The sequence below is a fragment of the Phoca vitulina genome, unplaced genomic scaffold (genome assembly GCF_004348235.1).
Source record: "Phoca vitulina isolate PV1807 unplaced genomic scaffold, GSC_HSeal_1.0 scaffold14, whole genome shotgun sequence".
NCBI lineage: Eukaryota > Metazoa > Chordata > Mammalia > Carnivora > Phocidae > Phoca > Phoca vitulina.
Window position 1 is genome coordinate 2,310,602 of NW_022589717.1, and position 72,089 is coordinate 2,382,690.

At 37.7% G+C, this 72,089-nt stretch overlaps 2 protein-coding genes and 1 pseudogene across 6 annotated transcripts; 1 reads left to right on the plus strand and 2 right to left on the minus strand.

Moving 5' to 3' along the window:
• Nucleotides 1-2,811: 2,811 nt before the first annotated feature.
• Nucleotides 2,812-7,375, minus strand: LOC116637377 (centrin-4-like). The gene is made up of 5 exons (XM_032412729.1): nucleotides 7,287-7,375; nucleotides 5,473-5,619; nucleotides 4,951-5,079; nucleotides 3,761-3,898; nucleotides 2,812-3,606 (listed from the first exon to the last, which is right to left on the minus strand). Exons 1-5 carry the CDS (start codon nucleotides 7,287-7,289, stop codon nucleotides 3,517-3,519), a joined length of 507 nt encoding a protein of 168 aa, XP_032268620.1. The 5' UTR covers nucleotides 7,290-7,375; the 3' UTR covers nucleotides 2,812-3,516.
• Nucleotides 7,376-7,591: 216 nt separating this feature from the next.
• On the plus strand, nucleotides 7,592-24,124 carry BBS12 (Bardet-Biedl syndrome 12). 5 transcript variants are annotated; one of them, XM_032412779.1, is made up of 3 exons: nucleotides 7,592-7,740; nucleotides 16,792-16,852; nucleotides 18,604-24,124. In XM_032412779.1, exon 3 carries the CDS (start codon nucleotides 18,611-18,613, stop codon nucleotides 20,750-20,752), a length of 2,142 nt encoding a protein of 713 aa, XP_032268670.1. In that variant the 5' UTR covers nucleotides 7,592-7,740; nucleotides 16,792-16,852; nucleotides 18,604-18,610; the 3' UTR covers nucleotides 20,753-24,124. The 5 variants fall into 5 exon arrangements, with proteins under 5 accessions (XP_032268670.1, XP_032268674.1, XP_032268669.1 ...); XM_032412783.1 differs by having other exon boundaries at nucleotides 16,792-16,801; XM_032412780.1 differs by lacking the exon at nucleotides 7,592-7,740 and adding an exon at nucleotides 9,190-10,513.
• A 33,334-nt stretch (nucleotides 24,125-57,458) lies between these two features.
• LOC116637426 lies at nucleotides 57,459-58,032 on the minus strand (annotated as a pseudogene).
• Nucleotides 58,033-72,089: the final 14,057 nt, after the last annotated feature.

Below are 72,089 nucleotides of genomic sequence, written 5' to 3' on the forward strand. Positions count from 1 at the left end.
ACCTCAATATCATAAAAGCCATGTATGAAAAACCCACAGCGAATATCATTCTCAATGGGGAAAAACTGAGAGCTTTCCCCCTAAGGTCAGGAACGTGGCAGGGATGTCCACTATCACCACTGCTATTCAACATAGTACTAGAAGTCCTAGCCACAGCAATCAGACAACAAAAAGAAATAAAAGGCATCTGAATTGGCAAAGAAGAAGTCAAACTCTCACTCTTTGCAGATGATATGACACTTTATGTGGAAAACCCAAAAGACCACCCCAAAACTGCTAGAACTCATACAGGAATTCAGTAAAGTGGCAGGATATAAAATCAATTCTGCATCTCTTTTATAAAGATACTTGTGGTTGCATTTCGGGCCCACTAGATAAGCCAGGAAATCTAACTCATTGTCCTTAATTTGATCATAATGCAAAGTTGCTTTTTGTTTATGTGTGTGTGTGTGTATGTGGTTTGTTTTGTTTTTTTGTTTTTTTGTTTTTTGTCATATAACATTCATGGTTTCCAGGGATTAGAACATGAATCTTTTTGGAGGCCATTATTCAGCCTACTACTTTCCTTATTTTGATTTTTCACACCTTTTTGACCATTTCCATATCCTTTTCTATGAAGTGCCTACTCAAGTCTTCTGCTCACTTTTAAAAATTGGGCTTTTTCTTACAGATTTTTAAAAGTTATATGTTCTACATACAAGTATTTAGTCAGGTAGATTTATTAAAAGTATCTTTTTCCACTTAGTAGCTTATGTCTTCATTCTCTCCTTTCATGAAGAGAAGTTCTCATAGTACAATTTATCAGTGTTTTCCTTTAAAGTTAGTGGGTTTTGTTTCCTAATTAGGAATCTGATCTCAAGGTCATGATCATATATTGTTACCTTGCATGTCTTGATCAACAATAATTTAGACTTAGTTTTTATGTATAGTGTCAGGTTGGGGTCGTTTTCTTTTACTCTTTTTGGATATCCTATTGACTTGGAACAGTTTATTATAATGTTCCACTACTCTGCAGTTACCTGTATCCTAAATCAATGGCCATATACATATGAGTCTGTTTCAGGACTTTCTGTTCTATTCCATTGGTCCATTAGTCTATCCTAGTTAACACCACACTATTCTAATTACTATGACCCTATAATAAATCTTGATAGTCAGGCAAGCTAGCCTCTCACCTTGTTCTTTGAGTCTGTATTGGTCCCTTGGATTTCCATATAAATTTTAGGCTTGCCAAGTTTCACATAGGCTAGGATTTTGATTGCACTATAAGCTATAGATCAATAAAGGGAGAATTGACATCTGTATATATTGAGTTTTCCAATCCATGAACATAATAATATTGCTCCATTTATTTAGGTCTTCTTTAGTACTCTTCTATAGTTTTTGATGTTGAAGATCTGTGTATCTTCATTAGATTCAGTGGTAAGATTTTTATACTTTTAATACTATTAATAGTCTCTTAAATTTCATTTTCTAATTACTCATACCTGGTTTGTAAAAATAGAATTGTGCTTATATTTGTATTTGCATAACAACTTTGCATCCAGCAATCTCTAAATTCTTTGGGATATTCTATGTATATATATACTGTCATCTGCAAATAGAATTTTATTTCTTCCTTTCTGATCTCTTTTTTTCTGTTTCTTGCCTTAATGTACTGGCTAGCACGTCTGTACAATGTTGAATAGAGGTAGTGATAAAGGACATTCTGTCCTAGGGAGAACTGGGGATTGAATGAGAAGGAACTCTTTGAACTTGTTCATGTATATTTAGAACTCTTTGAACTTGTTCATGTGTATTTTTAAGTATACTACCCACTTAAAAATATAAATCATTTAACAACTTAAAGTCCATAATTTTCACATATGAAGCATGTTTAATAGTTATGTCTTAGCGTAGAAGGAAATGCTGCATAATTAGGAATTAAAGACACTGTGAAACACTTAATGAGCGTAAGCATATATACCATTGTAGTTTCAATTGGAAAAAACCTCTTGTGTTGACAAAACCTTGAGTCTTCATTTCAGTTGAGCTAAAAATGAACTAGGTGGGGCAATTAAAGTTACATTTTCTATAATCCTTTCTTGCTCCAAAGACAATTACTTAGATTTAGGAAGAGTTTGTATCCAGCAAGTGGCATCTGTTGCCTATTATCAGGAGCAGAAACCTGAGAGCTTCTGCCAGTGCATCTTGGTATCAGTTTAATTGCCAAGGAAAACACAATGCAGTCAACTACTGGGTGGAAAAATGCTTCATTCATATAGAGAAGAGACAGAGCAGTATCAGTTTCAGTAGCGAAAGTCGGTTTCCCATGGCCAGCTGGTCCCTCCCAGAAGCCAATACAGGGCAACTGGCCTGTAAACAGCCATCTTGTTGTGCTGCACAAGGACCCCACCCTCTCTGAAGGGGACATCCCCTTTCCAAAGTGGGGCTGGCCAGGTGCCATATTACACACACAGGCACCATATTATACACATGCTTAAGCAGAAAAAAGTACATATGGAGTCTGAAATGGAAAGATATTCACAGACAATTCCAGCATAAGCTATAGAGACTCTCTCTTGGTAAAGAAGTGTCCTAGGCCCAAGGCCCAGTCTTGTGTGACCCAGTGGGGGATCAAAAGACTGTATCTTGAGACTGCCTTTCCCAACAGTTTGGCTCTTTCATAAAACAAAACAAAACAAAACAAAACAAAAACAAAGTTAAATTACAAGAGTCATAATACTAAATGAGTTAGAAAATATACACTTAAATTATCCTGAGATTTTTTATCCATAGGGAAGCTGCATAGTGAAGCATAAGGATACAAGATTTAGAATCCATGTTTTATTTATTATCTATGAACAATTGAACAATTTTTAAGTCCTCTGAACTTTAGTTTTCTCATATGTAGTAAAATGGAGCTAATACTACCAGCTTCCCCAAATTGTAACATTGAGATAACATATGTAAAATCCCTAGCACCTCCCATGCAGAGGTATTAAAAGCTCACTTGCAGGGTCAAACTTACAGGAAAATCTAGGTAGTACAAGTACTGCTTTGAATTTCTTTATAAGAGGAAAACTAGCAAATAATGTAGTTGCTAGGCAATTTTATGTAATACTTTACATATCTGAATAACTGATTAAAAAGCAAATATTTATCAGTTTTAAAGAGTTGCACAAAAAGAAAATAATAGGGAAACTAATTGCTTGTTTGCCAAATTCATTTGGATGTGGGGTCAGTTTCATTAAACTTAAAAAAATTCTAAGTCTTCAGACCCTGGAGCTCTAAAAGTAGCAGTTGGAATTAATACTGGTTTGGGATCCATGGTTCACAGAAATCATTACATTTTCTTTGTTTCTTGATGCTGCAGATTTAACAACATATTGGTAGAAACATGTAACTTCTCACATGGATTAGACATCAAGAGACCAATTTGTGCATATAAACTAAAAATTGAAAATACATTCAGATATGATGGAACTGTATAGCAAATATAAAGTTGTTAACTTTCCAGAAGGAATAAGAAAAGTATTAATAAAGAGTGGTCTTTTTCATCATTCTCAAAAATTCTTCCTCATTTATTTCTCCATCCCTATCACGATCAGCTTCATCAAGCATTTCCTGTAGAACAAAATGTAAATATGATATGTGAAATCATTAAAAATGAATGATATAAATGAATATTCAAATACACAAATTTTATTTTGAATGTATTTGACCAACAAAATTAAGATTTATATACATGTAAATCATAATTATAAAAATAAAAAATTACCTGCAGTTCATCATCTGTTAAATTTTCCCCCAGTTCTTTAGCAACCCTCTTGATATTGTTTAGTGTTATGCTTCCAGTATCATCATCATCAAATAATTTGAAAGCCTTCAATATTTCTTCTTTTTCATCTTTTTCACTCTTTAAAAACAGAAGCAATTAAATGTCATTAATCTTTCATTTATTCTATCAAATTGGACTTATGCGGTGTTTGAGGTCTAGAGTAGCAATGTACCAGGTAGCTGAGTTCTGACTTTACTGCTATAACTTTTTTTTTATTATTATTTTATGTTAATCACCATATGTTACATCATTAGTTTTTAATGTAGTGTTCCATGATTCATTGTTTGCGTATAACACCCAGTGCTCCATGCAGAACGTGCCCTCTTTAATACCCATCACCAGGCTAACCCATCCCCCCACCTTCCTCCCCTCTAGAAACCTCACTGCTATAACTTTTAACAATTATTCCAAATGCACTCATATTTGCTCTCAAGGTATCTTAAATTCAGGATTTGTTAAAGTGGAAGAGGCAAGGGTGGTAAAGAGAATATATCTCTTATTAACACCAGCAACTGATATCCATTATCAAAAATGTAAGCTCTAAGTTCTGAGAACATCGGGAGGTTGTCTCATCCAATGCTCTCTAGAATAGTGCTTGGCAAAAATGGGCACTCAGGAGATGTTTGCTAAATTCAAGGCTTCAAAATTCTGACCCCATCCTCTCTATCTAGCCATATATCCTTATTATTTCCTAACAACCTTCTCCACACTGGACAGTCTTCATTACTATCCTGAAAACATCTTTAATCTTGCTATTCCTATCTACCTAAATCCTACCCATCTTTAAAGACCTAGTTCCGGGGCTCCTGGGTGGCTCAGTTGTTAAGCGTCTGCCTTCGGCTCAGGTCATGATCCCAGGGTCCTGGGATCAAGCCCAGCATCAGGCTCCCTGCTCTGCGGGAAGCCTGCTTCTCCCTCTCCCACTCCCCCTGCTTGTGTTCCCTCTCTGTGTCTCTCTCTGTCAAATAAATAAATAAAATCTTTAAAAAAATAAAAAATAAAAAAATAAAGACCTAGTTCCAATTCTTCCTCTATGAAACCCCTGATTTTTCCCACCCCCGAAAAAAAAAAAAAAAAAATGTAGAAGGCTATTGCTTGTATTTCTTTGAAAAACAAAATCACTACTATACCATTTTTACACTCATTATGGCAAAAAAATCTTCAAAAGTAATGGTGCCAATTCCTTCTTTGTCGATTTCAGCTATCATTTTTTTAATTTCTTCTTTCTTTGGTTCAAATCCTAAGGCTTGCATTGCAATCTGAAATAGGAAGCAAATAAATTATAATATGTCACATTCTCATTCCTAGGTTTTAAATGACCTATTAGTGACTAGATTTTCTCTTTTTCACTATGGACAAGGCATAAACCTAGAAAGTTAGGTCAGGAGGACTAGGTTCCAGTCCCACTATGCCACAGGATATGTCACTGTCACCTGCTGGGTTTTGTTGTACTCATTCATAAAATAAGAATAAAATGCCTAACAAGATACTATTTTGTTAGTACGAGGCAGGTATATATACTGAAGGTGTAGGTGTCCACACTGATGAGATTTTATATCAGGCTTTTAGACGGCTGCTGTTAAAGACTGAAAGATTGTCACAAATAAATGATGGCTTTTAAAATGTCTTAGAATCAGAAGTAATTTCAAAACCTTCAGTTCTTTCACATCTATGGTTCCAGACCCATCAACATCAAATAAATCAAAGGCGTCTTTAATTTCTTGCTTTTGGGTTTCATTCAGTTCAAGTTTTGCTGGTCTTTTCTTCCCTTGGTCTGAACCTGTGCAGTAGTTGGATGCCTGTAATAAATACACATGTGCATGAAAAACTATGTAACTGGAAAACTTACCAGAACCAGAATAATCGATGATAAATATAATAAATAAGCATATTTGAGAACCCTATTCCCTACTATATAATGACCATCAGCAATTTCCCTTTTCCCTTTGCTAACATTTATGCTTTTAGTTATTAATATCTTGGTGGAAAGCCTGGTTCTTTCTACCACTTAAGTTTTTCCTGCAAACTAGTGCTTTTTTTTCTTTTTTTTTTTTTTTAAAGATTTTTCATTTATTTATTTGAGAGAGACAGAATGAGAGAGAGCAAGCACATGAGGGGGGAGGGTCAGAGGGAGAAGCAGACTCCCTGCCGAGCAGGGAGCCCGATGCGGGACTCGATCCCGGGACTCCAGGATCATGACCTGAGCCGAAGGCAGTCGCTTAACCAACTGAGCCACCCAGGCGCCCTTTTTTTTTTTTTTTTTTAAAGATTTTTCATTACTAGTGCTTTTTTTTCTTAAGATTTTATTTATTTATTCGAGAGAAAGAGAGAGAGTGAGAGAGAGCACGAGAGGGGGTAGGGTCAGAGGGAGAAGCAGACTCCCCGCTGAGCTGGGAGCCTGATGTGGGACTCGATCCTGGGACTCCAGGATCATGACCTGAGCCGAAGGCAGACGCTTAACCCACTGAGCCACCCAGGCGCCCAAACTAGTGCTTTTTGAGAGAGAGAAGAGGCAAAGGCATGCATGCTCCAACAGTAGATGTTATGTCCGAGTACGAGTACGAGCCTTACTTGGGATATCTAAAAAGTAGTGTCTAAGGCACACCTTTCATCTAGGCCTATATGTCTCATAACAAAATTTGTTTATTTTGTGGGATATGCTTGCTTGAAACATAATACCCTTTCCCACCTATTTTAGCGTACTTTTCTATATTGCAGAAGCTGAGAGATGAAAACTGCATTTTCCAGGTGAAAAACTACTCCAGGGATCGGAGTAAGAGTAAAAGTTGGGCCAATTATCAGTATCCAGGTAAGGTGGAGGTCATCTTCCTGCTGTGTGCCATTTTCCCGCTGACAAGCAAGGTCACAGAGTTACTCCTGGGGTTTTTCTGCAGCCTCATTTCACTATCTTGTCTCCAGCTTCGGGTTAAGAAGCAGTGGCAGCAGAGATGGCAACTGGACATCACGGTCCTGTGCGCCTCGCCTCCGGTTTCACGTGGCGGCGGCGGCGGCTTCCTGGTCCCTGGACTGCAGATACACAGGTGTGCAGTTCCAGCCTTCAGAACCTTCACCTTCCCAACCGTGGCGGAGTGAGGAGCTACCCTGGCCACTTTTTCAGAGTTCAGGGCCTCTCTCCTAGAGGGCTGGACCCTCCAACAGTTTCTAAGCCTCTTATTCTGTATTCAATTCCTTTCTGGCTAACCAGTGGTTTGTTTGCATCACGGAACCTATCGCGGTTGGCGGGGACGACGAGGAACGAATGAACTGGAGGCCCGCTCTTGCGTGCCTAGAGCCACGGGCAACGTGCTTCTAGTTGGCCACGAGAGGAGGGGTTACTAAATGACACTCGAGGATCAGGGGGTATTGAATAATACATTTCATAAACCAAACAAAATTCCTTCGTTGCTCCGGGTTGAAACTTTACCCCTAGCCCCGGCCCAGCAAGGGGTTACGGCTTGGCACTCACCATGTCACCAATCGGTGCCCTCAGCCGGGACCTCCCGGTCTCAGCCGCCAGCCGCGCAGCCCAACTGCAGTCTACGCAGTTCGGGGACCGTTGCTAAGGCCGCTCTAGCCACCCTCTCAGGCAGCCCCGCCCACCCAGGCTTGCCTACTGATTGACAGTTATTCTACCCAATGGTCAGAAAAGAAGGCCCTTGAATCCCGCCCCCTCTCTCTGCTTTCTACCAATAGAATAACGCTCTGCCTTTCCTAGCCGACCGTTAAGCAGAACTTTCCCTCTGGTATCTTAGCGACCAGCCCCACCCGGCCTGCACGCTTGCTCCGCTTCGCACATGCGCAAATGCGGGCGGAGAAGGGGGCGTCTTCGTCCCGGGGCTTTGGTGTCCCAGTGCTAGCAAGAACGTCGTCTGAGGTGGGAAGCTGGGATCTGAAGCCTCGCGTGAAGAGAAAAGAATGAGGTTAGTAACGAGGTGCTTCCACCGACTGCTAAGTCTTTAGTGCAGACGCGGAGAGCCTTTATTTGCTTTTTTGACCTCTTCGTGCCCCGGGAAAGGATGAGAATCCAGGGCCTGGCGGGCCGGGTAATTTGGTCCAGTTTTGGTTTACCATCCGGCGGGGATTAACAGAGGTGGGAGGGAACTGACCTTTCCATGGCCGCTAGATATTTCTCAGCCTCCACAGTGCCTGGTGCTTGGCCTTTAGCTTTTCCCTCTTACCTGGTTCAGAGGGATTCTGGCGCGGTAGCCAAATGGCTGGAAGGAAGTGGGTATGGGGGCAGGATGGGTGTTGGGATGCACCAGGCCTCACTGCATAGATTTTACCAATGTTGTATGTATTTGCCGGGTAGGACTTTGGCTCCAACCGTAATCACGATCAGACACCTATCCCTCCTCCCCACCCCCCTCTCTCACCCTCAGCCATTCTTGTGGTTGAATCCCAAGATGTGGCCGGCTTTCCAGCCATATCCAGCATAGATCCACAGTCATGAGTCAGACATAGGTAGCCTGATAATCCAATTGACTCAGTAATTGCCGAGATTTAGAAGCCCGTAACTACTGTAAATCAAAGCAAATTCTTGTCCAGAGGGCCAGACTTGTTGGTTTGCCCAGTCGTGAATCTATCTGGTCAGGGACCAGCTAAAGGGTGGGAGAGAATGAGGTGGACCTCTGACTTCCTGGTAGAAATGAAGAGGTGATAGTCCTTTAAAACTTCTAACCCTAATTCCTCACTCATCAGGACTCTTTATGCCTCCTGCAGTACCTTCTGCAGAGTAAGTCCTTTATTTTCCAAAAATCATACTGGATTCTCCAGTAGGGGATTCATGAGGAACATTAACTTTTGCCTAGTGTTTTTCTTCCTCTTTATCCCACTTATCTCCTTGAAGGCAGGGCAAGAAAAATGTGCAAAGTACATTCTTGAAGCAGTCTCCCAAATCACTGTTCACACTGTAGTATGTAAAGCATGGCACATTTTCCAAAACCATCATCCTGTCTGGTTCACATTATATCCTAGTCAGACACTCAAGCTTTGTAATCATAGATAAACAACACATTAGGATTCTGGAAAATGGGTTAGGTTATTCTAATATTAGAAGTGATTTTTCCGTATAAAGTTGTCCCAGTGGAAATTAAAATTATGCAAGTTCAAGATATTTTGTGAATTAAGTAAAATGTTCATTCACTTAATTATAATACAGTAGACCCTTAAACAACAAGGATTTGAACTGTGTGGGCCTACTTATACATGGATTTTTTTTTTTTTTTTTTTGGAGATTTGCCACAATTTGAAAAAACTCCCTGTTGAACCCTGTAGCCTAGATACACTGAAAAAAATTTTTTATTAAAGGTATTATTGTAAGAATACAGCGTATAATACATGTAACATATAAAATATGTGTTAATTGACTGTTTTTGTTATCGGTAAGGCTTCCAAACAACAGTAGGCTATTAGTAGTTAAGTTTTGGGGGAGTCAAGAGTTATATTTGGATTTTCAGTTGTGCAGTGGTCCCCGTCCCTAGCCCCTGGTGTTTAAGGGTTAATTGTATTTTGATTTTTCAGGCCAATTAACCTCACCGGGAAAGTTGCTCTTGATGAGTTTCAAGGACATTTACTTCATCTTTACTACTAATGTTAAGGGGATTTCTGAGACCCAGAAATGAATAGTAACCAAATATATAGAACCGAATTCTAACCTAGATCAATTTTGATCTTATGACAATTAAAAGGCTGAGTAATATGTTAACCTGCTTTTACATCACTTTATGATTTAGGCTCTTATATTTGGGAAATTAACTTCCAGTAAAAATGATTTTTTTATTATAGGCTCAGATTGCAATTTCTAGGTCTTGGGTCTAGGAAGTACTTAGTCTTGAAAAATAGCTGTGACTAATCTGATTGTATTGTAAAACATTAGTAGTAGTAATAATAATTAGTCTAGGAAAATATTAAATCCATTGGCATTCTTAATTCTACTAAATTTACTTAACGCTTTCCACATGTCCTATACTGTGCCAACTATTGGGTGAGTTTGAAAGGAGCTGAGTGTAGAGTATAAAGATGAATAAAAGTAAGGAACCCACAGATTAGTGGGGGAGAAAGGACAGACATAAATACAGAGTTTTAAATTCAGGGTGCTAAGTGCTTTAGTAGATGTGTGTAGAAAGTGCTTGAGTACAGGAAGGAGGCACTACTTCTTCCTGGGGCATTGAAGAAGGTTGTATCAAAAATGTGGAGCCCTTCATCATTCCTGCTCAGCCAGAAGTCTGCTCCTCCTCTCCCTCTGCTCCTCCCCCCACTCATGCGTGCGTGCACTCTCTCTCTCAAATAAATAAATAAAATTTTAAAAAATGTGGTATTTGCCTTGGGTCATGAAAGATATATAGCATTTGCCAAGGTGAAGAAAGGGTAGGATATTCAAATCTGAATATAGCATGTGTAAAAATGAAAATAAATGTATGTTCTAGTGTGGCAAGATCATAGGGTTTATAAGGAAAGGTGGAAAATGAGTCATAAATTACATTGAGGTCCGATTATGGGACACCTTTGTCAAACTAAGGAGTAAAGATTTTATTTTCTAAGCTAGATAGATGTTTTTAGGCAATGGACTGCTTTGATTAGGTTTGTGCTTTGCAAAGATAATTCTGACAACCATGTGAAGGAGGAACCATCTTGGAAGCAATTAAAGGATCTCAACTAAGGCAGTGCCAAATAGGAAGCACGTCAACACTAAAGGTGATTGAAACTTAAATTTTGGTGGAGTAATACAGCAATCTGTTTAATCTTGTCAGTTTTGTACTTAAAGTTAAGATAGCAAATATGGTGAAAACCATTCATTCATTTGTTCATCAAATATTTATTGTCAGCAGCGTGTCAGACAATATTCTTGGTATGTGTGATACCTCAGTGACTAAAATTGTCCTCCTGGGAATTACATTCCAACAGAGGGAGATGGTCAATAAATAATAAATAGATATGTAAACTGTGTACTACTTTATAAGGTGGTAAGTTTTATGGAAAAAAGAACATAGAGCAGTTAAAGGGAATCCAAGTGTAGAGGAAAAAGAGGAGTTTGTGGTGTTATATAGGGTGCTCAAGGGAGGCCTCACTGAAAAGGGTAAATTTGAGTAAATATTTAGAGGTGGTAAGGCAATAGATTTCTCAGGGATGAACATCCCAGAGGGAATGACTAGAACAGAAACTCTAAGTTAGGGAGCATGACTTGGAGAGTGCTCGAGGGATAGCGTAGTAGAAAACAAAGGGGAGTAAGAGGGAGGAGTGCAGATTATTAGGGTTTTATTAAGACCTTGATTTTCATTCCTAGTGAAATGGGAAGGCATTGCAAGACTTTGAGCAGAGGAGTGAAAGGATCTGAGTTGATAATTTTTAAAGGGGCTCCTGTGTCAGACAAAGGAGTAAAGACCTTTACGTTCCAAGTTGAAGGTTTTTAAGTAATGGAATATGATTAGACTGCTATATTGGGAATAGACTGGAGATACACAAACTGTTGATTTTGATAATGAAAAAAGCTAATCATACCTGTCAGAAAATATTAATATATTTTTAATTAATTAATTAATTTTTGATGTAGTGTTCCATGATTCATTGTTTGCGTATAACACCCAGTGCTCCATTCAGTACATGCCCTCTTTAACACCCATCACCAGGCTAACCCATCCCCCCATCCCCCTCCCCTCTAGAACCCTCAGTTTGTTTCTCAGAGTCCACAGTCTCTCATGGTACGTCTCTCCCTCCAATTTCCCCCCCTTCATTTTTCCCTTCCTACTATCTTTTTTTTTTTTTTTTAACATATAATGTATTATTTGTTTCAGAGGTACAAGTCTGTGATTCATCAGTCTTACACAATTCACAGTGCTCACCATAGCACATACCCTCCCCAATGTCTATCACCCAGCTACCCCATCCCTCCCACCCCCCACCACTCCAGCAACCCTCAGTTTGTTTCCTGAGATTAAGAATTCCTCATATCAGTGAGATCATATGATACATGTCTTTCTCTGATTGACTTATTTCACTCAGCATAATACCCTCCAGTTCCATCCACATCGTTGCAAATGGCAAGATCTCATTCCTCTTGATGGCTGCATAATATTCCATTGTATATATGGAATGTATATGTATGTATATGTATATACCACATCTTCTTTATCCAGTCATCTGTCGATGGACATCTTGGCTCTTTCCACAGTTTGGCTATTGTGGACATTGCTGCTATAAACATCGGGGTGCATGTACCCCTTCGGATCCCTATATTTGTATCTTTGGGGTAAATACCCAGTAGTGCAGTTGCTGGGTTGTATGGTAGCTCTATTTTCAACTTTTTGAGGAACCTCCATACTGTTTTCCAGAGTGGCTGCACCAGCTTGCATTCGCACCAACAGTGTAGGAGGGTTCCCCTTTTTCCACATCCTCGCCAACATCTGTTGTTTCCTGACTTGTTAATTTTAGCCATTCTGACTGGTGTGAGGTGGTATCTCATTGAGGTTTTGATTTGGATTTCCCTGATGCCGAGCGATGTTGAGCACTTTTTCATGTGTCTGTTGGCCATTTGGATGACTTCTTTGCAGAAATGTCTGTTCGTGTCTTCTGCCCATTTCTTGATTGGGATATTTGTTCTTTGGGTGTTGAGGTTGATAAGTTCTTTATAGAACTTATAAAGAACTTTATAGTTCTTTATAGAACTTTGATAAGTTCTTTATAGCCAACATTCCTCTGACTATTCGGGCTCTTTTCTGGTTCCATACAAATTTTAGGATTATTTGTTCCATTTCTTTGAAAAAAGTTGATGGTATTTTGATAGGGATTGCATTAAATGTGTAGATTGCTCTAGGTAGCATTGACATCTTCACAATATTTGTTCTTCCAATCCATGAGCATGGAACATTTTTTCCATTTCTTTGTGTCTTCCTCAATTTCTTTCATGAGTATTTTATAGTTTTCTAAGTAAAAACTGAGAGCTTTCCCTCTAAGGTCAGGAACAGGGCAGGGATGTCCACTATCACCACTGCTATTCAACATAGTACTAGAAGTCCTAGCCACAGCAATCAGACAACAAAAAGAAATAAAAGGCATCCGAATCAGCAAAGAAGTCAAACTCTCACTCTTTGCAGATGATATGATACTTTATGTGGAAAACCCAAAAGACTCCACCCCAAAACTGCTAGAACTCATACAGGAATTCAGTAAAGTGGCAGGATATAAAATCAATGCATGGAAATCAGTTGCATTTATATACACCAACAACAAGACAGAAGAAAGAGAAATGAAGGAGTCGATCCCATTTACAATTGCACCCAAAACCATAAGATACCTAGGAATAAATCTAACCAAAGAGGCAAAGAATCTGTACTCAGAAAATATTAATATTTTTAAAAAATTCAACTCCTGAAAAGTATTGCATGTCTTGGTATTCTAAACCAAATGCCTTAAACAAGACTAGGCATATTAGGAAAAGAAGGATGCTTTTGATGTCAAAACCCAGTGAAGTAGTGTGACTGTGCTTCTATTACATGCTTAGAAAGTTAAAGAAACATTAAGCTGGCAAGTAAAGTTGTTAGGGAACCCGATAATAAAACAGCTGTTTGTGGAAAACATTGGTGCTGATGTATCGCAGAACAAAAATCAGAGTGTGTCAATTTAATGCCAAGAAAAGTTATCAGAGATGTTTTTTTGATCTTTGAAATTATTTATTTCACCATCCTCTTTACTGTCTTTGCCTTTTTATACTCAACTTTTTAGAAGATGGGGGATTTTTGTTTGAGTTTTTATTTTATGTTAATTAACTAATATCTCCAAAATAATTATTTAGGAGCTTTTCTGAACTTAGGAATGCTAAGACTTCTTTTTTTTTGAATTGCTGCTGAAACTTGGAATAGAGTCTTCAAATGCTGAAATAGCGTTTCTCTTGAGTATTTGTTTGTTTGTTCATATTTTATTGAATATAGTTGACAAAATATTATATTAGTTTCAGATGTACAACATAGTGATTCGACAACTCTATATGTTATGCTATGCTTATCACAAGTATAACTACCATCTATCACCATACAATGCTATTACAAAACCATTGACTATATTCTTTATGCTGTACCTTTCATCCCTGTGACTTATTCCTTCCATAATTGGAAGCCTGTACCTCCCACTCCCTTTTACCCCTTTTTGCCCATCCCATACACCCCTTCCCTCTGGCAACCACCAGTGTGTTCTGTGTATTTATGGGTCTGTTTCTGCCTTTTCTGTTTGTTTTGTTTTTTAGGTTCCACATATAAGTGAAATAATTGAATATTTTGAGATCAGTTTTATGTAACTTTTTGCTTGTAAATTTTGTTTTGTTTAAATAATTTCATGTCTTCTCTGGGAAAACTGTTTTCACATAAATTAAACACAGACTTTGAAAGTTTGAAATAGCCCATGACTTTTTCCTTTTGCTCTAAATTCTGTAGGACTTTTCCATTCATACAGTAATATGTTGTGATTTAAACATAGTATAAAGAGGAAACCATAAACAGAGACTCCGATGCTTGGGGAAAAAAGGGCATATCCATACCAAGGGTATGAACAGGCTTGGAAGAAGGCAAGAAGGTTTGGAAGTGGAAAATGCAGTGGAAGATTCTACAGGAGAAAGGGTGAATCACTATCATGTCGGGTAGAGGGGCAGCCAGAAGGCAGTATTGTATGGTAGTTAATAGCATGGGACTCTGGCATTAGACAAATCTGAATTTTAGTTCATAACCTATTAGTTACTAGCTGTGAGGTTTGGTATGTTACTTATCTATTTTTCATTTTAATAGGTTAAGTGTAGTACCTACCTCATAATATTATGAGAACTATATTACATAATGCATGTAAAGTGCCTCATACTTAATAAGCTGTCAGAACATGTTAGAAATGAAAAAACAAACAAAAAGCCAGTCCTTTCAAGCTTGTCTTTTCAACAAATTATTCTGGAGCAACTGGATATCCAGGAGGAAACAAAATGACCCCTTCCTCACACCATTTACAAAAATCAGTTTAAGATGAATTATAAATATAAATGTAAAAGCTAAAACAAAAAGAGCTAAATTGGAGGATTCACACTCCCTCACTTCAAAACCCATCACAAAGCTACAGTAATCAAAAAAGTGTGGTCCTTGGGCACCTGGATGGCTTAGTCGGTTAAGCATACGACTCTTCATTTCGGCTCAGGTCATGATGATCTCAGGGTCATGGGATCATGTGGTCCTGGCTTAAGGATGAACATATAGACCAATCAGATAGAATTGAGAGTCCAGAAATAAACCCAAAAATCTATTGCCAATTGATTTTTGACAAAGATGCCAAAACCAGTCAATTGGGAAAAGAATTGTCTTTCAACAAATGATGCTGGGACAATTTGACATCCAAATGCAAAAGAATGAAGTTGGACCCCTACTTCATCCCATATACAAAAATCAAATGTATCAATGAACTTAATATAAGATATAAAACTATAAAACTCTTTGAAGAAAACACTGGGTCAGATCTTTATGACTTTGGATTTGGCAATAGATTCTTAGATATGATACCAAGAGCATGAGCAACAAAAGAAAAAATAGACAAATTCAACTTCATTCAAATGGGAAACTTTTATGCATCAAAATGATTATCAAAAGAGTGGAAAATACAACCTACAGAAAGAGAAAATATTTGTAAATTGTATTTTGATAAGGTTCTTGTTTCCAGAATATGTAAAGAATTCATACAATTCAACAACAAAAAGACAACCCAATTTTAAAATGGGCAAAAGATTTGAATAGATATTTCTCCAAAAAAGATACACAGATAGCCAACCAGTACATGAAAAGATGCTTAGCATCACTAGTCATTAGAGAAAGACAAATCAAAACTGAAATGAAATATCACTTCACATCCACCAAGATGTTATTATTAAAAAAACAAAAAACATTAAAAACAGAAGATATGTATTGGTGTGCATACTGGGTTGAATAGTGTTCCCTCCAAAATTCATGTCCACCCAGAATCTCAGAATGTGATTTTATTTGGAAATAGGGTCTTTATAGAAGTAGCTAGTTAAGATAAGTTCATGCCAGATTAGGGTTGACCCTAAATACAATGAATGGTGTTCTTTTAAGAAAGCTATATGGAGGAAAAGCAGATACTGAGTTTTGTTACCAAAAGCCATGGACCTCCAGGAGCCAACTAGAAGCTGGAAGAGCCTTCCCTAGAGCCTTCAGAAGAATGGCCCTGCAGATACCTTGATTTCAGACTTCTGGACTCCAGAACCATGAGAGAATAAAAATGTATTGTTTTAAGCACCCAGTTTTTGGTAATTTGGTATAGCAGCCCTAGGAAATCAATACAACAAGGATGTAGAGAAATTGAAACCCTCATATATTGCCAGTGGGAAAGTAAAATGATATAGCTCTATGGAAGACAGTTTGGCAGTTCCTCAGAAAGTTAAACATAAAATGACCATGTGACCACTCCTAGGTGTATACCCAAAAGAATTGAAAACAGATACTCAGACACTTGTACACAAATGTTCATAGTAGCACAATTCACAATAGACAAAAGGTAGAAACAACTGAAGTGTCCCATCAACGGATAAACAAGGTGATACATACATACAATGGAATAGTACTCAGCCATAAAAAGGAATGAAGTACTGATACCTAATACTGTGTGGATGAACCTCAAAAACATTATGCTAAGTGAAAGAAGCCAGACACAAAAGGTCACATATTGTGTGATTCTGTTTATATGAAGTATCCAGAATAGGTAGATCCATAGCCATGAAAGACTAAAACCATAACGTTTTTAGAAGAAGAATATCTTTTGTACTCAGGGGTAGGCAAAACTTTAAAAAATAGAACCCAAAAAGCAATAGCCTTTTATAAAAAGGAAAAAAAAAAGATAAATGAACTAGGAAAGTAGATTGCCAAACAACAATAAGGGCCACTTGAGGTTTGAAATGCTACCAGCATGGTTGTGTTTGTCTTTCTTTTTATTTTCAGCTGCAGCAAGGTAAGCATGGAGTAGAGAGTTGGATTTCATCAAGATTAGTGTCTTTGCAAGGTGAGTAGGATGAACCTGAAGAGGGATAAGGATTTTGAGGATATATGTGCAAGGGAGTGAATATAATAATTGACAGATAGGAATTTAAACTGGGTAAGTAGAGAATTGATAATATGGGGTGGGGGGTGAAGGACAGCGAAAACGTGGTAGGATCAGATAATTGTAAGATATGATGGGTCTCAGGGTTAGAATATTGGAGTCCTAGAGTATATTTTGATGCAGTCTAGGGATATTCCTGGGTGTATCAAGAGTTTTATTTTTATTTTATAGAATTGAAATGTTCACAAAAGAGCATTTGAAACTGACTTCAAACAATTCATTATACCTTTTCCTAGGCTGTATTAGCTTTTCTACTTAGTCCTTGAAAACTTATAGGAAGCTACTCTTGAGGAATAGTTGTGTTATGGCTTCCTCCTGACTTAAGTATCTCAGATAGTGGTGCTCCTCAGCTTCAAGGATGAATCCAGGTATTATAGAAACAAATTTATCAGATGAAAAGCAAAACTCTAAATTGCTTTTTGATATTTTGAATTTAAAAGATTGTGATAAAAAATATCATTCAAAGAATTATAAAGTCTTCGAGTTGGAAGAGAAGTTTATATTATCTACAATTTTAGTTCTAGTCCTTTAACTGAGAGCTCATACCTCACAAGGTAGGTCATTTTATTATAGACAGCTTTTCAGTTAAGGGGTACTTTGTTAAAAAGTTCTTTCTATTGGACTAAAGTTTTTCTCTTTAAGTCTTATTAGTTTAGATGTGGATTTCAAAATACTACGTGGAAAAAGCCCATTGCTCTTGAACTTCGCTTTAAATAATGCGTTTTTCCCCTTTACATTCTAATCGGTAACAAGCCCATCCTCTCAGCAGCATCCCTCTCCCACCTAGATAACTGTAGATGATCCTTAGCTGACTTCTCTGCCTCCAGTGAGGCACCCGCCCAGTTGGTTCTCGATGCTATCACAGTGGTGATCTGCCCAAAGCACGAGCAGCCCCAGTAGCACCAGCAGTACTCAGAAGGGATTATATGCCAGGCATTGTTCTAAGCACTGTACGCATTTACTCCTTATAATAATCCTATAAAGTAGGTTCTGTTATAGTCCTTATTTTTCAGATATGGACAAAGTCGAGTAGTTAAATAACTTACATAGCTAGTAAGCATTAGAGCCAAGTTCAAATCCAGACTTCTAGATTCGGAGCACATGCTTTTGAACTCTACATCAAGCCATTTCTTAATCTTTCTTACTTAAAACACGTCCGTGGTTCCCATCATAGGATCAAGTTTGACATGGCACATAATGCCTTTCACGATCCAACCCTTTTTCTCTTCTAGAGCTTCATCTCCCATTTCCTACTACTTTCTTTTTATTTCTGTAAAACTAAACTACTGTATTACCCCAATACACTGTGTTTTTTCACATATATGTGCATTTACTACCACCTCCTTCAACTTGCTGACTCTTTCAAATTATTCTTCAAGACTCATTTCAGGCATTGCCTTCTGGAAACGCTACCAGAATCACTGCCTGAGTGATCCACTTCCCCTATTGGATGAAGTGTTCCTTCTCCACATGCCCATACCTTTATCGAAATATCATTGTAGTACTGTTATCATTGCACTGCCCATATTTAGTGGAAACTATATATACCAGAAACTCCTCAAAGGCAGGGACTATATCTGATTTTTCTTTTATAAGCAATTATAACCATGAATTACACTGAATAAATTTCCACGTTTTTATTTCATTTGCAGATGATTCATGGTGATGGCTTGCAGGGTCATAAATAAAAGAAGGCACATGGGACTTCAACAACTTTCATCATTTGCAGGAACAGGAAGAACTTTCCTAGGCCCATTAAAATCATCGAAATTTATTATAGATGCAGAGTGTCATGAAAGTGTGTTAATCAGTTCAACAGTAAGGCTTCTCGAAAGTTTGGATTTAACCAGCGCAGTGGGACAACTTCTCAATGAAGCAGTTCAAGCACAAAATAACACATATAAAACTGGAACTAGTACTCTTCTGTTCCTTGTTGGTGCATGGAGCAGTGCTGCTGAAGAATGTCTCCATTTAGGTGTCCCCATTTCATTAATAGTGTCTGCAATGTCAGAAGGCCTGAACTCTTGCATTGAAGAGGTAGTTTCCCTTCAAGTACCTATCCACAATGTATTTGACCATATAGACAGCACAAAGACATTTTCTGGACTTGAAACATTTAGTGGCAGTTTGTGCCCTTTTCTACAAATCCCTTCAGATACTGGTTTACAGAAAGAGCATGATCTCAAAGATGTTGCCTCTCCATCACTGACCTTTTACAATCTTTCTGGGATACCTGTTAAATCACCTAAACTCTTCAGACCTCAGGCTGAAGTTGAAGCAGATAAAAACACGTTACAAAATTCTCAAACTCTGAAAAACCGTCTGCTCACAGGCAACCATCATAGAAAGTCAATACTAATGCACAGTAGGCATTTTAATAGGACAGATAATAATCAGTGGATAAACAAACCAGATGGATTTCTAGAACAACATGGTGCAGCTTCTCCCAGTACTTACAGATGTAATGATTTGGTAGAGTTGGAGATGGGTTTAAGTCATGGAGATCACAACAGCATGAAATTAGTAGATGAAGCAGTACGGCTGCAGTATCAGAATGCAAGTATGCAGCAAGGCAACTATACGATGCCATTTAGGTTTGACATTTCAAGACTCTTCACTTGCTGTTTACCAGGTGTACCTGAAACTTTCTCTTGTGTCTGCCCAGGATTTATCACTGTAGTATCAATATCTAATTCTGCTCTGATTAAGGAATTACAGAATCAGCCTCTCCGGATTATTCTCATTGAGGGTGACCTCACAGAGAATTATCGCCACCTGGGATTTAACAAGGCTACAAATATTAACACAGTACTGGAAAGCATGAAGTTTCAACAAGACAGCTCAGAAGAACTGTGGACAAATTATGTATTACAGGTACTAATTAAGTTCAATGTGAACCTTGTCCTGGTACAAGGAAATGTGTCTGAACACTTAATTGAAAAGTGCATACCCAATAAGCGGTTGGTACTTGGGCCAGTGAATAGCAGTGTGATGCAGGCTTTTGCAGAAGCTTCAGGAGCAGTACAGGTGACCTATATCACACAAGTGAATGAAAACTGTGTGGGCAGTGGGGTCTACGTGACCTTCTGGAGAAGTATTCCTTCGGATGTCATGGATAGAATCGATATAATCACAGTCGTGATAAAAATAGAAGGAATTAATTTGGTTACAGTAGTGCTCACTAGCCCAGTCACTGCACAGATGCAATCCAAAGAAGATAGGTTCTGGGCTTGTGCCTTTCGTCTGTATTATGCTCTAAAAGAGCAAAAGGTCTTCCTTGGAGGTGGGGCAGTTGAATTTTTGTGTCTTAGCCATCTTCAAATTCTTGCAGAGCAATCACTGAGTAAAAGAAACCACGTCTGTTCAGGATGGCTTCATAATACTTCCTCTTGGCTGGCCTCGTCTCTGGCACTATACAGATCCACTGTGCTTAAATGCCTGGCAAACGGATGGCACAAATACCTTTCAACTCTCGTATATAACACGGCCAATTGCTCATCAGAATTTGAAGCCAGCACATTCATTCAACAGCATCTACAAAATGCCACAGACTCTGGCTCTCCTTCATCTTACATCTTGAATGAATATAGTAAACTAAATAGTGGAATTTTTAATTCAGGCATTTCAAATAAACTGGAACAGATTCCAAGCATTTATGATGTTGTTATACCAAAGATTGAGGCATGGCGCCGAGCTTTGGATTTAGTACTATTAGTACTTCAGACAGACAGTGAAATTATTACTGGACTTGGACACACACGGTTAAATTCACAGGAAACAGAGGGCTTTTTATTTTTGTAGTGTTATTGGCTAAGTCTTTGGAAAATAATATTTTGTTATATATCATGCTAATAATAAATTTCCTAGTAGCTAAGTCATAGTGCCTAAAATGCCAGCCATTACCAAGAAGAAAATTATTGATGTCTGTCAGTAATTGCAGGGTCTGAGATTTCACCCGACTTACAAGCTAACAGGTTAGCCTGTTACTATTTCATGGTATGCTATAGGATACATGAGACGCTTGGACAGAGACAAAGCACTTTTATTAATCACAACAAAAGTGGTAGCCAGAGCTTCCTGTTGGTTTGTATCAGTTCCCATTTCTCTGAGCCCCATAAGAGCAACATAAAAGGCCAGTGATGGAAGCCTGCACATGCAGTGGGTTGTGTTACAGAAAAGGAACACTGAGCTTGGGACATTGACTGCTTTTATAGTGACCAGAAACAATCCTGTTTTTTGTCCAAGGGGTAGTTGCTACCTCATGCCTCAAGGTTGCTTAGTGTAAACACAAGCCTAAGACATGGACTGGGTAAAGATAGGTCAGGTCCTTGCATTCAAGGCACACCCAGAAAGTATGCAGTGTCATTCAGAGCCCATAATGGATAGCCTCTTCCATTTACTCACTTCTTAACCTGACGTGTTCTTGGCCAAACTTGAATTTTCATGGAAGAATGCCACTCTGTTTACTAGTCTGATTAATCTGATAAACAGGTTGTTTCGTCAATACCAGATCTATTCAGTTGGTTTCATATAACAGTTAATTAAGGCTACTATCAACAGACTCTGAGCAGCAGGATGAAACCAGTCTGCAGTATTGACCTCAGTCATGTCCCGTAGGGTCTTGAATTTAGTCAATTTTAAATTCCAACGGGGGTCTTTTTATTAGCCTGAATGTATTGTAAGACCAATGTATCATATATTATGACCCTCACAAGGGAGCTTTGACTGAGTTGCTGATCTTTGGTGTCAGTGACAAAATGACAGGGGCAATAGATGGCCAAAAACAAATCCTCCCTCCCTAATGGAGAGACCTACTATGGCCCATTTTTCCCACATACAAGCACATAACCCCAACAGGGCACGGTCTCTCTACTTCAGGATTTGTTGTGAAAGCTGATTTGAATCACCATTATATAGATTTGATTAAGTAGTGCCACCCAGTAGTTGCAGCCTCAGTTGCCATAATGGCAAAATCCAAGGCTACTGAAACATTTAAGAGAAGCATAAGATCAGTCAGATTGAAACAAGGTTGTCCTGGTTTCTGTGTGTGTACATTTTCGCAGCTGCCATCGATGGCATTATGAACTGCCTCCAATACTGATTAAGTCTTAATAAGGAGAAAACATTTGTTTGTTTGACTCCTGGGGGGATTGAGCGCTATGACTCTGTCTAAACATGCTGAGAAACGGCTTGGCAAACAGAGTTCTGAATTTTGTTTGGGTTTAGCAGCCACTTCTACTGGTGGAGGTTGATAATGGCCACAGGCAAAACCATTGAGATGAGCTTCTAACTTGACCACCAGAACATCATCTATATAGTGAACATTTGGGATATCAGAGCATAGAGGTGCTCACACTAAATCCCAACCCGCCAATAGGTTAGGATGGGTTAGGGCATGGTAGTAGATGGCAGGAAGTTTGTCTCATTTCTCTAGATAGAGCAGCAATACCCTGAATGGGAGGATCTCCTCTGGCATTTTATGAGCATTTACAATATAAGCATATAACACCTCCATACCAGTTACGTATTTTCATAACAATTTGTTCTAATCCTATCAGTTGACTTTAGTCACTTTATCCCCCGTATGGGAATATGGCAAGTTTAACGTTGGCACATTAGGAGCTTTAACTGTGGTGAAGAGATTATGTTAGCTCCCTGGTTGGGAGCTCCAGAAGGAGCAAGGGGTAAAGGCTGCATCCAAGGAGCCTCTTTTTTTCTTTTTTTTGGCCCCTTGCTTCAGTGTTGGTACCAACTTCTTTCCTGTGCACTTCCCAGTATCTGGGGAGCCCCCACACTCTAGGGATCTTTCTTTTTGCCCTCCATATAACTAACCTTGCACCTCCTCAGTGTCCTGCAGCCTTTGGTACTTTTAACCACCCTGTGCCTGATATGGTATCAGGCTTGGCAAACAGAGTCCCTATGGGACTGGGTAGAATGGTGACGAGCATCTGTATCTAACAGCTGTAAAAGTTTGAGTCACTTTCTTCCCCCATGTATTCCCATCATACTTGGCTTTCTCCTTAAAGCAACTGAGGTCAGGGTAGAGGGTGAAGGAGTTACCAAGAAGTGTAGAGGGAGAGAATGGCTCCAGTATTGCATTTACTTTTGTTTTTGATCAGCTGCCCAACTTGTACTCAACAAACTTGCAATTTTTATTTCCTCCTTGCTGGTGGCATTTGTTTTAGCTTTGAGGACCCCTTGACTTAGCAGCAATAGCCACACTTCTTGGCTAGAGCCCTGGGGCGTGCTGCCTTGTTATCATATTAATATCGTTGCTCTTCCCACCCTGAGGTGAGTGAGCAACAACCAATACACCATTTGGGTGGCTTGTTTTAATCCTACTTCTCACTGCTTAGCCTCCAAACATAAATTAACAGGCAGGACAGTGGGAGACTCATCCCCCCCTCCCTTTCCCACTACTTAACATTTACTGTTGGATCCCAGGGAGTCTTATATCTCTTAACCCAGAGCAGTGGGGCCCTCATCTTTTTCAGAAACCATGGCTCTCTCAGCCAAAGCAGTAAAGAACTGTGTAGGGTCTGAGATTTTGCCCCGTTTATAAGCTATCAGTTAAAATGTAATGGGATACAGCCAGAAAACAATCCTGGATCAGAAACAAATGACTTTACAATAGCCAGAGCTTTGTGTTGGTTTATTTTGGTCCTCTGTCCTTGCAAGTCCCACAGAGGTGACATAAAGGGCCATGATGAATGCATGCACAAGAGATTGTGTTACAGGAGAGGAGTGCATAACTTGGGCAAATCACAACTTTTACAGTAAGCAGAAGTAAGCCTGTTCTTGGTCTGGAGTGAGATGTTACATCATCATTCAGGGTTACTCGCTAGAAACACATCCCTGAGAAATGGCCTGGAAAAAGAGTGCTCAAACCCAGCAAGAACATGCTGAGAGTCCATAGCATTCTGTGTATCCCAACAAAGTCTTGCTCTTTTGCCACTTAGCCATTAAATGAACATCTTAAGAATGGAATTATGTGTGGAGTTGAATATTAGAAAAGCTCTGGGGAAATAACAGTAGTAATTAAGTTATTGATTACCTACCATGTCCCAGGCACTATTCTAAATTCTTCACATATTGTATTAATGTTCTAGGGTTGCCATAACAAAATACCACGTATTAGGGGGCTTAAACAACAGAAATTTATTTTCTCACAATTCTGGGGGCTAGAATCTGAGATCAAGGTGTTGGCAGAGTCGGTTTCTTCTGAGGCCTCTTTCCTTCACTTGTAGATGGATATCTTCTCCCTGTGTCTCACAATGTCTTCCCTCTGTATCTGTCTGTGTCCTAATTTCCTCTTCTTGTAAGGACACTAAGTCATAATGGATGAGGGCCTTCCCTAATGACCTCATTTTAACTTAATTACCTCTTTAAAGAGCCTGTCTCTAGTGAAGTCACATTCTGAGGTATGGGGGATTAGGACTTCAACATATGAATGGGGGGGGGCACACAATTCAGCCTATAACACATATATTATCTCAATCTTTGAAACATTTATTTTTTCCATTGTATGATGAGGAAATTAGTTTAGGAAGGTTAAGAAACTTGCCCAAAGTCTTAAAGCTAGTAGGTAGAAGAGCTGGAGTTTACACTAAGATTTTATCTGGCTCCAAAGTATATTTCTAAGTATTAACTGTGAAAGGAAGCTTTTTCTGGAAAGTAACAACAACAAAAGAATGTCTAGTTTATTTATAGGGATAATTTAAATGTACTAGAAAATATGACTTGGTTATCTTCTACTCAGGTAAAAGAATATTAACTTTTGGTTTAGTGGTTGTCTTAAATGTGGTTACCTGAAAACCTTGCACAGATAATCATTCCACTTATATACACCATCTTTGTTCAAAGTTAGAATAACAACAACATTAAATGTTGAACTCTTTTTTAAAATAAAGTGTATTTTACTTTTTTAGGTATTGATACTTTTACTCTCCTGTGTACTATTAACACTTAATTTTTGTTAAAATATTACAAAGATTATGAGCACCACTAATATTAATGTAGATGCTTATTTATATAATAGATTTTTTGTGAAGTTGGTATTTGCATGTATTGGTACTATTAAATATTTAGTAAAATCCTGTTATAAATACTTTCCTTTGACACTAGAAGTCTCATTTTAATACAGATTGTATAAGTCCATTTTGTTTTCAGATTGTAAAAAACTTTGTACTGTTATGTGGTTTATCAGCTATTTTTCTAATTCTTACCAGGGATACCTTTAAGTTTTAATTACTCAAGGAACTGTTCTGTCCTTGCAGAGGGCAGTCCCTCACATAAATTTGATTCATTTAAGTAAGTGGGTTTTCTAAGAAACCCTGTGCATAAGCAGGTAGACATTTCTCAAAAGACCAAAGAAGTGTTGACATCTTTGAGACCAATCTGCTGCTTTAATATTATAAACTACAAAGAGGTTTGCAGTTATTCTACATCCCATCCACATTATAGCCAGCCTTCCCAAAGATAAATAACCCTTCCTGGACCAGGGGTTAACTGGCTCTTCAAAAAATAATCTTTAAGAAATTCCAGCAATGGAATCCCTGCATATTCAGAATATGGGCAGGTGTACCTGCCTACCCAGACACTGGACAGATGTAGGAGCAAAAAGGAAATGGGAAGCAGCAAGAGTGAAGGGGTTACTGACAGGTCATTGTGAGCTATAGTCCCCAAAATTGTTGAAAGGACTCTACCTGAATGGAAATACGGTAAAACAAATTTGAGAAGTAGCTCATAGACATCACATTCTGGGTAAGTGCAAAGCAACAACAAAAAGCAAAAACAACCCCACTTCTATGTGTATATGTAGATGGAAGAGAATTGACTAGTGCTGTAGTGATCTAAGCTCTGAAGAATATCAAAAATATCCAGCACATGCTTCCTTCCAGGATGACTGAGCCACACTCTGAGGAAAAAATGTTGAAAAGAAATAAAATAGAGCAGGACAGGAACATTTGGAATAAAGGAGAGGGAAAATTTACATTGGGAATGGTAAAACAATGTCATTTTCTATTAGGCTGGTTGGCCAGCAGACTCAAGATGAAAAGACCTCCGAAAATAAATGTAACCTTGAAGGCAAGGTCTGTAGACTTCTAGGAAACACAGAGCTAAAGGCAGAAAATTTTTCCAACCAGTCTTAGCTTTGACAAATAGAGAAGGGTTACACAAAAAGGCTCTATTTCTGGTTCTTCATTTATAACATAACAGAGACCATGAGCCATGAAGCTGAGACCATGGCCCTGGCCCATCCACATCTCCATAGGAGACGTGGGATATGTCTATGTATGGGATACACAAAAATCCATGTAATTTGGACATGAGGGAAAAAAGAAATGCTATTTAACCTCAGATGACCTGAGTACAAGAGAAGAGATTAAAATGGATGAAAGAATTTTAACAGAACATGAGAACTCACAATAAAAAAACTCTAGCTATAACGCAGATCAGAATATTTTTAAATGAGTTAAATCATTTAGATAGAAGTTTCTGAAAAAACAGCATGCATTAGAAATGAAGTTCTCGGAAATTAGATGGCAAACAACAGGTTATGGAATGACAACTGACACAACTCAGAAAAAAAACTGGATGAAATCACAGGTAACACAAGAGCACGTGGAGTCCACCGAAAGCATCGTAAAGGAAGTAAATTTCTTTCCCAGGAACTCAGGAGAGGAATCTCTTTCACAAACCCTTCTAAATTTCCATAACAGAGATCTGCACTGTATCAATTTTTTTTTTTTTTTTTAAGATTTTATTTATTTATTTGACAGAGGGAGAGATAGCGAGAGCAGGAACACAAGCAGGGGGAGCGGGAGAGGGAGAAGCAGGCTTCCCGCCGAGCACGGAGCCCGATGCAGGGCTCGATCTCAGGACCCCGGGATCATGACCTGAGCCAAAGGCAGACGCTTAACGACTGAGCCACCCAGGCGCCCTGTATCAATTTTTTTTAAGATACTGACTTAAATGGCCAAACTTTACAAAGGATGACTTTTCTGTATAACGCACAGACCAGTATAACATTAGGGTCACCCTCTGGAACTTTACAAAGCCATTAATGACTCATTTAAGTTCAGGAGCAGCCCTTGGCTGGCTAGTTCATGCCATTGTTGGACTCCACAAGGCTTTGTTTCATGAGGGGAAGCGATGGTGGGTCAGAGGAGTCCAGGGCCTCTCGGTGCCAGAGCCTTGCAGTCACCACAAGTCAGGGTTTCCAGGAGCATAGCTTTCCAGGCCCACAAACTTTTGTCAAGTTAACAGGAGGTAATCATCATCAGAGGGATTAACTCATAACTTGTACTAACCAAATTGACAGAGAATTGTGTAAACCAAGACGCTAACTTCATATTGGTATTTATAACTCCTAGAAAAAGAATACTCCTATGAACTGAACCAAGAATTGTTTTCTCCTGTGTCTGAAAGTCTCTGGGGAGCTAGGAACATTGCTTGTTGAGGCTGGAATTGAAGCCAAGGGACCCCTCTGATGCAGCACTAGCTAGACACCTCTCTTCAGGACAATGCTGAACACCCACCACTCACCAGGAAGGTCAGCCTTTTGCTCACTTCTGTCGTCATACTCTTTATTCAGGTATTAAGTTAATGAGACACTGCTTTCTTTTTACTCAGTTATATTTCAGACTTGCTCTCTGGGGGCAGCATCCTGTGGCCCCTCTGAATGTTAACTTACTGATTTGGGAGACATCTCCTCTGTAGTGATATCTAATAACCACAATCACCCACTTCGTGATATTTGTTAAACCCACCAGAACTTAACCTTATCTCCAGTTTCTGGAAGCAACAGATCAGTCTCCTTTGGACCAGCTAAAGGTTCTCCCTTCCATGATAAAAGAATGATAAAAAGGAAGTATCTGTCAGCTTCCAGGATGTACTTCTAGTGTAGTCAGATAAGCATTAGACTTTAAACTGGAAGAAATTTTTCATAATCTGACTTTGCCCCCTGTGTGACCTCGGGCAAGTCACTTAACCTCTCTGAAATCTGTTTATCTGTAAAATATATTCTTAAAGCAACTTTGAGGTTTAAATTAAATATACATTATGATAACTCAATATAAACTGTGTGCAAATATCCAGGGAAATAAGTCAAGCAATTGAAACTTTGTTATAAAAGAGTTTCGCGAGATTTCTGTTCCTTTCCTAGCTTTACAATTTTAATGGTTCTTTGTGCCCCTTCCTCCTTTGCCCTCCTTATAAGTGATTAGAAATAATGCCCATGAACAAAAAAGGTCAGTGTGCCTACTTTGGAGATAAGAGCAATAGGAGAGGAGAGTACTAGGCAAGATGTATTTCACTTCTCAAGATGGCTGGAGGAGAGAACCCAGGCAGTTGAAGATAATAATGACAAAAATTAATAATAGTAGATTTGGTGTAGTACTTTACCCTTTTAAATAGTTACTGACCCTAGCCACTTCTAAGAGTAGCAGGACTACTGTCTACCACATGGATTTGCTGGCCTAAGGGAGCAAGGCCAAGCCCCAGCTAGGGAGACTTAAGAGTAAGCAACAGATGATTGTAGACCACAACACCCTTCAATCAGCCTCCCTTGACGTGTGCATGTGTCATCTTTTCCGAATCATGTTGTCAAGTTCTTATGATTGCCAACTACTTTACTTTAGTATTTTGTTTATATAGAGTAACAGTTCTCAACCTTGGCTTCAAATAAGAATCAACTGGAGAGCTTTTATGACTGCTAATGTCCTAACTACATCTACAGATATTTAATTAGTCTGAGATCAGAGCGCCAGGCATTGGTTTTTTTTTTTTTTTTTAAAGATTTTATTTATTTATTTGAGACAGAGAGAATGAGAGAGAGAGCACATGAGAGGAGAGAGGGTCAGAGGGAGAAGCAGGCTCCTTGCTGAGCAGGGAGCCCGATGTGGGACTCGATCCGGGGACTCCAGGATCATGACCTGAGCCGAAGGCAGTCGCTTAACCAACTGAGCCACCCAGGTGCCCCCCAGGCATTGGTATTTTTAAGAGCTCACAGGTGATTGGAATATGTAGCCAAGACTGAGAATCGCTGACATGAAGTGATCATTTTTCCCTTGCTCAATGGTCCTCAATCCCTAGCTGCACTTTAGTATCACTTGGGAGCCTTTAGACAAATTAAATCAGAAGCTCTGGAATTGGGGCCTGGGTATATCAGTTTTTAAAGCTTCCTGTATGATTATAATGTGTAGCCAGAATTGATGATCACTGCTATAATTTAAATAGAATATGAAGAGATGGTCTTTTTAATATAAAGTAATTGCTATCCTTCCTTGGGGAAACTGAATCCACATGTTCAGGGGAAATACACAGTTGCAACTTGGCAAAAATATGAAAAATCATGCACTTAGCTCCAGGCTAAGGAGATAATGTAGGAAAAGAGCACAGAGATAAGGAAGAATAAGGAAAGATAAGATAACAAATCTCCATGAATTATAGGAAACAACTTGAATTCCTGAAGTACCAGATATAATCAACTTTAATTCAGCAATCATCTAAAGAAGGATCATTCCTTGCAAATTGTCAGTCACAGATCATATCTACCATTAGAGACCACTTCTTCATGATGGGGAGCACTTTCCAGGCACTGGCTCACGTAATCTTCACAACAGTTCTGTGAGGCAGGCTGTTACTATCTTCATTTTACAAATAAACCGAGACACAGAGGCTAAGTGTCTTGCCCAAGATACACAGCTATTTAGAGGTAGAGTTTGGCAGTGGGTCTTGAGAGACCCTAATGGCAGCCAGTGGTCTCTGAAGAAGGGCGGATGCACAGACAGGAAGGTACAATGTGGTGCAAGAGGAATATATTAGAATTTCTACTGTCTATTTTTATTTTTATTTTTTTTTTGTAATTTTAACTTTTTTCTTTAGGTTATATAATTTACATATATTAGTTTGGTAGGACATATATATATATAGATATAAATATGCATGTATTGGGTCATATGATAAAAAACGGTTGAATATCACTTCTCTAGAAGCTAATGGGTACACTAATAACAAACACAAATATACAAATTCTGCATAAGGCATAATATCAATCTATGTTGATAGAGTAGAAAGGAATCTAGGAGCAAATTATTCATTAAAGGGTGAAAATCAGGGGCTCCTGGCTGGCTCGTCAAGAGTCATGGGACTCAGGGGTGCCTGGGTGGCTCAGTTGATTAGGCAACTGCCTTCAGCTTAGGTCATGATCCCAGAGTCCCTGGATCGAGCCCCGCATCAAGCTCCCTGCTCAGCAGGGTGTCTGCTTCTCCCTCTCCCTCTACTCCTGCCCGACTAATGCTCTCTCTCTCTCTCTCTCTAGCTCACTCTCTCTCAAATAAATAAGTAAAATCTTAAAAAAAAAAAAGTCATGGGACTCTTGATCTCATGGTCATTGAGTTTGAGCCTTGTGTTGGGTGTAGCCATTACTTAAATCAATAAGTACATGTTTAAAAAAATAATAATCAAATAAAGGGTGAAAATCAAATGAATTTTGGTTAGCTCTATCTTCTATATATAAAAATATTGAGACTTAAAAAATATGTATTTTAGTGACATACCCTCAAACATTTTGAAATACGTTTCAATGAGCCATTCTAAAAACTCTAGTTTCTGGGCGCCTGGGTGGCTCAGTCGTTAAGCGTCTGCCTTCGGCTCAGGTCATGATCCCAGGGTCCTGGGATCGAGTCCCGCATCGGGCTCCCTGCTCTGCGGAAGCCTGCTTCTCCCTCTCCCACTCCCCCTGCTTGTGTTCCTGCTCTCGCTATGTCTCTCTCTGTCAAAAAAATAAATAAAATCTTTAAAAAAAATAAAAAAATAAAAAAATAAAAACTCTAGTTTCTTTGTTATTTTTAAATGAGTTTTCACCTGTGACCTTTTAGCAATATGTTTGTATGGAGCTTTTTTTTTTTTTCAAGATTTTATTTATTTATTTGACAGAGAGGGAGACAGCAAGAGAGGGAACACAAGCAGGGGGAGTATGAAAGGGAGAAGCAGGCTTCCTGCTGAGCAGGGAGCTCGATGCAGGGCTCGATCCCAGGACCCTGAGATCCCAGGACCCTGAGATCCCAGGACCCTGATATCATGACTTGAGCCGAAGACAAGATGCTTAACTGGCTGAGCCACCCAGGCACCCCATTTTATGGAGATTTTTAGACAGCTTAGGTCTTTATTTAAACTGGAATACTTTTAAACTGTTCAGATTGACTTCCAAGATGACAAAGTCCATGCTGTGTGAGTAGCAAGCATGCTGATTTACCTGGGCTGCTTTGTGGCCTTACTTCCAAGCTTCTAGATCATGATGTTCCAGCTCTTACTTCACATCTGACTGTGTCCTTGATCAATTTTATTACATGTTCTGGTACCTCCATTCTTCCTAAGTACTTTTATTTCTTTCCTCATAGCCAGACACCATTCTTTTTATCTTTAACTATGTACCACCTTTTTCTCTTCCCTATTCACATCCATCCTGGGAGTTGTTTTGTTTGTCTGAATGTTTGTTTTTTAAAGTACATTCATCTTTAAATTATTTCCATTATTCCTCAAGAACATTTTTATTTATGTGTTTTTATACTTTTTTTTAAAGATTTTATTTATTTATTTGAGAGAGAGAGAATGAGAGAGAGAGCACGAGACGGGGGGAGGGTCAGAGAAGGAGAAGGAGACTCCCTGCTGAGCAGGGAGCCCGATGTGGGACTCGATCCCGGGACTCCAGGATCATGACCTGAGCCGAAGACAGTCACTTAACCAACTAAGCCACCTAGGCTCCCCTTCAAGAACATTTTTAGAGTAAACTCTTAATCTCTTTTTCCCTTACACACCAAAGTAACCATTATTAATATTTGGTGTACAGTTTTCTAAGGCCTTGTCTGTGTATGTGGATGCATATATGTTTTTTCTAATCAATAAGTGGGCTCATAGTAAACACACTGCCATATAACCTATTTCTGTCAAATACTATATTAATAGATTTCCCCAATATTATTAAATAGAGTTCAGTTAAATAATTGTAATGGCATCATATTATCCCAGTGTAATAACCTACTATAATTTATTTAACCCATATCCTATCATTTAATTCAATTCAGCTTGGCCAGTATTAGAAACAAGACTATATAAATGTATTTGTATTGAATCTTACATCTTATTCATGATTATATCCTTTGGATAAGTTCTTAAAGACAGATATTTGGTCAACAGTTAGGTGGACATTTTAGCATTTCTCGTGTATTTTTGCCAAATTGTTCTTTTAAAAGGCACTGCAAATGAAAGCGTCATTTCCACAGCCATTGTCAACATTGGATATTATTATTAAAATTTTGTTTGACTAATTTGTGGGAAAATGCAATCTCATCTTAAATAATCTTTAAGAAAGAACAGTGATTTTCTTTATAGTCTTAATGTTTGTAAAATATCTAAATTTTCCTTCGATTTTCTTCCTTCGGTGTTATGTTTAGAAAGGGCTTCCCTACTCCAAGATTATGTTACAATCATCTATACAGACTTCTAGTAATTTTATGGTCTTGTTCATCTTTCACATTTAAATATTAACCCATCTGGGATTTATTTTAGTAGGAGATATAAGACTCTAAAAGGACTTTTTCCAAATGGTTATCCAGTTGTCCCAACATCATTATACGATTTTTTTTTTTTTTGCCCACTTAGGTATTTCTTAGCAGTGAGGAGGACATTCTAACCGAAAAAGGAAGATGGTCTCAGTTGCTAAGAAACATTTTCATGGCCTTCTAATTATGGATTCATACTGTTCAGTGTTCTATCATTCTTTTCTACAAACATAGCGCCATGTACTGTTGGAAAAGGAACACTATAGAAATCTGTCAGACTAACAGTGATGAGAATGAAGGCAACATCCCCTTGATAAAGTCTTCCTGTGCTATGTTGAGAGCTACTCTCCCAAAGAAGTGTTTTAAAACACACTTTTGCTTTGTAAAGATCATCAGAGCTTTACCCTGGAAAAACCTAAAAGATTTCTTCTTTCTTTTGACCTGTAGGTGGCAAACTTCCACTCTCATCCTCTTAAAATTTTGACCTGCTTGTTTAAAGTCCACAAAAATAAAAGGTAAGATGATTTTAGTGTGGGTTAGCATAAAAATAAGGGTGAGGAGATTTAAAGTAAAAGGATAGTGAAAGTAAAAGGAAATTCCTTTTTTATTCTTGTATGTCTTGAGATGATCAGAGACATGGGTCATAGTACCAGCTCTGCTAATATTAACTAGCTTTGACTTTGGGAAGGTAATTCAAGTTCTCTTGGCCTCTATTTTCTCACCTTTAAATCACAAAGTTGAATGAGGTCATCCTTCTTATACTTTTCAGCTCTAAATTTTATGATTCTTGGTACCAATTTAAATCCCCGACAGATTTTGAGTGATAGTGAAACTCATTTGAAAAGGGGCAAAAAGGTCAAATTGTTCTTTCAAAAGTCCCTGAAAAAATTCTTAAAAGATTATAGTGATTAGGCCAGACTTTAAAGTTGATTACAAAAGCTTTAGTGCATGATGTTTGTAACACTGGGGTTTCAAACCTGGCCAATTATAGATTCAGACCTTTATGATGACTTATTTTATTACAAACCAGAAGTAATACAATAGAGAGCGAAATAACTTTTTTTTGAGTAGGCTGCATGCCTAGCACAGAGCCTAGTGCAGGGCTTGAACTCACGACCCTGAGATCAAGACCTGGGCTAAAATCAAGAGTTGGATGCTTAACCAACTGAGCCACTCAGGTGCCCCATAACTTTTTTAATGATATGAAAAAGAATTAACTTAGATCTATTGTTACCACAGCCTATCCATAAATTACAATGGGTTCAAAAGAAGCAAATAAGTTATGAACCTGCAAGAAACCAGAATGTAAAATATAAAACCCAAAGAAACTGAAATACATATGCATCCCTTTTGTGGGTGGGAGATAAATTAGTGGATATTAAAAGAGAGGACACCATTGAATGTAGATATATTTTTCCATACTACAAGAATAAAAATATTTTGAAATGACAGGAAGAACTAAATGTGATACAGTATTAAAAGCTTGCTCTTTCAAATATATAAATATGTATAATCCAGGCAGCAGTCAGGTACCCTAAACTCAGGTTAAACCTGACCCAAATCTTAAACCCAGTTACTCTGATATCAAAAACACTGGCTCAGTGGGTGGAGCATGAGACTACTGATCTTGGGGTTGTGGGTTCAAGCCCTACATTGAGGGTGGACATTACTTAAAAAATTAAAAAGACTGAGGATTTTATTGTGCCCCCCAACACACACACACACACACACACACACACACACACACACACATTTTTGCTTCTCTCTGTCTTGTGTATTTTATTGGCAAACTATTTTTTTTTCTTTCCTCCTCCCACCCTTTACTTCTCTAATCTTAGTGTCCACAACTAATCTACCCATTCATATTATGCACTTCATAAGTTTTTAAAAGTACTTTAAGATCTGAGTAAGTTATAGAGAGGGTAAATGTCAAAATGTGTAGTGCTGACCTCTTACTATTTCCTCTTTACACCCTTCTTTCTTGCTTTTCCTCTCTCATCCCCCATCCTTCTTAACAAAATTATCCCTAGTCTCAAAAGAGCTCTGCTTATATTTGCCCTTGACTACAAACTCCCATTTTCCAAAAAGGGCAGTTCTACCTAAGAGGATATTAGTAAATCAAATTTTCTTCATCTAATTTCATCCATAAGGTTGGCATTTAAGTTCCTATTTGGAAAAGAAGAAACAGGGGCACCTGGGTGGCTCAGTAGGTTAAGCGTCTGCCTTTGGCTCAGGTCGTGATCCCAGGATCCTGGGACCCAGTCTGGCACTGGGCTCCTTGCTCAGCAGGGAGCCTGCTTCTCACTCTCCCTCTGCCTGCCACTCCCCCTGCTTGTGCTCTCTCTCTCTCTGACAAATAAATAATAAATAAAATCTTAAAAAAAAAAAAAAAGAAGAAACGGTGTTCACAAGGAGACATGGAAAAATGAACAACTTTGCTCCAATAATAACAGTGTATAGCAAAGCAAATTTAAAGCAGCATTAAATACTAGAGTAGAGAATATATGAAAGAACTCAGGGTTGGTGACTGTGCAGAAATGCTTGCATTATATGCATTGCTGGAGAAAATGCAAATTGGTTCAACTTTAAGTTGTTCTTGTGCAAAGATGTTAATAGTAGTATTACAAAAACAGAAACAAACCAAGTATTCAACAATGGGAGTAGTTAGACAAATATTTTAATATAATAGAATGAGCCCTATTAGACTGCTTTTAAAAATGTCAAGTATACATTTTACTTCAACACGTGAACAAGTTTATAAATAGTGAAAAATTAAAAAAACAGAACTCAAGATAACATGAACTTTATGGCGATGTAAGCAAAAATAATAACAAAAATTGGAACCCAGAGGAATGTAAATAATTTCATTTCTTATTAATTTCTAAAGTTAATTTCCAGTTTTTAGAAATGACAATAATTCTATCAATCATAAGTAGTCTATCTTGTGTTATACCTTTATATGCACTAAGACCAATAGTTCAAGTCTATTTGAATTGATCCTAATAGTTTGAACCATCCCCAAAAGGATTATTTTCCTTTTAGGATTACTTTAAATCAAATTTTTCTAATTTATCAGTTGAACCTAAGAATAAATTATCTTTAAAAGTTTATTATTATGTGATACTCTAAAACTTATCTGACCAACACTGCTCAAAAGTGTCAATATTATTTAAAAAAACAACGAACAAAACAAAACAACAACGAAAGTCTGAAAAACAGTCACAGCCCACCAGAGTGTAAGGAGACATGACAAAAATAATGTGGTATCTTGGATTGGATCCTGGAACCGGAAAAGGACATTTGGTCAAGACTAAGGAAATCAGAACAAAGTATGGATTCTGGATTCTAGTTAATAATTATGTATAAATACCAACTCATTAGTTGTAATAAATGTATCATATGGGTATATAGAAATTCTCTGGGCTACTTTCACAATTTTTCTGTGCATCTAAACTATCCTACAATTAAAATTTTATTTTAGAAATGTTAGTATATTTAGACAGCTAAATACCATCTAATGTATTGAATTAGTATACTAAATAACAGAACCTAGTTTACTGTTAGTGACCAATTGACAAGGTGAAAATTTGCTATTGATAATCATGCAGTAAATCAAGAGAACACTTCAATAAGGGAGGCTGTCCGTCAATAATGAGAATGATACATTATTAAGAGCTGAGGATGTAAAGAATACTGTATATGAAGCACTGTCTTTGCCCCGGGTATGTCTAAACTATTCCCCAGCAGGACCAGATGATAGAAATACATTCCAAGGGCAAATGCCAACTCTAGCTTCTAATAAAATGTTCTTCCTTATCAATAGGTAAAGTTGTTACTTTCATACTACAATATATAATGAAGTCTGTTTCAGACTGTTTTGGGGTGTCTTTTCCTTTCCTGAATTTTCTTTTCCTTTTCCATTTTGTTTGCCATTTTTCTTGGCAATTGCATTTAAAAAATTTCCCAGCATGTTTATCTGGTGATGTGAAGAAGATTCTTTGTATGTTGTCCATTACGAATGGAAAGCAAATTGCGAATTTCAGAGTCTGTTGACAACACTGAGACTGGGCTGATGTCTAAAAAAAGGAGACCTGTTTCCTGTGTTAACCTCAGAGCAGAGGTGGAAAAGGCTACTTCCCGATGGGTTTTCACTTTGGACTGATATCAAATTAAAAGAAATGAGGCAGATGTAATATATTTTTCCTCTCATCACTCTAATTAAATCATACATGAAAATGGTTTCTTTTTAATGTATTAAGAGTATCTTAAACTGGCATCTGTGTTTTCTTGTTTAAAAGCAATAGGAACCTCTGTTGATGAAGTCATTTATTTTTTTAGAAATAATTATTGGTTTCCTGCAATATTTCTGAAACTGCCTTATAAGAAACACATGGGTCACTTGTCAAAATGCAGATTCTCACTGTCTCAAGAATCTAATTCAGTGTGCCTGAGGGTCCAAGAGACTGTCTTTTGAATTAGAGCCGCCTTTTCGTCAGGCTTTTACTGATTAGTTGTTTGTGGTAGTTCTTAGCTCTGGCAAACAACAGAATCATCTGGACAATTTTTAAAACTACTAAAGCCGCAGCCTACCCCTACCGTACCCCCAGATTATAATTTATTTATCTGGAATGGAGCCTACACATCAATGTTTTTTAACTCTTCCTGGTTGATACTACTGCAATCAGAGTCTAAACCATTAGTTTTGGTATGGAACCATAATTAGTTAGGAAAACCTACTTCACTCCTTAGGCTCTATTCAAAAAAATATTGGCTACTGAACACAGCACATGAATCTCGCAAGCATAATTTTGAGCAAAAGGAGCCAAAAGCAAAAGAGAACATATAATTGGGACTAACTGATAGTAGGTACAGGTTGTTTGTGGGGTAAAGTAGGAGATGGAAATATTCTGGAATTAGATAGTGGTGATGATTGCACAACAGAGACTACAGTAAAAACCACTGAAGCATACACCTTGAAGTGGTGAACTTTATGTTGTGTGAAGTATATCTCAATTTAAAAAGGTACTAAAAAAGAGAGAACATATGGTTTAGCCATTCTTGTAAATTAAAAAAAAAAAATAGGCGTATCTAAACCAAAGTGTTTGAAATCAGGTTCCTGGTTATCTTTGGGGAGGCGGGGAAGGTCGTGCCTGGCAAGGAGAATAGGAAGACTTGGGAAGTGCTAGCAGGGTTCTTATTTCATGACCTGAATTGTGGTTACAGGGGTGAATTCACTTTGTGATCATCCATTTAGGGGCTATGTATTTATGATTTGTGCTCCCAGAAAACCGAGTTGTCAAGAAAACGTTAAAAGATAATTTAGACTCCTCCACTTAAAAATACAGGGAAAATTAGCTAGTAATCTAAATCTATAATAAAAGCAAGTCTGATGAGACAAAGATAATGTTTGACAGTAGAGGTCATTTAGTATTAGACTTGTTTTCCAGAGATGGCTATAGAATCTCTGTCTTCAGAACTCATGAAAAATAATCTTGCAGTAAAATCAGTTCTATTATGGGATGGTATCTTGTAGTAATTAGCCAGATAATATTTTGAGACTTGATCTAGTTCTTTGAGTCTACCTTTAGTTTACATTTACTTTTTACTCTGGGAAATAAATAGACAAAATAAAAGAAAAACTAAGAACTTTGAATTCCCAAAGAGAATTGGCTAATTCATAATACATTTTTTAGTTTCAGCAAAACTTACTGTAATCCATTTCACCAGTCATCAAACTGAATCTTTCTAAGCTCAATTTAATTTTCTTTCTTTTATGTTATCACCAATATTTTTTTTCTTAATTGTCATTAATATGCTGACAATCCTAGATTCTCCTTCCTTTCTTTGCTTATTGCTTTTCCAGGTTCTATGAATTTCGTTGTTCCCACTTTCTTTCTTCATATGTTCCAGGGTTTCATTACTTTATTGGCTCTTTTATATTTCTTTAGCTCTACAAACATTTGTAAGATCTTTGGTTTCCAGAGATGAATACAATATTATAAGGTTCTAGAACATGTCTCCTTCCTTTTGCAACAATGTTTGTAGGCTACAATATGGTTCAACATTGACTCCTCTGGTTCCAGGATTCCATCTTTAGAATTGAGTCAATTTAACATTGCCACTGATTTCATAAGCTTTGTTTTGCATGCAGTCTATTATTACCTTTGAAATCTTTTCATGAATTTCCAGAACTCCTTATTCCATTAGCCACTTGTAGACTATGCTTTTATATTCTTATATCTAATGTTTGTTTGTTTTTTACAAAAAAAACACCAAACATCATTTTAAATTTGCTTTGTTCATAATTGTTCTAATTTTTCTGAAGACATCACCAATAATATAAGTACCCATGATATTAGCCTGATTCAGAGATAATGAGTAATTTTTTCTAGTTCTTAATTTTTCCAATTGTTTCTTCATTGTCTGACAGATATTTTTTCAATTATTTTATTAATGGTGCTATTTATTTACACTTAAGGAAAATAAAACTGCAGAAAAAAGAGTGTTTCTTGTTTTTTAGCAACTAAGCAAATATATATTTTATATGTATTCTCCCTTATTGAGGATCAAATTTTGTGGTAGCCATAGATAATTTTGTAACTAGAAGGAATTTTATAGATTCTTTTTTCCAATTTCCATAACTACAGATGAGGAAACTGAGACCCAGAGAAACCCATATAATTAATTACTGATAAAGCCATTTTTCTTCCATTCTTTATGCTTTATTATACTTAATTTACATCTTTTTTCTATGTAATATATATATTTTTAAAGATTTTATTTATTCATTTGTCAGAGAGAGAGAACACAAGCAGGGGGAGCGGCAGGCAGAGGGAGAGGGAGAAACAGGCTCCTGGCTGAGCAGGGAGCCCAATACGGGACTCGATCCCAGGACCCTGGGATCCTGACCCAAGCCAAAGGCAGACGCTTAACCTACTGAGCCACCCAGGCATCCCTATGCAATATATTTTTTTAAAGATTTTATTTATTTACAGAGAGAGACAGAGAGAGAACTGGGGGAGGGATAGAAGGAGAGGGAGAGAGAATTTCAAACAGACTCCTTGCTGAGTGCAGAACCCCATATGGGACTCAATCTCACCACCCTGGGATCATGACCCGAGCCAAAATCAAGAGCTGGACACAACCAACTGAGCCACCCAGGAGCCCCTCTATGCAATATTTTTAACATGTAAGCACACTGCATCATTTTAGCTTTTTTTCTCTTAATTTCTTTAGAACTTTTTGGTAAATTAGTTAACTCCTTTTTAGTAGCAGACATTCAAGCTAACTATTTCAGCACCATTTACTACATTATTATATTAGCACAACTTTAAGAACTTCCTCAGAGCAAAGCAGTTTTCTTTGTTGGTGGTTATTAATGTATTATATTTTTTCCCCACCCTTACTGAATTTTCCAAATCTAGCCACTCCCAGAAAAGACCCATCCCTTCACACTCTCAAGCTCTATTTCCTTTTTTAGATACACATTGGATAATAATAACAGCTGACAGATATTGAGCTCCATGCTAATTGTTCCCATTTTACTGACAAGATAACTGAGACACAAAGATTTTTTTATGGCAGAGTGAGATGAGACCTAGGCTTCCTTATTCTGGATTTGGTATTTAACTTTTTATATATTCCTTCAATAAATTCTATTTTTATGTGTTTCATAATGTCCATTATATACTAGTATGTCATACTTGTATATAATTTATTAATTTATAAAGGTAAAGAATTAGCCTAATCTAAAGAGAGGCCTGGCCTTTGCCCTCAGCTCCCAGGAAATGATCTCCCAGGAAATGATCTCTTGGAATGTCCTGCCTGATAACACTGTCTTTGTTTACCTGAGACCATTGGGCTACACTGGATGGTTTAACAATGTGATACATGGTAGGGGCTTTGGACCAAGTAGTATAAGCTTAACCTTCAGTGGAATTGGACACTAAAGGTATGATCAAACCCCAGTAAAGACTCTGGACACCAAGGCTCAGGAGAGCTTCCCTAATTGGCAATACTCCAAGTGTAATGTCACACATTGCCAGAAGTTAATGTTGTTCATGACTCCACAAGGAGAGGAGAGTTGGAAGCTCCATCCATAGAATTCTCCTGGACGTTGCTCTATATATGTCTCTTCTCTTGGCTGATTTTAACCTGTATCCTTTCACTGTAATAAACCGTAACTGAACATAACAGCTTTCAGTGAGTTCTATGAATTCTAGTGAATTATCAAAGCTGAGAGTAGTCTTGGGGACCACCTGAACTTGCAGTTGTTGTCAGAAGTGAGTGTGGTCCTGGGAACTCTGAAACATGTGATCAGAAAAGTTTGGAGCCATTAGTCTAGACCATGTTAGCAAATGATTATCTAGTTTCTTCTTAAAGATCTATGGAGATATAAATTTTATCAGTGATCTATTTTACTGTGATGGTATAAATGTAAAATCACGGCAATAATAGAGTCAAATTTCAACAGCTCTAAAAGTGAGTCCTTTTCCTTTTCTTTTCTTTTAATTTACTTGGGTTATTTTTTTCTCATCTTCTTGGTTCTAATGACTGCATTAAAAATTGTTGATGGCTCCATCCTTCTTAAAACTTTCTCCTAGCTGATCTCATAGAATCAAAGGCCCCTAAGGGCTAAGACCACAATTTATTTATATTTTTAGTCCTAACACTTAATACAATGCCTCAGTTCCTTTTGTCAGGAGAAAAAAACAAAATCATTGTCTCTAATATAGAGATAGTATTGGAGAAAAAGGCTGATTTCTAGTCCCTGGTTTTTTATTTGCTCTGCCAGCAGTGAGCAAGCCACTTACCTTCTCTGAACCTCTGTTTCATCATCTATAAAACAGAATGTGGGCTCAGTGTTTTTTAACTTTCTTTCCTTCTCTTCTCTTCTCTTCTCTTCTCTTCTCTTCTCTTCTCTTCTCTTCTCTTCTCTTCTCCTTCTCTTCTCCTCTCCTCTCTTTCCTTCCCTTCCCTTCCCTTCTCTTCCCTTCCCTTTCCTTTTCTTTTCTTTCTATAGATATTACACTATTTTCAAATGAAATCTCACACAGAAGCCCAGTTGAAGCCTAAGCAAGTTGAAGAAGCAATGAGAAGGCACCTGGAGACTCTTCTGCTCAGAATCCTACCCCCTCCTTCCCATGGCCTCGAGGGCCCTGCAGATCCCTATGATTCTTTAGCGCAGCACCAGAAACCCACTGAGCTAGAAAGTTTTCACAGTTCTTTCAGGCTTTAAAATGCTATATTCTGGAAGCAGTACCAAAGTATTTTTTATAGTATTATCACCCCAAATGTTATCTAATTACCAAAAAAAATTTCATTTGATCCAATTTTGCTTTGTATTTTTAACACAATTTTTACATTGTAAAACAGATTCAAATTGAATTCCTGAAGAGATGGAACAAAGGACAAAGTAAATTGGAAGCCAAATCCATCGTTTTCCTTTTTTTTCCAACTTAAGTCCAGTAACACTAAACATTTGGTGAGAAATTAACAAGCCCGGAAATCTTCAACGACATGGGTTCTTCATCTTGTCAGGAGGCTGCCATTTCTGTCTGTTGGAAGAATGGGAAATCATTAGATGAGAGGCACTTATACAAGTTGAGTACTGAACTTTCTAAATGCTTTGGGAACAGTCTTCCGGTTAGTTTGTCTTAAAGGTTATTGGTAAACCTGAACTTGGATTGAGAATGAACAACATTTGGCATTGTACCTAACAATAAGCATTTACATAACATTTATTTCATTTAAATTTACAACTTTATGAGCTGAATATTAATATATTATCATTATTGTCACTATTTTTATTTAAATTTAATTAGCCAACATATAGTACATCATTAGTTTCAGATGTAGAATTCAGTAATTCATCAGTTGCGTACAACACCCAGTGCTCATCACAACACGTGCGCTCCTTAATACCCATCCTCCAGTTACCCCATCCCCCACCCACCTCCCTCCAGCAACCTTCAGTTTGTTTCCTATAGTTAAGAGTCTCTCATGGTTTGTCTCCCTCTCTGATTTCTTCCCATTCAGTTTTTATTATTGTCACTATTAATTCACTAATAAGTTTAATGCATTTATTTTTATTGTGATTATTACTGTTTGAACTGACATTCACCATCTTATTCTATATTTATTTACCATACATTTTCTTTACTGTCTGTTATTGATCTACTAGACAAGAGGAAGATTAACATACTATTTCTGTTCTTTAAGTGGTTGCTCTTAAATTTTAATATGCATATTTAATTTAATGACGTTTAATTGCTATATAATCCTCCTACCAAACAATGATCTTTAATATGCAATTGACTTTTTTCCATGCCTATCTCTGGCTCAGAGGTCTCTCAGGCCTCTCAGACCCCTAGGTTTATGAAAGGACCCCTGCTATAGCACCTAACATGCATGGGGCCATGCATACCTTAACTTCCTTCCTCCCATGATTATAATCTCCAGCTCTTTAGCTGTATATCTTGTTCTAATGCCCCTCTGACTGTATTTAGCACTAGCTCTCCCTCCACATCCTGATTTCTTATTTCCTCTTTATTTCATTATTTGGAGATCTCCCTTTCTTACTTTCAAACCTATTTTAAAACTTTTAAAACTTTGTGGAATGAGCAGATCTCCAATGTTGGTTTAATCTACCATATTAACTGGAAATCTCAGAGCTACTTTATTATTTCTTTACAAATATGGAAGCAAGCATAGAGAAGTTATGACTAGCCCATGCCAGTATTGAAAAAGAATAAGCAGACTTTATTTTAGCTCTTATAATTCCAGATTCAATATTATTTCCGTAATACTGAGATTCATTCTTTTTCCCTTCCTCCTTACTTATCCTGTAAAGTTTTTCCTAGATTCCTATCGACTCGTAACACCAGTCAAATTTTACACTTCCAAAGGAAGTCCTGTGCATTCATTATGGTCCCAGAAGCTTTAGCCCCATTTTTGCCAGTATAATTTTTTAAAGCCATGTTAAGCATTTTTTTCCAAGCCCAGGGTCAGGAAAAAAAAGTAGATGCTAAGGTTTTAGATGAATCATGAAAACTAAGGTTTACTTTAGTCCTCTGTCTTTTACCTCTCATAGCCTGATACAAAGCCATGTGAACCTCGTCCGCTTTATTCATAAGTCCACACCTTTCTTTTACCCTCACAAATAAGAACTAATAGTCTCTGGACTCCTGTGAACCATGCATGAGAGACTTTGCATCCATAGCCATCAGTATAATTAGCTTTTGAAAATTCACACCTCTGTGCCATTTTTAAAAGCATACTCTTTCTCTGAAGAATTCTTCTCATCTTCACTATAACAAACACTTCCACTGTCTCAGCTCATACCAAGATCACACTCAGCTCACACTCATACACGTTTCTTAAAGTTCACTATTAATCTGATAATCATTTTTTGACTGCTATTCCTGGCTAAGCAGTAGAATCACAAGGATGAGGGAGGGAGCAAGTTCACTGAAATCAGTGCTGGCATAGTTATAGGCAGATTATACTACAGAATAAGAAGGAGCATTTACTCTTTCGGAGATAGGGTAGGGATCGGAGGAGGCCCCGGCACGCACAAAGGCATGGAAGTCAGGGCACCTCCGGGAAACTCAAGTCTGTCTGGGGCAGGGGATCTAAGATGGGAAGGAAGCCTGGCAAGGAGGATCCCGGAGAGGCTGGCGAGGGCTGGGCTGTTTGCCCCGGATTCAAGTGTTTGTGTTTCATTCTGGAAGCAGTGGGCAGCCCTGGAATAATTTTAAGCAGAGAAGTGGATTACAGTAGGGAAAGCTAGAGCCAAGGAGACACATGGGATAATTATAATGCCTGGCTCATGGTTAGCACTCAGTGGATGTCAATTGAATTGTTACATTTTTATTCATGGATGAGTACCCCATCCCCATATTGGCCTGCACACACTTAAAAAATTTTAAGTGTAGAAGAATGAATGGTGTCTGCATAAAGTAGAAACTAGTTTGGCTAGACCACTTTCATTGTTTACATTCCACATGGCTCAAATATCCTCTTAATGGGTGGCTCAGTCGTTAAGCGTCTGCCCTCGGCTCAGGTCATGGTCCCAGGGTTCTGGGATCGAGCCCCGCATCAGGCTCCCTGCTCGGCGGGGAGTCTGTTTCTCCCTCTCCCACTCCCCCTGCTTGTGCTCCCTCTCTCGCTGTGTCTCTCTCTGTCAAATAAATAAATAAAATCTTAAAAAAAAAAAAAGGGCTCATTTAGCTTGCTATTTACTTAGAGCAAAAGTAGCTCTCTATCTGACCAGAGTGGGCAGAATCCTTGCTTAGGTTTTGCACAGGATGTGTTCACAGGTACTTTTTAATTACTCAGAGCCTCTTTTATTCTATTTATAATCCAAGTTCTTTGCTTTTCTTCTTATTCCTCCTGGTGTCCAATGTTTCAAATTTACATTTAAGGACTCTTCACCTTCACAGGTAGTGGGGAGAATGAAAGAACAAAATAAGTTCATTTTAATAAACATTTTTGGAATGGGAATTCTCACTGAAAGTCTCCCTAAATTCTACATGCTTCCCTAAAGACTTTAATATCAGAGGTATATTTATGCACTTTGAGAGTCAGGTTCTTTTGTACAGAAAATATCCATTCCACCCAAATTTTGTTTATTTGGAAAATTATTTACATAGCAGTAAAATTAAATTCTCGGTATTGCTGATTTATTTTTCTGACTTGTTTTTCTTTATGGGCAGTTAACAATGACAAGAAAAAAGAGAATTCATGAGTTCTCTCTTAAATATTTCAGTAACTTGAGAATTTATGATGAAGTATATACACTTTCCCTGAGATAGGAGTTAAAATTTTAAATATTTGCTGTACCTTTGCTTCTAAGCCATTCCAGACTATCTTTCTAAGGGATATGTAGGTTTTTCATTTATTGAGATGCATTTATTGTTGGTACAGATGAACTTGTCCAGGTTAGTTAGGGGTATGGATGACAAATAACTGAAGTGTTGATAATCCATGTATTCATTACTGAAGATGAGATTTGGGATAGGGTGGGGAACAGAAAATATGTCAAATTTTCATCCTACTTCAACTACAAAATTATGGTTTGTTGTTTTTAATTCTTTATGACAAGTTTTGTTTTGTTTTGTTTTCATTAACGACCTGTGTCAGACAGCAGGCAAGGCCATGGCCAAGGCCTGCAGGAATTGGCCAGTAAGGACCATGAGTCCTTTTCAGCTTTAGAGGGTTTATTACTTACACAGACGTGGAAGAGTAGCCAAAGGTGCCTGTTTCACAAACCAAGAAGGATGGCACTGAAACAAAAGGGCCAGATGATTACAAATCAACTCGAAATACTCTCTGTTGCCAAGGAGGGAATTCTAGATTGCAGCTAAACAATTTTATAGCCTGCGCTTCCTTCTAAGGGGGAGTGAGGCACAATGCCTCACACCTCATCAGAACCAGGGAGACAGTGAGATACTGTCTCATGTCAGTCTCCCTGACAGATAGGAAAGCAAGTGAGAAATGTCCTGGTAGCCCCTCCTCACAAGCCTTCAGGTTCTCGCATTCCAAGAAGAACAGAAGGAGGCTCACCAGACTTAGGGCAGGCTGCAGACCAAATCTGGCCTATTTGGATACATGCAGGGTCACCAAGGTGCAATGACAGAGCTGTTCCCCCCCACACACACAGTTCACTGGTTATCTCCCTTATCTGCAGACTCACTCATCTCTTCTCATCTGCAATGATACTTTCTTCATTTTTCCCCTTTCCTGTTGCTGAAGTAAAGCTGTATGATCCATCTGCATAGAACTTACTCGCTGTCTGTTCTCCTTCGTTCACTACCTTTTCCCAAATTATCTAATATTTTCCACTATGCTCCCGGGAATAAGAAGAAAAAGTATGAGCTATGTATTTCGGTGTAATAAAGCACACCAAAACTTAGTGGTTTAAACCAACAACAATTTACTATTTCTCAAATTCTGTGTGTTGGCTGGGTGCGGCTGGTTTTTCCTGGGTTTACAGCCAGAGGTTCAAGATGGCCTCAGGCACATATCTGGCAGCTGGTGCGAGGCTATCAATAGGGGCACTTGGTTCTCCTGTGGCCGCTCATCCTCAGTAAGCTAGACTGGCTGCCTCACATGTCAGTCTCAGGGCAGCATTCTCAAAGAACCAAGGCGGAAGCTTAAGTTCTAGTTTGAAAGTCATAACTTCACTTCTACTATATTCTTTTGGTCAAAGCAAGCGATAAGAACAGTCTAGATTTGAAGGGTAGGGAATAGACTCCTCTTGATAGGATGAGTTGCAAAAAGAGTGTGCTTGTGCTTTTCAATCTACAATGTAAAAAGGCTTGACTAAGTGTCTTCAGGTGAATAGGTTCATTGAAACCCAAACAAAATATGACTTTCCTTTTAATCAGTTGACTAAACATCTTCAATTCTGATCATGGCAATAAAATCCCTATAACACTAACAAGTCACAAGGGTAGAAAATTAAGGAAATTGTCATAGACCCAGAAAATATTTGCCAGAGGAAATGGAGGTACTAAGTCTTATTTCTGTAGGCAAAGTGACCAAAGTGTGGTTTCCAAACCTCAGAAAGTTACTCCAAACCTCTTTAGTTAATAATAGAATGGAGAACACCAGCCAAAGATTTTGTTACTTACAGGGAATTTGAAAATTAACTCTCTTAAGTAACTATTGGTTGGCCAATACTCACTGACAGAAGTTTGCATTTTTACCATCTACCTCGCATAACTGATGAAAGTGAAATGAGATAATTAATGTGCCTAGTGTAATACCTGGCTTACCTTTGTCTCGTGGCTCAGTCGTTAAGCGTCTGCCTTCGGCTCAGGTCATGATCCTGGGGTCCTGGGATCGAGCCCCGCATTGAGCCCAGCATCAGGCTCCCTGCTTACCGGGAAGCCTGCTTCTGCCTCTCCCACTCCCCCTGCTTGTGTTCCCTCTCTTGCTGTGTCTCTCTCTGTCAAATAAATAAATACAAATCTTTAAAAAAATAAATAAAAAATAAAAATAAAAAGATATAGTTGTTACTATTATTTTATTTAAGGCTTCAAGAATTTACATTGTTTAATGATAGAAAGACATTGTGTTAGGTACTTTCTTAATATATTTTATAGTCAAAGTGGGTGCTTTGATAAACTTGCTTTATTTTTTTGTCTTTGATTTATTTTATTTTATTATGTTATGTTAGTCACCATACAATACATCATTAGTCTTTGATGTAGTGATCCATGATTCATTGTTTTCATATAACACTCAGTGCTCCATGCAGTACGTGCCCTCCTTAATACCCATCACTGGGCTAACCCATCCCCCCACCCCCTCCCTTCTAAAACCCTCAGTTTGTTTCTCGAAGTCCATAGTCTCTCGTGGTTCGTCTCCCCCTCCAATTTCCTCCCTCCATTTTTCCCTTCCTTCTCCTAATGTCCTCCATGCTATTCATTATATTCCACAAATAAGTGAAACCATATGATAATTTGACTTTCTCTGCTTGACTTATTTCACTTAGCATAATCTCCTCCAGTCCCATCCATGTTGATGTAAAAGTTGGGTATTCATCCTTTCTTATGGCTGAGTAATATTCCATCGTATATATAGACCACATCATCTTTATCCATTCATCTGTTGAAGGGCATCTCGGCTCTTTCCACAGTTTGGCTATTGCAGACATTGCTGCTATGAACACTGAGGTGCATATGGCCCTCTTTTCACTACATCTGTGTCTTCGCAGATGACGTGATACTTTATGTGGAAAATCCAAAAGACTCCACCCCCAAATTACTAGAACTCATACAGCAATTCAGTAATGTGGCAGGATACAAAATCAATGCACAGAAATCAGTTGCTTTCTTATACACTAACAATGCAACTGTAGAAAGAGAAATTAGAGAATTGATTCCATTTACAATAGCACCAAAACCCATAAGATACCTTGGAATAAACCTAACCAAAGAGGTAAAAGATCTATACTCTAGGAACTACAGAACACTCGTGAAACAAATTGAAGAAGACACAAAAAGATGGAAAAACATTCCATGCTCATGGATCAGAAGAATAAACATTGTTAAAATGTCTATGCTACCCAGACCAATCTATACTTTCAATGCCATCCCAATCAAAATTCCAATGACATTTTTCAAAGTGCTAGAACAAACAATCCTAAAATTTATATTGAATCAGAAAAGACCCTGAATCGCCAAGGAAATGTTGAAAAAGAAAAACAAAGCTGGGGGCATCACGTTGCCTGATTTCAAGCTATATTACAAAGCAGTGATCACCAAGACAGCATGGTACTGGCACAAAAACAGACATACAGACCAATGGAACAGAATAGAGAACCCAGATATGGACCCTCAACTCTATGGTCAAATAATCTTCGACAAAGCAGGAAAAAATATGCGATAAACTTGCTTTAAAAACTCTCCAAGCTAAAATTATCATTGCAATACTCTATGGGGTAAAAATTTAGAACCTCCATTTTCTAGCTTTTCATGTGTTGGAAACTGACCTAGCACAATTGCAATAGTCAGCCATTGGTGTGTAACAAATAACCAGACCAAAAAAAAAAAAAAATCCCAGTACCATTTAACAAAAGCTTTTATTTTCTCATAGGTCTGTGAAGTAGCTAGGGAAGATGTGCCTTCGCCTGCAGCACCTGGCTCTGTCTCATGCTAAAGGCCTACAAATAGGTTAGAACATCTCTGCTCAACACCTGTTTATTTTTAGGCCCAGATGAAAGGGGCAACAAATATCCAAAGTAAGTTCATCTCATGGTAATGGCATAGGCTCAAGAGAACAAGAAAAATATACAGGGTCTCTTAAGGTCTAGGTTCAGAACTGGCAAACTGTCATTTCTGTCCAGGACACTGGAATAGCCAATGTCACCTTTAGTAGGAGGAACTATTAAGCAACAGGGCAAGCTCCAAGTTACAATAAGGTGTGAGGAATTGAAGCCAATAATGCAAACTACCACAGCAGTATTAAAGAATCTTGGCCTGTTGCAAGACACTCCCTACTCCTACCTCCATAAAGAGGCATGCATCCTGGTTAGGTTTCTCATACTTTCTCAATAGGACATGAATCTTTTAGCTGGTTGACTGTTGAATCGTACAATTCCATCCTCAAATAATAACATGGGATGTCTGCCTGTTTGTTACCTAACAGTATATCTTTGAATTCTGAATTATGCTGCCTCATAATTATAAAATCTCAGTTTGGAAAATCACATTTATGAGGATTTCCTAATGGATCATCTCTTTCTCAAAATAGTCTAAATTTCATATTTGGATCAAGTCAGGTTACAGAAGAATTTCTATGTACAGCATATCATGTTGGCCTCTTATAAAACTGCTTTTACTCAACTATGCTTGGGTGTTAAGCTCTCTGCCTACATTGAAGAAAATTATAAGGAAATTAGTTTATGGATCTAATTATTAAAATCAAGGTTGACATTGGTGTGCTCTAAGATCCATGGAAGAATTTTTTCTTGGCTCACAAAAACAAGAATTTTCTGGGCTCTTCCTGACAAACTGGCTTATTTTTAACTTATAGTCACTGTGATGTAACCTTTTACTGTTCCATTCTTAAATTGGCCTCTAAGAAGCTCTGATACAGATTTACAAGCCATCTCTGCTGGAGCAGAGCTTCATGCATAGTATAGTCATTATGTGTCAAGCTTTAAGTGAGTTAACACATATTAAGTTCTTAGAAGTTGCTTGACAAAGAGTAAGTGCTATTTTGCCATTTTGATAATTGTTATTTACTTATTTAGTATTTATTTATTTAGAGTATAGTTGACACACAATGTTACATTAGTCTCAGGTGTACAACTTAGTGATTTGACAATTTTATACATTATGGTATGTTCACCACAGGTGTAGCTACCATGTGTCCCATTACATCACTATAACAATATCATTGGCTGTATTCCTTATGCTGTGCCTTTTATTCCTGTGACTTCTTCATTCCATAACTGGAATTCTGTATCTCCCACTCTTCTTCACCCATTTTGTCTATCCCCCCATTCCCTCCCCTCTGGCAACCGTCAGTTTGTTCTCTCTACTTATAGTTCTGATTTAGCTTTTTGTTTGTTTATTCACTTTTTTTTTAGATTCCAAAGTGGGTGAAATCAAATGGTATCTGTCTTTCTCAGTCTGACTTATTTAACTTAGCATAATACCCTCTAGCTCCATCTGTTCTCTCAAATGGCACCATCTCATCCTTTTTTATTGCATTGTGTGTGTGTGTGTGTGTGTGTGTGTGTGTGTGTGTGTCACATCTTCCTTATCCATTTGTCTATTGATGGACACTTAGGTTGTTTCCATGTCTTGACTATTGTAAATAATGCTGCTGTAATACATGGGGGTACATACATTTTTTCAAGTCAGTGTTTTCGTTTTCCCTAGGTAAATACCCAATAATGGAGTTATTGGATCATATGGTATTTCATTTTTATTTTTTTGAGGAATCTCCATACTGTTTTCCACAGTGGCTGTACCAATTTGCATTCCCACCAATAGGGCACAGGGGTTCTTTTTTCTCCACATCCTTGCCAACACTTGTTGTTTCTTGTCTTCTTGATTTTAACAGGTATGAGGTGATATTTCATTGTGGTTTTGATTTGTATTTCCCTGATAACTAATGATGTTAGTTATTAATTTTTTAATTAATTAACTAATGATGTTAGCATCTTTTCATGTGTCTGTTGGCCATCTGTATATCTTCTCTGGAGAAATATCTGTTAATGTTTCCCATATTTTAATTGGATTATTTGTTTTTTTGGTATTCAGTTGTATAAGTTCTTTATATATTTTGCATACTAACCCTTTATCACATATTTCATTTGCAAAATAACTTCTTGCATTTGGTAGGTTGTCTTTAAGTTTTCTTGATGGATTCATTTGCAGTGCAAAAGCTTTTTATTTTGATGTATTCCCAATAGTTTATTTTTGCTTTTGTTTCTTTTGCCTTGGGAGACATATCTAGAAAAATGTTGCTATGGCAGATGTCAGAGATATTACTGCCTATATTCTTTTCTAGGATATTTATGTTTTTAGGTCTCATATTTAGGTCTTTAATCCATTTTTTAAAGACTTCACTTATTTATTAGAAAGAGAGAGAGAGATATCACAAGCAGGGGAGAAGGGTAGAGGGAGAAGCAGATTCCCCGCTGCGCAGGGAGCCCAACGTGAGGCTCGATCCCAGGACCTTGGGATCATGACCTGACCTGAAGGCAAACGCTTAACTGACTGAGCCATCCAGGCGCCTCTCTTTAATCCATTTTGAGTTTATTTTTGTATATGGCGTTAGAAAGTAGTCCAATTTCATTCTTTTGTATGTATCTGTCCAGTTTTTCCAGCACCATTTATTGAAAAGACTCTTTTCCCCATTGTATATTCTTGCCTCCTTTGTCATAGAGTAATTGGCCATATAAACCTGGGTTTATTTCTGGGGTCTTTATTTGGTTCCATTGATCTATGTATCTATTTTTGTGCTAGTACCATACTGTTTTAATTACTACAGATTTGTAGTACATCTTGAAATCTGGAATTGTGATAACTCCAGCTCTGTTCTTTCTCAGAGTTGCTTTGGCTATTTGGGGTCTTTTGTGGTTCCATACAAATTTTAGTATTATTTGTTCTAGTTTTGTGAAAAATGCTGTTGGTATTTTCATAGGGATTGCTCTGAGTCTGTGAATTGCTTTGGATAATATGGACATTTTGACAATATTAATTCTTCCAGTCCATGAGCATGGTCTATCTTTCTATTTGTTTATGTAATCTTCAATTTCTTTCAACAGTGTTTTGTAGTTTTCAGACTTCAAGCCTTTCACTTCTTTGGTTAAATTTATTCTGGGTATTTTGTTATTTTTGGTGCAATTGTAAATGATGTATTTTTTTAAATTTCTCTTTCCATGACTTCATTGTTAGTGTATAAAAATGCCACTGAATTCTGGGTATTAATTTTTTATCCTGCCACGTACTGAACACATTTATTACTTCTAGTAGTTTTTTGGTGGAGTTTTTTGGATTTTCTAAGTATATATCATGTCATCTGCAAATAGTGACAATTTAGCTTCTTCACCAATATGGATGCCTCTTATTTCCTTTTTCTTGTCTGACTGCTGTGGCTAGGACTTCCAGTACTACATTGAATAAAAGGGCAAGAGTGGACATCTTTGTCTTGTTCCTGACCTTAGAGGGAAAGCTCTCAGTTTTTCACCATTGAGGATGATTTTAGCTGTGGGTTGTTCATATATGGTCTTTATTATGTTAAGGTATGTTCTCTCTAACTCCATTTGAGGGCTTTTTTCTCATGAATGGATGTTGAATCATGTCAAATGCTTTTTCTGCATCTATTGAGATGATCATATGATTTTTAGTCTTCATTTTGTTGGTGTGTTATGTGACATTGATTGATTTGTGAATATTGACCCATCCTTGCATCTTGGGAATAAATCCCACCTAATTGTGGTGAATGATCTTTTTAATATATTGTTGTATGCAGTTTGCTAATATTTTGTTGAGGATTTTTGCATTTATGTTCATCATAGATATTGGCCCATAGTTTTCTTTTTCGTGTGGTGTCTTTGTCTGGTTTTGGTATCAGGGTAACCCTGGCCTCATAGAATATATGTGGATGCTTTCCTTCCTCTTCTATTTTTTAGAATAGTTTAATGAGAATAGGTATTAGCTCTTCTTTAAATGTCTGGTAGAATTTACATTCTGGTCTGGACTTTTATTATTTGGTAGTTTCTTGATTACCAAGTCACTTTTATTATTTGTAATTGATCTGTTCAGATTTTCTATTTCTGCCTGGTTCAGTTTTGGAAGATTGTATGTTTCTAGGAATTTCTTCTAGGTTGTGCAGTTTGTTGGCATATAATTTTTCATAGTGTTCTTTTATAATCCTTTGTATTTCTGTGATGTCAGTTGTTAGTTCTCTCTTATTTCTGATTTTATTTATTTGGTTGCTTTCTCTTTTTTTCTTGATGAATCTGGCTAAAGGTTTGCCAATTTTGTTTATCTTCAAAGAACCAGCTCTTGGTTTCAATGAATTTTTCTACTGTTTTTTAAGTCTCTACACCATTTATTTCTGCTCTGATCTTTATTATTTCCTTTTTTTCTACTCACCTTGGGCTTTGCTTTTTCTTCTTTTTCTAGGTTCTATAGGCATAATATTGGATTGTTTGTTTGAGTTTTTTCTTGTTTTTTTGAGATAGGCCTGTGTTGCTATATACTTCCTTCTTAGAACTGCTTTCACTGTGTCCTGGAGATTTTGGACCATTGCATTTTCATTTTCATTTGTTTCCAAGTATTTTTTTATTTCTTCTATGACTGCTTCATTGACCCATTCATTGTTTGGTATCATGTTATTTAGTCTCCACGTGTTCGTGTTTTTCCAGTTTTTTCTTGTGATTTATTTCGGTTTCATATCATTGTGGTCAGAAAATATGCGTGGTATAATTTCAATCTTAAATTTATTGAGGCTTGTTTTGTGGCCTACTATGTGATCTGCTCTGGAGAATGATCCATGTGCACTTGAAAAGAATGTGCAGTCTGTTGTTTTTGGATGGAATGTTCTGTATATATCTGTTACATCCATCTGGTCCAATGTGTCATTCAAAGACATTGTTTCCTTTTTTATTTTCTGTCTGGATGATCTATCCATTGATGTAAGTGAAATGTTAAAGTCCCCTACTATGATTGTATTACCATCAATTTCTCTCTATATGTCCATTAATATTTTCTTTATGTATTTAAGTGTTCCAGTGTTGGGTGTGTAGAGATTGACAATTGTTACATGCTTTTATTGGATTGATCCCTCCATCATTTGCAACGCCCTTCTTTGTCTTTTTTACAGTCTTTTTTTTTTCCTATTTTGTCTGATACTGCTACCCCAGCTTTTCTTTTTTTCTTTTCTTTTCTCTCTCTCTTTGCATAGAGAATGTTTTCAATCCTTTCACTTTCAGTGTGTATGCATCTTTAGGTCTAAGGTGAGTCTCTTGTATGCAGCATACAGACTGGTCTTGGTTTTCTTTTTATCCATTCTGCCACTCTATGTCTTTTGATTGGAGCATTTAGGCCATTTACATTAAAGTAATTATTAATAGGTATGTACTTATTGCCACTTTAAAAATTTGTTTTCTAGTTGTTTTTATAGTTCTTTGTTTTCTTCTCTTGCTCTCTTTCTTTGCATAATGAATACCTATAGTGTTTTGTTTGGCTTTCTTTCCCTTTATTTTTTGCGTATCTATCATAGGCTTGGAGTTTGTGGTTATCAAGAGGTTCATATATAACATCCTAAGTAAATAGCAATCCATATTAATTTGATGGTCATTTAAGTTCAAACACATTCTTAAAAAACAAAACAAAACAAAAACAAAAAAGAAAATCTTCCTTTTTCTTCTTCCTTTTATTTCCCTTCTTACTCCCTTCACATTTTATGTATATGTTGTCATATTTTACATCTTTTTATTCGTATTTTTCTTATGGTTAATTATGGCCATATCTTTTCCACTTAAAGAAGTCTAGTTTAGTGGTGATAAACTCCTTTATCTTTTGTTTGTCTGGGGAACTCTTTATCTTTCCCTCAAATCTGAATGATAACCTTGCCAGGTAAAGTAGGTTGTAGGTTTTTTCCCTTTAGCACTTTGAATATATCATGCCACTCCTCTCTGGCTTGCAACGTTTCTGCTGAAAAATCGGCTGATAGCCTTATAGGTTTTTCCTTGTAAGTAACTTTTTGTTACCAACTTTCTTGTTACCAAGAAGCACAGAGAGTTCCAAACAAGATGAACCCAAAGAAGTCCATGCCATGGTACATAATAATTAAAATGTCAAAGATTAGGGGCACCTGGGTGGCTCAGTCATTAGGCATCTGCCTTCAGCTCAGGTCGTGATCCCAGGGTCCTGGGATCAAGCCCCGCATAGGGCTCCCTGCTCGGCGGGAAGCCTGCTTCTCCCTCTCCCACTCCCCCCTGCTTGTGTTCCCTCTCTCGCTGTGTCTCTCTCTGTCAAATAAATAAATAAAATCTTTATAAAAAAATGTCAAAGATTAAAGATAAAGAGAGAATTTTAAAGCAGCAAGAGAGAAACCAAAAGTTACCTACAGGGGAAAACCATTTTTATTTTTTTATTATTATTATGGGTAATAATGGGATTAGCTGAATATAAATAAAGTTAAACAAAGTAAGAGAAAATGATCCTATTTTCTGACCTCCTATTTCATTTTGGGATAAAAAGAGCTGAATTCATCTGTTCCTTTTCAAGACTTTTGTAATCAAATTATCTAATAAATAAACAGGCCAAGTATTAGATGGGAAAATTTTATTCTCCTTCCACTTAACTAATGTTTTACTGATTAAGTTTAAGTTTGTATCATTTGGACCAAAATAGATTTCCACTTCTTGCCAAGAACACTTAGAATGAAATAAGTGAAAGCTTCAGTAAAGACTGGAGTAAATATTATTAAAGGATGGACAAGAGATTGAAACTCTCTCTAATGGTTTGGTGGAATTGGGGTTTTGGTGGGTTGGGGAGGGTAAGAGTTCCAATGGGGAACTCTCGTCTTTAAAATTGCTAGTTTTTGGCCCAACTGGGCCACTAAAATATCACTTTCTTCCCTTGTACTGTGGCTCAGAGAAATAAAGGATAGAGTGGAAGTGAGGATATTTGGAACTGAATCCAAAATCAGTTAAGATTGATAATCTCACTAACAAAAACAAACTCCCACAAGGGCCCTACAGGGGCAACAGACCAAAGTTCCAGTGTTCTTCCTATCAAGTTTTAGGCACCCTTGCCTTGATGGTGTCCACAGTCTAACAACACAGAGAAAGAAAACAGCTGTTTTGCCCACAGCCAACGAGCAAAACAAAGAACACAAACTGTCAACCCCCAGCCCTCAAACTCTTGACCAGAAGGAAAAACTCAGTTTACTGGAATCAAGGAGCAATGAATCAAGGAAAAATTTCCCAACCAATTTGAGGCTAATTCTGTTATTCAAAAGAACAGACTTTGGTTAAAGAACAGAAGCTGAATAAATGTAAAAGACATATGAAAAATCCATACTAGAAGAAGAGAATCCAGGATACAATTTCAGGTAATAAATTGGAAAGACTTTATACTTTAAAGTAAATTAAAGAGTATATTTATAGTGAGGAGTCTACAAATACTTTATACTCAATGAAAAGAGTATAGGGAAAAAGTTAAATGTAGATAACTAAAATTAGATATTAAAATGCAGACTATTTAATTATCTACATTATATTAAATTATAGTTAAATTAAATGTAGATAGTTGGTTTTTAAAAACAATACCAGACAGTTTTTTGTTTTGTTTTGTTTTGTTTTTCTAGATTTAAAGTGCTGTATTTAAAAACAAACAAAATACAGTTTGTGTTTTGGGGCAATTAAAATAAGTGGAGACCTGACACTAAAAAGAATAAAAGAATGAAAAACACAAATAGGATAATCATTCTGTAATTGTTCTATTTTGCTATTTTCACTCTAAGAATGCAGTCTTATTTAGAGAATGACAGCTGGTCAAATTTATGCTTAAGATATTTATCCATACTTATCCAGAGTTTTCAGAGGCTACTATGCCAGTCATCTATTCTAAACTCTTTTATGCTAAGTGTGAACATCTTCCCGGTACTACTCTTAAGTCTGATCTCATTTATCTTCTTCCTTAAGAACTGCATAGGCTTGTTATAAAAGGCTGAAACACCTGGGATACACTAGAGAGTTTGCTTCGAGGTACTCTGTTAATGCTCTGGTGTGACCAGAGGAAAAAGCAAGCATTATTAAATATGAACGCAGTCCTTACCAACACAAATGGAACCTTTTTTTTTTTTTCCAACAAAAAAGCTAGTCCAGAAAAATGTCTCATTCTATAAGGATTTATCATTCCCGAATCACAGTGAAAGAAACTTGGGTCATTTACCAATTTTGTTTTCTATTATGCACCTTAGAGATACCTCACTAAAAACTGGTATCTGACATAACAGAATAACATTTGCAGAATGTAATATTGTAGTGACAGTACTGAGGTTGATTGTTACAGACATATTAAACTCTTTGAGTATTAAATGGTTACATCCTATTTATATAGAACATTGGTCCAATAATAAAAATAGAGAACAGCAGCTGGAAATTTATCTCATTCAATGTTCAGAGATAAAAGGGTTAACCATTCATTCCATTATTTTCTGTAAATAAGTCCTTTTTTCATACTGAAATCTGATAGCAATTAAATTCTGATATTCTTCCAAGCTACTGTATGAAGAGGATGCTGAAGGCCATCACTACACAGCATACTGCAACGTAAGGACTCTTCCATTCACCAATTCTGGTGCACTTCCAAAATATACCAACAATCCAGTTTTATTTTTGTCCAGGAGGCTGGGTGCCAAGGATCGGATGTAAGCACAGGTACATATAAGCAGCAAGATGACAGTCAACAGACTCTGAAAATTGAAAATGGCAGACATAGTGAGGCCGGCGAAGCCCCAGCCACATCACCCTTCCGGGCCCAGGGTGGACCAGGCAGTTTTTATGAGAAGTAATCTCTATAATGATATCTACAAAAAGGACAAATGCCAATAGGACTTTATCCTATGTGTCATATGTGTGTAAAATATGTGTAAAATCATATGTTTTGAAAATGATGTATATATGAGGTTATTTACTGCAACATTGTTTGTGAGAGTAAGATATTGGAAATGAGATAAAAATGCCCATTAATTGGAGACCAGCTAAATAAATTATGACAATTCATACATTGGAATATATAGCCATTAACAAGAATGAGGCAGATCTTTATGAAATAATAATGCATGCTCAACATCGCTCAGCATCAGGGAAATCCAAATCAAAACCTCAATGAGATACCACCTCACACCAGCCAGAATGGCTAAAATTAACAAGTCAGGAAATGACAGATGTTGGCAGGGATGCGGAGAAAGGGGAACCCTCCTCCACTGTTGGTGGGAATGCAAGCTGGTGCAACCACTCTGGAAAACAGTATGGAGGTTCCTCAAAAAGTTGAAAATAGAGCTACCATACAATCCAGCAATTGCACTACTGGGTATTTACCCCAAAGATACAAATGTAGTGATCCAAAGGGGTACATGCACCCCAATGTTTATAGCAGCAATGTCCATAGTAGCCAAACTATGGAAAGAGCCAAGATGTCCATCGACAGATGGATGGATAAAAAAGATGTGGTATATATATACAATGGAATATTATGCAGCCATCAAAAGGAATGAGATCTTGCCATTTGCAACGACGTGGATGGAACTGGAGGGTGTTATGCTGAGCGAAATAAGTCAATCAGAGAAAGACACGTATCATATGACCTCACTGATATGAGGAATTCTTTTTTCTTTTTTTAATTTTATTATGTTATGTTAGTCACCATACAATATATCATTGGTTTTTGATGTGGTGATCCACGATCCATTGTTTTCATATAACACCCAGTGCTCCATGCAGTACGTGCCCTCCTTAATACCCATCACCGGGCTAACCAATCCCCCCTTCCTCCTCCCCTCTAAAACCCTGTTTGTTTCTCAGAGTCCGTAGTCTCTCATGGTTCATCTCTCCCTCCAATTCCACCCCCCCCATTTTTCCCTTCCTTCTCCTAATGTTCTCCATGGTATTCCTTATATTCCACAAATAAGTGAAACCATATGATAATTGACTTTCTCTGCTGAGGAATTCTTAACCTCAGGAAACAAACTGAGGGTTGCTGGAGTGGGCGGTGGGGTGGGATGGGGTGGCTGGGTGATAGACACTGGGGAGGGTATGTGCTATGGTGAGCGCTGTGAATTGTGCAAGACTGTTGAATCACAGATCTGTACCTCTGAAACAAATAATGCAATATATGTTAAGAAAAAAAAAAGAAGATAGCAGGAGGGGAAGAATGAAGGGGGGAAATCGGAGGGGGAGACGAACCATGAGAGACGATGGACTCTGAAAAACAAACTGAGGGTTCTAGAGGGGAGGTGGGTGGGAGGATGGGTTAGCCTGGTGATGGGTATTAAAGAGGGCACGTTCCTGCATGGAGCACTGGGTGTTATGCACAAACAATGAATCATGGAACACTATATCAAAAACTAATGATGTAATGTATGGTGATTAACATAACAGTAAAAAAAAAAAGAAATAATAATGCAAACTCCCCAAGATGTATTGTAAAGAAGGTTTAGGAGAGAGGCTGGTTAGTATTCTATAGAATACTAATGTTCATGTACAAACATTTATTTGCATTTATTTGTTTACACATACATACCTCTGGAAGGATCCACAAGAAAATGGCAAAAGTGCTAGCTTCTAGGCAGGACCTGGGTATCAGGTGGACGTGGATGGAGGGAGTTTTTTACTCTATACCTTTGAGTTCCTTTTGAAGTTGATGTCATATACATTTAAATTCATTAAAATAGTATCATTAAGGAAATAATTTATCTGAAAGAGCAAGTAGCAAAATTGACAAGGTACAGTCTGTGATGTGAAGGACAAGCTTGAGAAAAATCATGCAGAATGCAGAGAAAAAAGTCAGAGAAATTGTCCAGAGAGATATGGAGGCCACATCACAAAGTTTCAACCTATGATCAGTATCACCAAAATATATATACTATGATTCTAATTTTATAAAGATGAAGCTATAAATATAAATTACCTTATTTTTTATGTGTAAATATCTACTTATATGTAATTGTATAATCATCATCATCAACAAAAACCACACTTGCTATGTACCAGGCACTATTCTAAGTGCTCTATGTATGCTATTGTTAATCCTCACAACAACTCTATGAGGGATGGGATCCCATCCCCGTATAGATGGGATTCCAAGACACTGAGAGGTCCTTGCCCCACAGTCACACAGCTAGTAAGTGACAGAGCTAAAATTTGCACTCAAGTAGTTTGGCTCCCCAATCTGCCTTCTCACAGGAAGATAAGCAGCAGTCAGTTAATATCTGGAGAATGAGACTGTTGGGAATTTTTATTTTTATTTTCTATATTAACATGTCTGAATCATTTGGATTTTTATAATAAAGTAGTGCTTTTGTAATTTACAAAAAAGGAGCTATGAATTAAAGAAGGGGTATAAAACACTAAGCAAATGTCTGAGACCATTCACCATAACTCACTCTTATTAACTGAAGTTTTTTTAAGAAATCTATATACCTATAAAGTGGCCTATAATACCACTTCCTCCAAGTGCAGTGTTTGGGGTTCACTCTGAGGCTCACTGATTAGCTAATCAAGCTCTCTGACCTCAGGTAATTAATACCAGTTTTGCTCAATGTGCCACTCTCTTAAAACAGAGTATGGTCAGGATTCATGGTCTTTCTAACCTGCTGTCAGACACCTAAACCACTGGGTTCTGGCTCCTACATTTATGTGTATAGTTGAACCTTGTTGCTGCTCTTCTAATTGTCATGTCAGCATGGAAACTCTAGCCTGGACATCATGGTCCTCTCGGCGAGAATTCCTGTTCTGTGTCTTCCTCTTTCAGTTAAACAATACCATCATGTCTTAGTTCAGGCTGCTCTAACAGAATACCATAAACTGGGTGGCATATAAATGACAGAAATTTATGTCTCACAGTTTTGGAGGCTGGGAAGGCCAAGATCAAGGAGCCCGCAGATGCAGTATCTGGTGGGAGCCTGCTTCCTGGTTCATAGATGGCTCTCCCACTGTGTCCTCACTCAGCAGAAGGGGCAAGGTCTGTCCCCAGGGTCTCTCTTCTAAGGGCATTAATGCCATTCTTGAGGACTTCACCCTCATAGACCTAACCACCTCCCAAAGGCCTCAACTCCTATTACCATCACATTGGGGATTAGGATTTCAGCATATGAACTGTGGGGAGACACAAACATTCAGTCTATAGCAAGCAACAGCAAATTTATGAGGGTGGACATTATTGATAGCAATTGCAGCATTTCCAAATTTCGGAGCTATTCCAGACCAAAAGCAATGCTATAAATAACCTTTCCCTGCTTGCAATTCCTATATTATAATGCAATTCTTAAAATACTTTAATACAACTTCTATAATAGTATACTATACTATTCTATTATTTATCAATACATTTATAATAGTGTGTACTATTATACACACACACACTAGATACTTAGCATATTAATGATGAGGGACAAAGATAATTGAGGTCTGTTTGAAACTTAAGCTTTTCACCAGAGCATTGTTTGAATAGCTGTATTATTCGTATCTTAAGACTTCTACTGCTAGTGGCATTTACTCTTTTCATGACAGTGGGTCATCACTTAGTAAGACATTAAGGCTTAAATGCAACATTTAAAATTATTAAGAATAAGCAATTAGAAAAAATCTTAAGAGCATCTTTCCCTCTCAAGAGCCTAGATCTCTGTCAAGAGCCTAGATCACCTTAAGAGTTAAGATGATGGTAGAATTAACAAATTCAACTCATTCCTGGTCTCAGTCGGGTTTATTTAGATACAGTAACTACTGTATATGGGCATACACTGAGAATATAGATATGACAAGATGTAGCTGTAATAAATGTTCGTATAATAAGAGCTTCTCTGTATCTGTGTGGAGTGGGGATCCCAGCTTGAACTTAAAGTGTATCTACAGTTTTATTGACAATCCCCACCCACCTTCTCCCACCGTTAAGATTATCATTAGTCCTCGGGGAGCTTGGTTTGGAACAAATCTAATTACCAAACATGCCCAGACATGTTGGGACAATGTAAGATTCCACTGCTTATAATTCAGTACAATTAATATTATGAGTCTTCTATATAATGTAGGTATAATAGAGAAAGGGTTTTCTTTTACTTTTTCTAGCAGATCCTTTATATGCTTGTTTGTCTCTGTGTATTGCCTAAAGATCAGAAATTACAAAAGGCCATGGGACAGGAAATTAGCCTCTATTTGGCCCAGTTTCTTTAGTATTTCAGCCTAATGAGTTAATCTTGTGTTTCATTCTTTTAATTCTGGAATCTGGTTCTTATTTAGCCATCTGATTACTAGGAATTACTTTTGAAGTATAATACCACAAGAGACACAGGCTAGAAGGCGGCATTACATATAGGATTTCCTGTTTATAGATTTGCAAAATACTTTAAGCCTCTAATTAAGTAACTAATGTGCTGGATGGCTTGCTCTAATGTCTGACTCAGAGTAAAACATTCTGGTGCATTCGTGTACACAAGAGAAGAAATCCGACTTGATGATAGATGGATCCAAATGTGGTGTCTACTGGGAAAGAAGTGGCAGTGTTTAGCACTTCATTAAAAAGATTTCACCCAAAATATAATACTGGGGTGCTGAATTTCTTCTTTCTTTAATTTTTTATTTAAATTCAATTTAGTTAACACATAGTCTATTGCTAGCTTCAGAGGTAGAATTTAGTGATTCATCAGTCTTATATAACACCCAGTGCTCATTCCATCACGTGCCCTCCTCAATGCCCATCACCCAGTTACCCCATCCCTCCATCCCCCTCCCCTCCAGCAACCCTCAGTTTGTTTCCTACAGTTAAGAGTCTCTTATGGTTTGCATCCCTCTCTGTTTCCATCTTATTTTATTTTTTCCTTCCCTTCCTCTATGTTCATCAGTTTTGTTTCTTAAATTCCACATATAAGTGAAATCATATGGTATTTTTCTCTGACTTATTTCACTTAGCATAATACCCTCTAGTTCCATCCACATTGTTGCAAATGGCAAGATTTTCTATTGTAGTATTCTACAACACTAAAGTATTCTATTGTAGTAGAGTAGTATTCTATTGTATATCTATACACCACATCTTCTTTATCCATTCATTTGTTGATGGACACCTGGGCTCTTTCCATAGTTTGGCTATTGTGGACATTGCTGCTATAAACATTGGAGTGCATGTGCCCCTTCGAATCACTATGTTTGTATCCTTTGGATAAATACCTAGTAGTGCACTTGCTGGGTCATTGGGTAGCTCTATTTTTAACTTTTTGAGGGCCCTCCAAACTGTTTGCCAGAGTGGCTGCACCAGTTTGCATTCCCACCAACAGTGTAAGAGAGTTCCCCTTTCTCCACATCCTCGCCAACATCTGTTGTTTCCTGACTTGTTAATTTTAGCCATTCTGATTGGAGGGATTCTGAATTTCTTAATTGACAAGATATTATGCTGTCAAATTGTCTATCAACAATATTCAGTGTCTCTTTCCTTATAACTTCAACTTCGATTCTCTGTTCTTTTTTCCCACCATTTTTTGAAAATAAATATGCAAGAAAGTCACCAACAACAAACTGTCATCATTTTTTTCTTGCTAACCTCAAGCAGGTGTTGACCGCTCCTTCTTTCTACAGTATTTCTGATTGTAGAGCAGAGAGATTTTCTGATTTCTTAATAACAGTAACAATACTTGGAATTTCAGTATTTTGGGTTTTTTTTTCTCTGAAGGGCACATTAATCTTATATACTCTCTCCAAGAATTACTATATGATAATTTCCAATCTCATTAAGACTGTTTTATCTATGCACAGAGAATTCAAAGGAAATTAGTATTCAGTACTCATTATCAATTTTTTTAAAAAGAAGTCTGCATTTTTATTTCTCTTCTCCACATCTATAGCAAATATTACAAGGAGTTCCTCAAAGTGTTTAGAGAAGAAAAAGGAAAGTACATTAAAAAAAAAAAGAAATAGATTCTATTCAAGCTCAGAAGGTTCTTGACTTTGATGAAGTTATAATATAAACAGCTTAAGGGAACACGGGATTTAAAAGCAGTTTTATATGTTGGAAAACAAGCAGCATTTTTATGAGGCTACTATTGGAACATATACCAAGGCCAACTCCTGCTTTTAGAGCAAATGACGTCTTCCGTTACCAGTTGCTTAGCCAACCTGTTCCGTTCCAGCTTAAGTTTTGTAGTGTATGTTTTCCCAAGTAAAAGACAAAACAAAATGACAACAAAATCCTGTCACTAAATGAGCATTTTATTAAATATACTGTTTTTCAGCTAATTTGTTGTTGTTGTTGTTGCTCAATTATAAGGATAAACAAGTTATTCTTCTGGGCTCCATGTCTGAAACTCTTTCTAGTGATGGGATTGTTCTAAATATCAGAAAGACACTATATAATGAGAGTGCTTTTAAATATAAAAAGAATCCTACAAATATAAGTCAGCATATACCAAATCACTTTGTGATATGTACATTTTCTCCTTTTGTTTTTATTTTTCTCTTTTATTCCATCATTATTTTTTTGAATAATCAAAAATCAAAACTATTATATTGGAATTATAATGTTATTCAGTTAGGTTGAAAATGTTTAAACCTTTGGTTTTGCCTCTGTAAAACTAACAAAAGTACTCTACACTGCAAATTTTTACTTCCAGTTAAGGCTGGCATATTTAAAAAGATCAGAAAACATGATCTAAAGATCTCATTTTCTTTTTTTTAATTTTCTTTTTTTTAATTTATTTCAATTCTAGTGAAGTTAACATACAATGTTATATTAGTTTCAGGTTTACAATATAGCAATTCAACAATTCCATATATTACTCAGTGCTCCTAAGTGTAATCTTGATCCCCATCACCTGTTTAACCCATCCTCCCACCCACCTCCCCTCTGGTAACCATCGGTTTGTTCTCTATAGTTAAGAGTCTCAAAAAAAAAAAAAAAAAAAGCCTCTTTTTTCTTTGTTCATTTGCTTTGTTTCTTAAATTCCCACATGTAAGTGAATATAAGTGAAATCACACACACACACACACACACACACACACTACATCTTCTTTATCCATTCATCTATTGGTGGACACTTGAGCTCCTTCCATCCTTTGGCTATTGTAGATAATGCTGCACTAAACATACTGCATGTATCCCTTCGAATTAGTGTTTTTGTATTCTTTGGGTAAATACCCAGAAGTGCAATTACTGGATCATAGGTCAGTTCCATTTTTAATTTTTTCCCACCAACAGTGCAAGAGGATTCCTTTTTCTCCACATCCTTGCCAACACTTGTTGTTTCTTGTCTTCTGATTTTAGCCATTCTGACAGGTGGAAGGTGATATCTCAGTGTAGTTCTCATTTGTATTTCTCCAATGATGAGCGATGTTGAGCATCTTTTCATGTGTCTGTTGGCCATCTGGATGTCTTCTTTAGAGAAATGTCTGTTCATCTCTTCTGCCCATTTTTTTTTTTAAATGTTTTATTTATTTATTCATGAGAGTCAGAGAGACAGAGAGGCAGAGGCAGAGGGAGAAGCAGGCTCCCCGCCTAGCAGGGAGCCTGATGCGGGACTCGATCCCAGGACCCTGGGATCATGACCTGAGCCGAAGGCAGACGCTTAACCATCTGAGCCACCCAGGTGCCCTCTTCTGCCCATTTTTAATTGGGTTATTTGTGGATTTTTTGGTGTTGATTTGTATAAGTTCTTTATATAATTTGGATATTAACCCTTTATCATGTATGTCATTTGCAAATATCTTCTCCCATTAAGTAGGTTGTCTTTTAGTTTTGTTGATGATTTCCTTGCTGTGCAGAAGCTATTTTGATATGGTCCTAATAGTTTATTTTTATGTTTGTGTCCCTTGCCTCAGGAGACATATCAAGAAAGAAGTTGTGGGGTGCCTGGGTGGCTCAGTTGGTTAAGCGTCTGCCTTCAGCTCAGGTCATGATCCCAGGGTCCTGAGATCGAGCCCTGTGTCAGGCTCCCTGCTCAGCGGAGAGCCTGCTTCTCCCTCTCCCTCTGCCCCTCCCCCCTGCTTGTGTTTTATCTCTCTCTCTCTGTCAAATAAGTAAATAAAATCTTAAAAAAAAAAAAAAAGAGAAGTTGCTATGGTCGATGTCAGAGAAATTACTGCCTGTGCTCTCTTCTAGAATCTTTATGGTTTCAGGTCTCACATTTAGGTCCCTAATCCCTTTTGAGTTTATTTTTGTGTATGGTTTAAGAAAGTAGTCCAGTTTCATTCCTTTGCATGTGGCTGTCCGGTTTTCCCAACACCATTTATTGAAGAGACTGTATTTTTCCCATACTATCACAATATCATTGGATATTCTTTTTTGTTTTGTTGAAGATTAATTGACCATATAATTGTGGGTTCATTTCTGGGTTCTCTATTCTGTTCCATTGATCTATGTGTCTATTTCTGTGCCAGTACCCTACTGTTTTGAATACTACAGCTTTTTTTTTTTTTTTTTGGTTTTGTTTTTTAAAGATTTTTATTTACTTATTTGACAGAGAGAGAGAGAACACAAGCAGGGGGAGTGGCAGGCAGAGGGAGAAGGAGAAGTAGGCTCCCCACTGAGCAGGGAACCTGATGCAAGGCTCTATCCCAGGACCCTGAGATCATGACCTGAGCCGAAGGTAGGCACTTAACTGACTAAGCCACCCAGGCACCCAAATACTATAGTTTTGTAATATAACTTGAAGTCTGGAATTGTGATACTTCCAGTTTTCTTTTTCTTTTTCAAAATTGCTTTGGCTATTTGGAGTCTTTTGTGGTTCTATACAAATTTTAGGATTGTTCTAGCTCTGTGAAAAATGCTATTGGTATTTTGATACGATTGCATTAACTCTGTAGATTGCTTTGGGTAGTATATTTCAACAATATTTGTTAACATTTTAACAATATTTGTTCTTCCAATCCATGAGCATGGAATGTCTTTCCATTTGTTTGGGTCAGTAAAGATCTCATTTTCTAGATATTAGTTTTTCTCCTCAGTTTTCAGTGATTAACCAGCTGCTTTTGTTGTTGTCATTAAAATTGCCATGGAAGTAAAATTTCACAGCATGGTATGCATCCCTCAGAAATCTCATCTTATACTTCAAGGTAATTCAAGTTGTTCCAAAGGCATTTAGGGGAGAGAAATCAATGGTTGTAATACATCATTTCTTTTCTTGGTGTTTATAAACAAAGATCTCCTTTGGGAAACCAACCGTGTACAAAAGAAGACAGAGAAAATAAGAAAAAATTGTCAGATGCCTACAGACCCAGGGAGTATGGTCTGTGTTTGGCCTGTGTCCCATTCCTAGGGGGTTCTGTTCAGACCAGTACTATAGTGAGCATATATTTGGTATATTAAACATGCAAAAAGGAAAAACTAAAACCTGAAATGTAGTCCACTTCCAGTTATCTACATGCTTATTAATTTTTTTTAAGATTTTATTTATTTATTTGACAGAGAGAGAGAGAGCACAGGCAGGGGAAGAGGGAGAAGCAGGCTCCCCGCTGAGCAGGGATCCTGACTCAGAACTCGATCCCAGGACCCTGGGACCATGACCTGAGCCAAAGGCAGACACTTAACCGACTGAGCCATCCAGGAGCCCCTGCTTATTAATTTCTTTTTCTGGTTTATCAAAAAAATGTTTCATATGAGATGGGGGTTCTGGCTTACTCCTGTGCTGCTTCCCCTAATGATTAGTGTTTACTATTATATCATAACCTAATTTTTTATTATTAGCCTAAGTAAAAATAAGAGAGAAAGAAGTAAACCCATTCTTTAAAAATCAATGCACTGCAATGAAAAAATAGAATTTGGGAGTTAGTACAGTTCGTGTCTCTAGGATGGATAATTATGAGGAGCTCTCGGGTCAGAGTATACTAACCAGAGCAGAGACATGTGCAGAAAACAGACCTGCTTCACTGTTAGTTACTAGCCCTTGGTTTGTCTTCACTCAGTTTTTACTCATCTGGAGGACATAAGCATGAAGAACCAATGCCAATAAAAGAATGTTCCACAGGGGCGCTTGGGTGGCTCAGTCGGTTAAGTGTCTGCCTTCAGCTCAGGTTATGATCCCAGGGTCCTGGGATTGAGCCCTGCATTGGGCTCTGCTCAGTGGGGAGTCTGCTTGTCTCTCTCCCTCTGCCCTGCCTGTGTTCTCTCTCTCTCAGTCTGTCTCTCAAATAAATAAATAAATACATAAAATCTTTTTTAAAAAATGTTCTACATTCTTTACCATATCCCTTCTTCTGAAGATCCTTTTTTCCTACAGCTTGATCATTTTGCTCTCTTCATCTTTAAAAACCCAACAAAATGAACTTACCTTAGAATCACATTGAGTTGAAGAATGGTGGAATATGCCTTGCCAAAATATGCCATTTTGGCATAGGATTATTTCTAGCTAAAGGCACTTGAAAAACAGCACATGCAAGAAGGGCACTCTGATCTCCCCCATTTCTTCCTGAAAGCAGGAGATTAAAATTCCCCTTGAAAGGTGCCTTCCCAGGACCAGGAGGAAAGGAACATCCTTATCACCAGAGATGGGGAGTGGAGGCTGAGAGAAATCTGTACCAACGAACCTTGTTAAAATAACTTTTAACTTCCTTTAGTCTCTCCATAGGTTTTAGTTACTTTTCCACAACTGTTTCTCTTTGTTCAACCTAGTATATAAACAGTTAGGTCTAGCCACTTCCTTGGGTCTTCATTTTCTTGTGAAGTCTCCTATGTACATGAAAAATAAAATTTGTATGCTTTTCTCCTCTTAATCTGTTTTATTTCAACTTACTTCTCAGGCCCAGCTTGAGACTCTAAGAGAGCAGGAGAAAAGTTTTGTTCCCCCCAAGTGTAGATACTATATAATGGCTCAGATTCGTTTAAACTACCTTTTCTTTATTGCTTGCTGGTCCTCTAGTCTGTCTGGAATGAGTATACCTAAAATTGAAATTGTAGTAATCATAGGGCTCGTCTTCCAAATGATTCTACTTACTTTCCAGTTTCTTGCTTTTTATTTGAGCCTCTGCCTTGGGTGGGCATTAAAGAGGGAGGTACTTAAGGAGGAAATGTGATAAAAACTTTCAAATGATACATTTCAATAAAATAAAATATGCATACATTTCACAGATGAATGTTGTATATTTTGATAGTCAAAATTTCTGTTAGTAACTCACGCTGATCTGCTTAATACTTTTGTTATGCAAAAGTTTTTCCTCTTGAAAAATCACCATTAATATTTGAGTAAAAATGAACATTTTTAGTATATGTGCTGTGGAGGTGAGCATGAGAATGTTTTTTTCTCAATTAAATTATCTCCAACAAATGTGTTTCGAATGCCCTCTATCTAGTACTAGTCCCTTTGGGGGCTATCAAGTTAAGTAAGACACTGGTCCTCTGAGAACTTACTGTCTAGTGGAAGAAATGATTTATGCACCCCCCCACACACACACAATTATAATAGAAAATGGAGTCAAATAAACACCCTATGTGAGAACTCAATGGTATAGGAATTCAAGGAGTTCATTTTGCTTGGGGAAACCAGAAATCTCACTTGAAGTAAAAGTATGGTCTTTTGCAGGATGGTGAGATTTTTATAGAAATGATGGCAGAAAAGCTGAGAGGACTGACATAAAACCAGCAGCACAAGTAATGGCACAGAGACAGCCCCACGTAGAGGAATTAGAAGCCAGTCGTTCTGTTTCACTGCAATGTGTAAACTGGTGAGTAGCTGGCCAGGCAGGAGGGTGGGGAGAAGCCTGAGAATGGAAGTGAAACCACTGGAAGAAAATGGTCCTTTATTCAGAACATGGTGTGGATTCTTTGGAGGTTCTGGAGGAAGAACATGGCCTGCTCAAGTAGCAGTTCAAACAAATTCTTTTCAAATGAGACTACGGCTTAGACTGTACCTACAGAGAGTGATGAGCAGGGACTTGCGTTGCCCAGAAAAACAAAGGAAGCAGTGGAAGTAAACAAGAAGACACAAAGCCAGACATATTTCAGAAGCAGAATCTTTAGGACACGGTAATCAGAAGGACTGGGGAGCTAAAGGAGTTAGCTATTCTGACAGGTAACAGAAGGTTAAATTGAACTAGCTTAGGCAGAGTTCACAAAATCCAGCCCTGGGCGCACTGAGAGCCAAGGAGAGGCAGGGAGCCAAATGCCACCAGGTCTCTCATTTCCTGTCTTCCCTGCAGGCTAACACCAATCTTTCCTTCTCCAGAAGAGCTTTTTCCACATGGCAAATGGGGCACTAATATCCCCTGAGGTTTATGTCTGAGAGGACACTGAGAGGAACTGACAGACATTGCTTTCTTTTCAAGTCCAAACATCCCAGGATATAATTGTAACATTTTTAGATCTTCCCATATACCAGGCACCATGCTAAGCCATTTGCATGTATTATCTCATTTAATATTCATAAACTTTCTATGAAGTAGGTACTATTACCATACTGACTTTATAATTAGAAAAACCCATGCAATCTAGCTAGAGGACAGTAGCCCAGTGATGGGAATCCTGGCATTTGACTCCAGAGTCGAGCATTTACCACTGTGTACTATTGCTCTTTGGAAGCACACTGTGGATCTACCCTGGAACCAATCCACTGACGCCAGAGAAAGAATCCTGGAAGACCATGGCTGTACAGCTAGGATGGGACTATACTTGAAGAAGCAGGGGTGGCAGACAAAAAAGCCTCTAGAAAGCCACCAAACAAAGGAAAATCCAATGTATGAGCCAGGGAGCCAAAAAGTAAATCATCAAGAAGTAATCATCTGCAAGGGAACATAAGGAGTGTGCCTTGGACTAGTTTAGTTTGTGCTGGCCGCTTATGGAGGTGGACATAGCTACCAGGTGAGTGGGGAGGAGAGGGCTGTGCAATCCACAGCTAAGTCTGTAAAGCTGGAACTCACACTCAGAGCAGTGCTAATTGAAGTGATGCGAGTGGATGTTTTTTGAGGAAGAAAGTATGGAAAGGGGTCTAAAAATGCAAGAAAGAGTGTGAATGCTTGGTGGAGGAGCTGGGGAAAGGAACCTGGGAAATACTGCTGTATTTGGAGAACAGGAAAAGGAACAGGCAGTAATAATGGAAGCAGAGAAGAAGCCACCAGGAGAAGAGGAAAAGGATGAGAGAGGAAATCCAAAGACAAGAACACTGCAAGATGGTGTGTATCATCCTACACCAGAGGAGGACCAAAAAATTCTAATCACTTATATCTATTTTTCAGCAAAGTGTGGGAAGGAATAGTCAAACTAATAATTGTATATAGAAGGGGGAGGGCAGTGGGTCAGGAAGCGGCTTGCAGGTGTAGATGAGTCTTTGAAAAGGGTCAGTGAGGAAGGAAAGGAGAGAAATGGGATGGAAAAAAGCATTTTACAGTAGGGGAGCCCAAAGTCTGCTGTAGGCCCGGGGGAGAGAGCCAATAGAAAAGGAGAAATCACACGTGGAGAGCCCTGGGAAGGAAGGCCTATCTGGAAGCTGGCTCTCCAGCAACCTGTATCTGGAATACAATGAAGAACCAAGAAGCAAAAATAGTCTGAACAGCTGAAATCAATGTCTATAATTATAGTTATTCAATTAAGTTCATGGGTTTTACATAAAAGAAAATGGATTCTTTTGCAAAATAGAATTAAACTTACTCTAGCTAGATCAGAGATGAAGAAATGTTTCTCCTGAGCTCTAGTCTGACGACAGGAAACTACACCCACATATACACTTAATAAAAGGTCAAATAAATTAAATTCCCATTTAATGAGCTAAAGATGGCCACAGAGCAGAAACAGATGTAGTATATTTCAACGTGGCTTTTTTTGAGCCCAGAGTCCCTGGGATAAGAGAGGTGGGACAAGAGCAAGGTCATGAAATTGACACTGTCCAAACAAGGTAGG

Bases quoted from the DNA above. Each gene is read 5' to 3' on its own strand.
- LOC116637377 (XM_032412729.1), bottom strand. The intron at 5,080-5,472 runs GTTTTGAAATTA...TTCCTATTTCAG, and splicing joins TAGATGTGAAAGAACTGAAG to ATTGCAATGCAAGCCTTAGG. The intron at 3,899-4,950 runs GTATAGTAGTGA...CTGTTTTTAAAG, and splicing joins CCATAATGAGTGTAAAAATG to AGTGAAAAAGATGAAAAAGA.
- BBS12 (XM_032412779.1), top strand. From the start codon at position 18,611: ATGGTGATGGCTTGCAGGGTCATAAATAAAAGAAGGCACATGGGACTT.